At 38.6% G+C, this 72,089-nt stretch overlaps 1 protein-coding gene and 1 long non-coding RNA gene across 3 annotated transcripts; one reads left to right on the top strand and one right to left on the bottom strand.

Annotated features, from left to right (window-relative positions):
- The first annotated feature begins 22,070 nt into the window (after positions 1–22,070).
- On the top strand, positions 22,071–47,205 carry LOC129726656 (uncharacterized). Of its 2 annotated transcripts, none has more exons than XR_008728381.1 (3): positions 22,071–22,239; positions 22,302–22,485; positions 47,138–47,205. It is a non-coding gene; the product is annotated as an uncharacterized LOC129726656 (long non-coding RNA). The 2 variants fall into 2 exon arrangements; XR_008728380.1 differs by lacking the exon at positions 47,138–47,205 and adding an exon at positions 45,526–45,911.
- A 12,174-nt stretch (positions 47,206–59,379) lies between these two features.
- Positions 59,380–63,354, bottom strand: LOC129727188 (symplekin). The gene is made up of 5 exons (XM_055684746.1): positions 63,080–63,354; positions 61,642–63,016; positions 60,447–61,580; positions 59,649–60,391; positions 59,380–59,585 (listed from the first exon to the last, which is right to left on the bottom strand). Exons 1-5 carry the CDS (start codon positions 63,164–63,166, stop codon positions 59,481–59,483), a joined length of 3,444 nt encoding a protein of 1,147 aa, XP_055540721.1. The 5' UTR covers positions 63,167–63,354; the 3' UTR covers positions 59,380–59,480.
- Between the last annotated feature and the right edge of the window lie 8,735 nt (positions 63,355–72,089).

Raw genomic sequence — 72,089 nt, 5'->3', positions numbered from 1 at the left:
GTTTGACCATCTCATTCAGGCGCTGCCGCTGCGTCATTGCTTGCAGCTCCGAGACTAGTGAACGGGACTGCTTCCTAACATGTATGTCCATGTTCGCCAAGCGCTGTCTGGTCGGTTGCATCGCCCTCCAGGCCAAGCGCTCGCAGCGATGTAGCCACTTTTCCCTCGGTCTTCCTCTTCAGCATTCTTTGGAGCTTCTTGTCGCTCAGGGTCGTCGGCCGTCCGGAACTGGGCTTTCTTTCAATGCTCTGATTGTTGTCCAATAGTGCCAAAATGTTGTAGATGTCGGAACGGGCGTATCCGGTGTCCACGAACTGCCGCACGATGTCTGTTTTCGACGCGACGTGGGTACAGTTATTTAAACGGACAAATTAAATTTTTTCTGATGACTCATCGGTTAATATGATTGATGCCGCATGCGTAGTTTCGTCAGTGTGTGTAAAGGTAAACCCATGAAAAATTGGCGGTTTTTGGCCATTTTTTTTAGCGCAAACGTTATTAGAGTTATTAAAAAAAAAATTATGCACCAAAGCCAGTGATTAGGGGGGGGGGGCAACGGCACCCCCCTGTCCCCCCCTGGCTACGCCTATGGGCTTTAACATCTCCTTCTCGCTGATTGTCAGTCACAGCAGCATCTTTTTGGGGAACACGATGCGTGAAATGAACTTCACCTCGGTGCTCACTTCCTTCGTGGGGGAAGTGAAATACGAAGTGCCCTGCCAGTCGTTGCCATCCAGAGTGAGATAGGTTTCATCGTCTTATTCAGACGCAGCTGTTGCGTCATTGTCTGCAGCTCCGAGACCAGTGGACGGGACTGCCGCTTTCTGACTGGTATGTCCATGTTTGCCAGGTACTTTTTCACAGTTTGGCCGGTTGCACCAACCTCCCGGCCAAGCGCACGCAGCGATGTAGCCCTTTTCCTTCGGACTTCTTTCGATGCTCTGATTGTTGCCCAATAGTGCCAAGATGGTATACATTCCGGAACGGGAATATCCGATGTTCACAGAGTGGCGCACGATGTCCGTTTTTCGACCGGGAGATACCAGCGTCATACTATTTTCCCGAGTGGGTTAATGGGTGGCCTTCCGGCAGTTAACCGGAACAATCGCCATGGCGGACAAAAACATTCGTGTAAACAGAGGAGTCTTTTTGACGTAGGACAACGTCTTTGTTTTCTATGCTAGATTACATTTTGTAAAATTGAAAATGAAACTGGCAAATGTTGCGTCAGATTTTAAACGATTATAGCAAGCGAACGACTTGCGAAATGCATCTTAGTCATTTATATGTCGGTGGATAGATAAAATGTGTCGCTATTGCCTTGTTTCCCGAGCACGGATAACAATAACATGGACGGAATAAATTCCACTGCCTACATATTCTGACTCAACAATGTGTTTTTTCCGTCTGTCTTTCTCTAAGCTGCGTGGCCACGCCCTTATGGCAAAAATCTACTCTGAACTCGATACAGAAGAACGAGAGCTGCGTACGAGTCAACATTCAGGCACTGCGGAACACCTTACCTTTATTTTGCATAGGACAGCATCAGATACCATCGTATGCTACAGGATATTTTGCTGGCACAGCTACCGGAGGGCAGAGCGGAAGGCAAATTTATTATGTGCGGCCAAGCAAAATATTTGATGCTACCGATGGTGCGGTCATCAGCGTCCTGTAGCACACATTTCTATTTGAAATTTATGGAATCAGTTCTTTTTAGAGCTATGAAAGCTTGAAGACAAGAGTTATGAGAATTTTCGCAACTACTACTGCTGTGAAATGTTAATGTATTTCTTAATAATCATTTTTACAATAACGACCAGGACACCAAAGATAAACGTTTATCGCAGCAAGATATAACCCTTATTTTAGGAAATTTCACTGCTAAATTGGGTGATTTTTCGGTTCAATTGTTCCTTTGTACCCAGTCGAACACCGTTATCGATCCAATATTGATAACGCAAAATAGTTAATCTAGAACCAGGGTGATTTGCGCATCAGAAAAGCACAAATTTTCTCATGGTGCTCATGACATTAATTCAGTAGTATTGAAGGTGTTTTGTTTCGTTTCTCTTTCTCGAATTTGCGTCGCTCTGCCTTTCTTGCAAAAATCTACGCTCAACTCGATACAAAAGACTGCGTGTGGAAAATTCAACCTCATTCTTCTTCTTAACACGATAGCAAGTGGAGCCCTTATACCCAGCGTTGCCAGGTCATTTTTTCAAAAATCTGGAAAAGGCAAAATAAAAATCTGGAAAAAATCTGGCAGTCATTTCGTGGGGTGAAAGGTTAATTTTTCGGATAAAAGTCTTGGGGTACGCAAAATTTGAGGTGACAAAATTGCAAAATTTCGCGCCATAATTGAAGTGATGACCTTTTTGCGGAACGGAGAAAATAAAATCTGGATAAAATCTGGATCATCCATGAAAAATCAGGATAATTGGACATCAAAGCTGTCCACCTGGATACATGTTCAAAAATCTGGATAATCCAGCTAAATCTGGATACCTGGCAACGCTGCTTATACCTGCGTTAGATACACGGTGTATAACAGGCGTAGTGAAATATGCTAAACAAGAGTTAAAATCAATATTTATATTTCCTACGTCACCATTTCATACAACTCCTAGGGCTGTATACCTTGCAGTATTTCGTTTAATTCATCAATTTTCGCGACAAAATTGTCGGAGTAGATCTTACGCTTCAGTTTTACCCAGAAACTTATAGTATTTCTTGATTAACGACGCAACTTCTGGCAGGCGCTTCTCACTATAAATTTCCCCGTTCACGGCTAGTCCGGAGCGAAAGGAGAGCGGCTTTGACATCCCCTTGACTGATTGTCAGTCACAGCAGCACCTTCTTGGGGAATTTGGTGTGTCAAATAAACTTCACCTCGGAGTTCACTTCCTTCAAGGAGAAAGTGAAATACAAAGTGCCCAACCAGTCGTTGCCATCCATGTTCGCCAGGTAATTTTCACAGTTTGGCCAGTGGCACCAACCTCCCGTCGTATTGTAAATGCTGAAACGAGCATATCCGGTGTCCACAAAGTGTCACGCGATATTCGTTTTCGACGCGGCGGGGCACCGTTCTGAACGCGCATACTTCTGAATGAAGTAGTTGCACTGTTCTCGCCGGCACGGTAGGAATTCGACTGATAGAGCTGTCAAATTTTTTTCTGCTGACAAATTGGCTACTATGATTGATGCTACAGTTCTGCACCCTCTACTTTGTAGCTGGTAGATTGAAAGAATGCGTCCGAGTCCTTTATTATCAAATAAAGTATCAAAATCCCATTATCAAATATTTAGGTAATCTATTTTGGTCCTAGACTTGATAAAGTTTTTTTTTTGCAAAGAACAAATATATAGATTCATAACTTGAGCTTTTGCTTGGAAACAGCTCTAAACACGCTATATCGTTATGTGATCGTAATATTATAAATCTTATAATATTTTTACTAATATTTAGTCTAGATGCTGCGCAAATCCTGTCACCAGCGGTGAAGGAACGACTTTTTTGTGAAATGCAAACCAACACTCAATGCAACCGTGAGTGATGTCCTCCGTCTTATCGCAGTGGGGCAAGTTGTATACATATGGTGATAACGTTGCCGGTCTCGGGGTAAAGCTTATCTTATCACCCTTCTTTTTTTGAGTCTCGCTCCATCTGGGGAATTGTTCTCTCCGTTGCGCACACATACCCATACACGTATTGTGTTACGCAAACAAGATTCTAGATAACACCCGGTCGGGCGGTCATCGCGGCGAAATTCCGACACTGATATTCCGAAGCTTCTGGCGTTGGAGCCCGCTATCAACGTTGTCCGAAATTCAGTTGTTGAAGTAGCGGGTACGGTTCATACAACGGATAACTCGCTGGGTTTTCTCACAGTACCTACCTACGCGGTATTAAGTCGTTCGAGTTGATAAAACACTCATATTAGTTGAACATTATTAAACTTTCTACGCGGTTTTTCAACAGATAAAATTAGTTCATGGAAGAAAATAGGAACATGTTATCATATTCGACAGTAATAGGTCATATCATACGCACTCTTATCTTACTAGAAATATTTTTTTTTTGTTACATTGCAAGATAAAGAAACGAAACAGGAAGCTGATATTCTATCTGTACACAGGTTGTAGACTTCCTTTTTTTCTGGAATCGTAATTCAATTCGATTAGAAAAAAAACTGTTTTTAATGAACAATTCTTCTACCGTATGCAACTGCAATACATTGTCTTCATCTTTCGTGATTTTATTCATCTTTTTTGCACATAGGTCCTACTTATTTATTTCCACAACGTAACGTAATTTCCACAACGTAAGTCATGAGGACTTATATTTTAAAACGGAGTATGTAAAAATTGTAGGTATTACTAACTGTCTTTCAAACATTCGGATCCATGCGATTGTTTGACGCAAACACAAAATTAAAAAGCAGCGATTTTTCATTACGTAAACATTTTTGAAATTTGTAATCTCTCTGCAAATGTCTTCCAATAAGCTGATATCAGACCGTAGAAGAACGCGATCTTGACTTTTTGGCCGAACTCACTAATAACCTATCAAAAATCACTAAAAAGCATCAGAGGACTTGAATCTGACAGAATTACTCTCGTATTCTTGAATATTTTTTCCAAAGAATTCACACTCCCCGTAGAAAACTTGGTCGATATGTCTATTAGGAAAAAAATCGAAACATGAAAATAATCCTGTTTGGCGCCCATTTTCATATCAGGTGCTAAATTTGACATCCGAGGTCAATGGCACCCCAGGGTTCTCCTTTGGGTCCAATTATTTTCATTACGTTGGTATATGACATTTACTTCATACTTAAAAATGCTAATATTTGCAAACAACTCGAAATTCTTTATGGAAAGTAACTATAACCGACATTGTAAAACATAACATAACAATGTTAGACAAAAAAAAAACATTGCCTTATACTGTTTACGTAATCTCTCATATCATTTTTTTATAAATGACAATTAAAATGTTCAGTCTCGTGCTGCTTTCTATTTTCATCCAAAGTTTTCACCTTGGTTCTTATCAGCATGTGGAAACAAACCAATTTATCAGAAAACATGTGGATTCGGATTCATTTTCTCTACCGTCATGAAGGTGTTAGCTCCCACAAATAGTATGCGGAACGATAGATAACAGCTGAGTTTGTTCAATTAGAGTGTCTTTTTTGTTGCTTTCTATCTTATCTGTGGACAATTGTGACGGACCGATTGTAACTTTGTGACGTGCATATCTTACCATTCGTGATTGTTTCCGTTTGATAAATAGTTCGTTATGTTGTTACAAAACCCTATATGTATAAAAGGCCGTTTACTTTTTGTCATATTTGTTTTCTTGAAGAAGGATCCGAATTACATTGCAGAATACAGGGAAAATTTCTAAACAGTTTCATTAAGCTAAATAATAAAAACAATCGATTTAAATTTTGCTGATTGTAGGCATTATATAACAGAAAACGGAATGTAACCTAAACGTAACCCAACAACAACTTACATGCTAATCGGAATAATGTATGAACCCGAATTAGCATCCCATATGAAAACAAACATTGACACCCACGGTACGGCCAGTGATGATGAAAAATGGAAAGCGTTTTCTGGCGAAAAACATACGTTTAACGCTTTCGGGCACGGATCGATAGTGGCCGCTCCTATTTCCCGAGTTTATACCTTCCCGCTGAGCGCGTGCTGGAGGGGCACAGCTTCCATGTACAAAAGTGGGCGGTAAAATGGTGATATCCAACTTAACTCGAAAAGGAGCGAGAAAAGAAGAAAAAAGTTTAACCTCTCGGATGCTGGAAGAAAGAGGGAAGACTCTAGAAAGGAAGAATAAACTTCCCAGTGAGTGAGCTCCCGGAGGCGCTCACCGTACGCATGTGCCGTGACATGATAATGGACCTATGTGTATGTATGCTGCTGGAGCATAACCTTAAATTTGGTTGCATGCTATATACGTAAATCAAGTCGAAATATCAAGTTGTGAGGCTTTTACTTTTGAGGATGAGGAATAACAGGACGGAATCTGGATAGTTCTTTAAAGGTGTCAAAGAGTTAAAATATGTTCACACGAATAGTACGTTCTCCGTAGCTAATCGGAGTTAGTGGATCACACTGTAAATGTATTTGTACGAGGCGAGGGTGTGACTGCGAATGAATTTTCCCGTAGTTATTATTTAAATCCCAAAACTATTTCTGTCTCAACGACAAACGTTCGTATAATCTCATTATACATTTCAGGAAGTAACGAAAAAAAGGCAAAACAGCGTGGAAGTATTAGTTGAAGTACTTTAAGAAGTTGAAATGGAAAATGTACTTAATGAAAATTGAAAGACAGCAGAGATTAGAATTTGTCCGTTTTAGTAATATTGTTATTCCCAAGTAGAAATTTATGTTCCATGATACAGAGATTTCCAACAAAGCAGAATAGCGATATTAATATTTTTGGAGTTGATTAAATAAAATTTAATTTGGCTTGAATCTATTCTTATCGCGGCACGCCATACCTCTTTAAAACCATTCGATAAATCAATTCTACTAAACCAAAAACTCTTTCTGGCCGTACCAAATTATTATCCAAAAGTACTATGTTTGTGTTAGGCGACGTTTGTGTGAATTTTGGAAACAAAAAAAAAGAATTGTAAAAACCTATGGTTGGTATTACGATGACGCGCCATCTCATACTGCATTTACACTTTTATTCAGCCGACGGCACGTCGAAAGAATTCATCGTCTTTGGGTTTTGAAATGTTTGAAGTTGTCGTAGTGTTGCTCTTACAAATCATGCTCCATGTAACGGAACAAATAAAAAACAGATTTAGCGATTTCTGGTGAATCTGGTGGATGGGACGTAACTTTCCATTTCAGCGTTTCTAAAATTATTCTCACGACTTTTGCAATATAAGACCTGGCATTGTCGTGAAGTAAAATCATTTTATCTGTCGAGATAACCAGTAATGCTTTCGTCTCTTTGGAATGTATTATTATAGATTACACATAGCTGATTCCACCAGTGTCCAAGTTTTCTAAGAATATCCTATTTCCTATGTATATTTTGTTTGGATGTTGATATCGATATATGACTGGGTGAACCCAAAAATTCTTAGCGCTAAGAACTGTCTTCCCATCCCTTTTTTTCGTTATCAGTTACCATGCGATGCAAAAATTTCTTCCACGACTGTCATCGAATCAGCTGTTCGTAGACAAAAAACACCTTTCGACTTCTTTTGGTTTCAACCCACTATGTTTTTATACCAGTCCGAAGTTGAGTTTTTCTGTAGTGTCTCCATATTCATGAACAAGATTTGCTCTCTTTGCCTTTCGTTTGAGAACTCACCAGCATCACAAAATCCTTTGCTGTGTGTGTGTGCTGAACAGTGCGTACCGCCAGTATAATAAAGTGTAGTTCAGAGCATATTGTTCAGCAACTTCTATCTCTTTCTCCATGAAGTGCAGCTTGGACTACGAGCAACCATGGGTAGATCGGTGAACCGGTGTGAACCTGGTCGTATGCTGACAGAGATGGGGGAGCTGTTCTCCATGGAGGGCAGCTTGTCTGGACGTATGTTTTCCATGCCAGAGACGGCTTAAACAGTGGCTGATCCGGAGTGGAGAGCTGAACTATGAAATGCGGTATCTCGCCAGCTACATCCAAGACGGCAACCTCGTGACGAGACTAGACATCGTAGCCCTAATAAGGCTGCATGCCGAAAAATCATTAAGGTGCTGGGCACAGTACTACCCGAGCGACGGCAACACCAACAAAAAAAAACGGGCTTAGGCGATATATTTGGGCAAGTCGACCACGGAACGACATGGCCATAAGTCTAAGACGAGAGAAGCGCCAAAAGAGGATCGTGAACATGGGAAGCTGAATGGTGATACAGCCAGTAGAAGCAGAACAAAAAGGGACCTCCCTTACTAACACGCAGAGAATCCATCCCCAGGATACCTATAACTCGGTGACGGAATCGTGAAAGGAATCGCAAACACGATCCGGAGGATTCCCACTCACGATTCTCATTTCAAAAATCCTAGAGCCATATACTGGGCATTCCTGAGGATTCTTTTTCAGAAATCCTTTTCAATGACGCTCAAGAATCCAATGTGAGGAATCCTAGAGAATCTATGCGAATCGTATGTGTTCGTCCGGGCTTAGAGCACCGGTAGCCGATGGTTAAGTACCAGCCCCGGATGTTCATGAAGTGCGTTAGGGAGGTGGAAAATCTACCTGACTAGTGGATGGAGTGAATCGTCTACTCCAACTACAAAAAGGGCGACAAGTTAGAGCGCCGCAGCTACCGCTGCATCTCGCCTTTCAATGTCGCTTAAAAACTACTTTCGCAGATCATTAATTTGCTTCATTTCGGTGATACGAGCCGTGTTTCGGTGATACTGGTCGCTTTGAACCGCGCAGAGGGTTAGAACAAGGTGATAGGTTTTCTTGTTTGCTGTTCAACATCACTGGGTTCAGCTTCTGGGTTATGCGGATAAGTTTGACATCATAGCACCATACATTTCAACGGGAAATTTACTCTCGACAAAGAGCCGAAGACAGACGAATTGGGATACAGAAAATGCGTCGATTACTAAATACTTGCGAACGAGAGGCTCCAAGGAGGCCATGAGCTTAAGGTGGTCGATAATTTCGTGTATCTGGGTATCACCGGTGACCGCCGATAATAACATCAGCAAAGAGATCTGGCGACGCAACCAGGCTTGCAATTGTACCTACTTTTCAGTACGTAGACATTATTATCGATTCGGGTGCGACTATGCACAAAGTTGATGCTATATAATAGAGATGCACCGAATGGCACTATTCGGCCTTCGGGCGAATACCGAATAACCTTTTTTCCATTATTCGGTGAGACGAATATTCGGCTGAACACAACGTTGATCGTATGATAACAAAATAACCAAATGGTCATTGTTTGAAGTTTAAATTATTTCTTTCGCTTCCCAATTGTTCATGTACGAAAACGTTTGAAAATTGGCCGAACTATTCCACAAGAAATAATGAATTTTGCGCCTATGCAATAAAGCACGCTAATCCGTGGCGCACCTACTTTCGTTCTTATTGTCGTTGTCGTTTAAAAATAATGTTTTTGAGGATTATGGTTGACACAATTTGAAAGTTTGTGTTACAACTACATTTTGAGTGTTTTTGAAACAAAACAAAAGGTGAGAAATGAACGAGAACTGAGGATGTGACTTTGGCTCAGAAAAAATATACCTCATCCAGACAAGACATGACATATTGTGTGGAGATTGCGGTTCGTGTTCCTTTTTAATGAGATATATTCCTTTCTAAGCCCAAGTTACATCTTCAGTTTTCGTTTACCCCCGTTCATAAAACTTTGCACTATACTTTTATATTATTTTTTCGAGATTTTTTCCCCTGAGTTTGAACACATTTCATCTTATCTTCGAGTATCTACACTCTTTATATTACATTAAACAGATTTCAAATAAGCTAATCTAAAGTCGAGCTAAACCTATTTTAGTATCGTAAAGGAATTGGGGCAAAACGGATATGTTGGTGACGTAGATCAGACACCAACCAATCGATTCTTGAGTCAGTACATAATGTAAGACTTAATTTGACTACTACTTTTAGATATTAGCGCAAAACCATTAATGCTCATACATACTCGATATTATATCGCTTTGTGAAATATACTAGAACCATGCCAAAACCATTTTCGTAGAATCACCTTTTTGAGCTCAGTTTTTGTCCGATTAAGGATCTGTTTCTTTAAAAAAATGGGTAAGAGAATGGTAATATATGGACAAGCTTTTAGAATTTTTATATTTGTCTTTAAAACAAATAGCGTCGAAAAATCATCGAAAATTTCCGATTTCTCAAAAAATTCAAAATGGCGCCAATGTTGCCCCATAAAGTGAAATGTGTTCAGGCGTGGGGAACGTGTGTCAAAATACATGAAAAAATCATACATAGAAGCCAAGGTAAAAAATTTGTTGCACTGTGTTATTTGTTGATAAACGAAAACATTTTAAAAACCTGTCATTCTTATTAGTATTGTATTTAACATATAATTTCATTTTTTAATGATACAAGCTTGATTTAAAAATAGAAAGCAGATTGAAGTAATTCCTTGCAGATTTGTTTCGAACTACTTTCATTTCGCTGTTTGTATAAAATCGTAATGTAATAATCCATCATCTTTTCAATTACGAAATATGATGTAAATAATTTTGAAATTCTTCTTCTTCAACTGTCTCTGTTGAGGCATATTCTTTACAAGCACGAAAATTCATTTATTCAGTTATTTGTTCTGCACCCCTTCCACACACACAATAAAAAGAATTTATTTTTAATAATATTGCTTACTACAAATAAGCTTGAACTCGTCTACCGCACATTTCGTAGTTACTCCTCCGTGATAGATCTGGGCTAGGGAAGTTACACAAAGAACCACATATATGGCAATTTTGGATTAGCTTGCCATTTTTAGTATACAACAATTTAATTGTACCACTTTGGATCGATAACAGCGCCGGCTACATCGGTAAGGATCGTTAGGATAAGAAAAGAGGTTGTAAAGAAGGAAGTGTAACAGTCGTTGTTGTCGGAGACCGAGTTTACCTTTGCATCTTTTCAACTGGGACGGAAAGTAACGGTTTTGTCACTGTGGTAAGTGAGTGAATTGGACAGTATTGCGCGCGAAGGTAATTTATTGCAGCGACGAACGATGAATGTCTTTTTGTCAAACCCTATGGGTTTTTGCAAGTGGCGCACGCGAAACTTTTTACCATTGGAAGCATCCAAATGATTGAATGTTTGACTATTACTATTCCCGAGTACCGTAAAACGGGGTGAATAGAAACAAAACTTCTGGGCTTGAAGAATGTTATCACAAGTCTTTGATAACATTAAAAACTCATGTAGAAGAATTTTCTCGGATAGTTCAGTTGTAAAAAAGTCTTTTAAACCCATTTCTGGGTTAGAAGCACTACTTTCAGTTTGTTAAAAAAAATTATAAAATGGAGGCTCATGTTCGAAGCATTTACGAGTGCCAAAAAACTTTACCTATGAAAGCCATTTTGAGCTATTTTCGGCTGCACCGTCAGCCGGAGATCAAGTTCATCTCTGCATCTCCGCGATTGTGGAGGAAAGGCAGGTTTTTTGTCATGTCACTGTGATAAATGACGAAATAAAACAATGTTGCGCGCGTAGCTCGCTTTTAACGAGAACGAACAATTTTGATGTAAATTAAACTTTGCACACGTATTTGGCTCAGCAAACTGAACATTTTTCACAGATCGAGAGATTTTTTATACCTATGAGTTGATTTCTAAAAGAGCGTATGCATTTTGGCATAGGTTATATTTAAAGCATGGCAGCTCAGAAACCATTGGTTGTAAAGGAAACTGTCTGAGAATGAGTATATAATTTGAAACATTTTAACCCTTTTTTGAGAACTGTTCGCCCAATCATTTTGTTGTCAAAAAATACATTGTGTAATATTGATCATACATTTCAATAAACTTATGGTTTTTGTTGGAGAATCACGGAAAAATTAGGAAAAACGTATATTTTCCTTGATATTCAAAATTTTCCGAGTTTAAATTCAAAATGACTCGAAAACCGATACATTTAAAATATTAACTACTTGGCTTTTTGATTAAAAATGACTGTCTGAATCTTGTAAAATCAACAATTGTTGTTACAACAATTTTCAATAAGGCCGTTACAAATTTTATTTTCATTTTATGTCACCCCCCCCCCCCCCCTTCAAAAATCTTGAATATTGGAAGGGGAAGAAAAAAAAAGCTCAAACCGTTTTGTTTATTTTATTGGTTTTCCGACAGCATAAATGCTTCATTTAGCAACAAACAAGTCCAGTGACAGCGAGAGTGTCGTCAAAAGGCAAGCGAAATAAATAATAATAATAATAATTAAGTGTTATTTCAACAACATTTATTTGAGTGCATGTTACAAACGTCATAACTTGCACACAAACTTTGATCAAAGATATTTCTTTTTTTTCGTCTCGGTGTTATTTATTTTTTGCCACCCCCTTTGCTAACTTTGATAACCTTGTACATAAGAGACGTTTTTTCGGTTGCTTGTGGACTGGTCTTTGACTGCCTATAGCTTCAAAGTTTGTGTTTTGTCAGTGTGTCTTTTAAAGACTACCTGAAAGTTATTTCCCATCAGTCTTTCTCAAGACTACCTACTTTTGAATTTAACATTTGTTTTAACTTTTTTCGTACCACCTGAAATGGCTGGACGGAAAAAGAAACCTCGCATCGCTGCGGGGAGGAAAAGAGAGGCATCTCTTTCTGACACTTCGAGTGTCTGTAGTGACAATCCTTTTGATATTTTGCCTGAGCAAGAAGCTGGTGAAATGGAAGTTGTTAATAATGAAACTATACAAAATATAAAATCTTTAAAAAAGGAGAAAGTTCCACCTATTGTGGTAACTATTTCTTCTGAATTTAATATATTCAAAAAGGAACTTTCAACGTTTGTTTCTGACGTTAAAGTTACCTATCAAATTGGCCTTAGAGGTGAATGCCGCTTATTAGCCGACTCAGTAAAGGGTCGTGATCGTCTTGTCCAGTATTTAACTGACAAGATGTACAAATTTTTTACATATGACACCAAGAACGCCAAGCCGTTCAAGGTTGTCTTGAAAGGTCTCACCAACGATCAAACCGTTGATGAGATCAAACTTACTTTAACAGAATTACTTGGCATAGCCCCTACCCAAGTAATTCTAATGAAACAAAAATCACGAGGCGAAAACAGTCAGAGAACTGGAATTTCCCTTGTTAATTATTTAATTCATTTTAACCGCAATGAGGTTAACAACTTAAAATTTTTTGAAAAAGCACATGCTTTGTATAATGTGCGTGTAAAGTGGGAAATTTATAGGAAGTATGGCGGAGGTGAAAAGCATATCACCCAATGCCGTACTTGCCAACGTTATGGCCATGGTTCCAAATTCTGTAACATGGACCAAAAATGTCTTAATTGTGGAGACTCTTCTCACAAAAAGGACACATGTCCTGTGAAAGAGAGTAAAAATTTTCGCTGTGCGAATTGTAACGGCAACCATATGTCAAATTTTTATCAATGCCCAGTCCGGTTAGCAATTGTTAAGGCAAGGCAAGGTAAACAAAATTCAATTTCTCAATTTAAACCAACTTCAAAACAAAATTCTCCAAGCGTACCAGTGACGCATAGTTTACCTACTCCTTTGCATACCCGTTTAACTTATGCACAGGTTACAGGTAGTTCGAACATTATACCGCCTAGTGTTGGTAGTTCGAAAATGACCGTTAATATGGGTAAGCAAAACACGCTAGAAAATAATTGTACACCTATCACTCCAGCTAATATTGCTACCGAAAATATTTTTTCTAATGTCAACTGCCTGGGGCCTATTACGGCAGGTAAACTTTCTTTTTTGCAACAGGCAATGTTCGATCTTATGAACGCCATGTTGCAGGCAAAATCAATGTTTGAAGCCATTCAAATAGGCACAAATTTTACTATTAAAATTGTTTCTAATTTAAAATTTAGCAATGATTTTAAATAAAACAATTAAAATATTAAATTGGAATGCTCGCTCATTGAAGGCCAATGAGAATGAGCTTTTTAATTTTTTAACAGTAAATAATGTGCATATTGCAATTATTACTGAAACATTTTTGAAACCTAACATAAAATTAAAATATGATCCCAATTACGTGGTTCATAGATATGATAGGATTCAGGGTTCCGGCGGTGGAGTTGCAATTGTTATTCATCGCCGAATCAAACATCGTGCTCTTCCCCATCTTGAGACGAAAGTTATTGAAACTTTGGGAATTGAAGTTCAAACTGAACTTGGGATTTTATTTATTGCCGCAGCATATTTACCATTTCAATGCACACGCGAGCTCAAAAATTATTTTAAAGGTGATTTACAAAAACTCACCAGAAATCGTTCGAAATTTTTCATAATCGGCGATTTTAACGCTAAACATCGTTCATGGAATAATTCTCAAAGTAATTCCAATGGAAAAATTTTATTCAATGATTGTTCTTCAGGATACTATTCTATTTTGTCTCCGAATAGTCCTACATGCTTTTCTTCTGTAAGAAACCCTTCAACAATTGATTTGGTGCTAACAGATCAAAGTCATGTGTGTAGTGATTTGATCACACATGCTGACTTTGATTCTGACCATCTTCCAATAACTTTTTCTTTATCACATGAATCAGTTTTAAACCCTATGAGCTCTGTTTTTAATTATAACAAGGCTAATTGGGAAAGATACAAAACTCATATTGAGAGAAATTTCAATAATGAGCTTGATTTGCAAAACGAAGTGAATATTGATTCCGCTTTGGAAGCATTAAAATGTGCAATTGTTGATGCCAGGAATTATTCTGTTCCAAAGGCTCAAGTGAAATTTGATTCATCAATAATTGACGAAAATCTTCAACTTCTAATTCGTTTGAAAAATGTCCGCAGACGTCAATATCAACGTTCTCGTGACCCTGTTTTTAAAACTATTTATAAAGATTTACAGAAAGAGATTAAACATAGATTTACTCTTCTGAGAAATCAAAATTTTGAGACTAAAGTTGAAAAATTGAAACCATATTCAAAACCATTTTGGAAGCTGTCGAAGATTCTTAAGAAACCTTCAAAGCCTATTCCAGTTTTAAAAGATGGTGAACGTTTTCTTGTATCCAATGAACAAAAGGCTCAAAGACTTGCTCAGCAGTTTGAGAGTGTTCATAACTCAAATTTGAATTTTGTGAGTCCAATTGAAAATGAAGTCACACGTCAATTTGATTTAATTTCTTCCCAGAATTTTTTACCTGCAGAAATAATTGAAACTAACTTGAATGAGATTAAATCAATTATTAAAAATTTCAAAAATATGAAAGCACCTGGTGACGATGGGATCTTTAATATACTAATCAAACATCTCCCTGAGAGCACAATGGAATTTTTAGTGAAAATTTTCAATTGCTGCTTCAAAATTGCATATTTTCCCAAATTATGGAAAAATGCAAAAATTACTCCAATTTTAAAGCCGGATAAGAATCCAGCTGAAGTTTCAAGTTACCGACCAATCAGTTTGCTTTCTTCAATAAGTAAACTGTTTGAGAGAATTATTCTTAACAGAATGATGTCACACATCAACGAAAATTCAATTTTTGCAAATGAACAGTTTGGATTTCGCCATGGGCATTCCACTACTCATCAATTGCTCAGAGTTACTAATATGATACGAGCTAACAAATCTGAAGGTTATTCCACTGGAGCTGCTCTTTTAGACATAGAAAAAGCATTCGACAGTGTTTGGCATAAAGGTTTGATTGCGAAATTGCAAACTTTTAATTTTCCGATTTTCCTTATCAAAATTTTAAAAAATTATCTTACTGATCGAACTTTGCAGGTTGTCTATCAGAATTCAAAATCTGATAGATTTCCTGTCAGAGCAGGTGTACCTCAAGGTTCAGTCTTGGGGCCAGCCCTGTACAACATATTCACTTCAGATCTTCCTGATTTGCCTCCAGGATGCACAAAGTCATTGTTCTGCGATGACACAAGCATTTCCGTAAAAGGAAAAAGCCTTCGTGTCATATGCAGTCGATTGCAGAAAAGTTTAGATATTTTTTCTTCCTACTTGCAAAAGTGGAAAATCTCTCCCAATGCTTCTAAAACTCAAATGATAATTTTTCCGCATAAGCCTAGGGCGTCTTTCCTCAAGCCAAACAATAATCACGTTGTCAAGATGAATGGGGTTATTTTAAGTTGGTCCGACAAGGTTAAGTACTTGGGACTAATTTATGATAAAAAACTTATTTTCAAAGAGCACATTGAGAGTATACAAGCCAAGTGCATCAAATATACGAGATGTTTATATCCTCTCATTAACAGGAATTCTAAACTTTGTTTAAAGAACAAACTTTTGATTTACAAACAAATTTTTAGACCAGCAATGCTTTATGCTGTACCGATCTGGTCAAGTTGCTGTTCAACAAGGAAGAAAACGCTCCAAAGGATTCAGAATAAAATTCTGAAAATGATTTTGAAGCGTCCTCCTTGGTTTGGTACACTCGAATTACATAGACTTACTGGTGTTGAACCATTAGAAGCTATGTCAAATAAAACTATTAACAATTTTCGACAAAAATCGTTGCAATCCTCAATTGCTACGATAAGCTCTCTTTATAGCCAATAAGTTAGCAATTAAGTTAGTTGTAAGTTTACTTCCCCTTTTCTGACAAGTAGGTTTAAATCCCTACGAATGATAAGTCCTTATTGCGAAAGCAAACAAATCCTAACAATTAAAATTTCAAATTTCTAACAGTGTTGAGAAGTCACCATTTGTGATTGGACACACATACTCATTATTTACTAATATTTATCATAAATACTTAAGCTACTAACAAATCCCCCCTTAAAAAAAAAAAAAAAAAAAACCTTGTACATAAAAAGAATTCGAAATTTGTATCAGCCTAATGTTGCAATTAGAAATTTTCAAAAAGTTTAATATTTCATACAAAATTTGATTTTCATTTCTTCATTCTGAACTATTTTTTAAAAGTTGCGTAGTAACTTCAAGTGTCTTTAAAAAAATATTAAAAAAATTAACTCTTATTTTCTAAATTGACATTTAGTGTTTTTTTTTCACAGTGTATATTTCTTATGGGTCTTAAAAATCTTTCCATCTGTGAAAAATGCTCAATTTGGTAAGCCGAATACGTATGCAAATTTTCATTCAAATCTCATACAGATTGGGTCGAAATTAAGCAAACAATTTAGTCTTGTTTCGAAATCTGGTAATTTGCCTTTATTCCGTTTATTATAACAGTTGTCATCAGTCAGTTGTTATGTTCGAAATTGCCATTCATAAATTAGTCGGAAAGTTAAACTGATGTCGAATTCGTTCTTACGGCAGGACTATACCGTCCCTGACTACACTTTGCAGCTGAAAAAAAAAACACTTTCCGAGCAGTTGCAATGGTGTGCGTAATACCAGAGGTAGCTGTCACTTTGTTTTGTTTTGGTCATTATCGCCTTTGTCTTTTTGTCGCGTTTGTGCTACTATACGGATTCGGACGATGATGATTCCAAACGCTTAAAAAGTTCGCAAATGTTTTAGCAAAATAAAATCCTACCTGATGTTTGACACGCGAAGAACGATAATCAAAGCAAACCGATTTTGACACATTTATTTGACGTAGAATACGTCTTACGGCAACAATTACAGGGACCCAATTTCAATACAGGGATCCAATTTCAAAACCGAAAACATCGAGAGCGTCCCAAAAGTATCCAATTTCAAACGTTTTAAACCCAGTCAGTTTCCAACCGATTTCTGTCATTTTTGCAGCAATCGATTGGAAAATCATTTAAGCACCCGTCCAAATGCAGAAAATTGTAATCTGATTGTTCAAACTATTGTAATATTAAAACTTGTTGAACATTGTCGAAACGCAAATGTCGACTTTTGATTGGTCGCTTGCTGCCTTTCCCTAAAAAGGACGACAGAATGGAGTACCTAGTTAGCCGGGAATGCACTTTTCGGGCTATATAAGAGACTGTTTCTCCTCAAGCAAATCAGTTCACTAGCAGCAGGCAACAGCAGCGAACGTCAACATCGATGGCAGTAGGCGAAGTAGATCAGCATAGGGCAACAGCGGCGGTGGTAGTGGTTTGCTGCAGTTCTTAACTCTTCCAGTTCGGCTTCCCTTCGATCTGAGTTGGACCCCACCAGCGGTAATCCGATTCAGATATCGTTGGACCATCATCCAGCGTATGTAGGGTGTGTGCACATAACGTATGTGAATATTCAAAGCGTGTATCCCCAATATATAAGGTGTGTGGCTAGCGTGTGTGGCTTGCTATATAGCGTGTGTGTATGTTTATGGCATGTATGCATGTCTGTAGCGCGTGTGTGCATATTTATAGCGCGTGTGGCACCACCACCGCCACCACCACCACCACCGCCGCCACCGCGTGTGGTTTGCTATATAGCGTGCGTGGTTTGCTATATATCGTGTGCATGTCTAGCGTGTTTGTGCATGTCTATAGCGTGTGTGGCTTGCTATTTAGCGTGCGTGGCTTGCTATATAGCGTGTGTGGCTTACTATAGAGCGTGTGGCTAAAGTGCGTGGCTTGCTTTATAGCGTTCGTGGCTAGCTGTATAGCGTGTGTGTATGTTTATAGCGTGTATGTGCATGTCTATAGCTTGTGTGGCTTGCTATATAGCGTACGTGGCTTGCTATATAACGTGTGTGGTTTGCTATATAACGTGCGGCTAGCGTGCGTGGCTTGCTATATATGCTATATTGTTTAAAGCATGAGTGGCTTGCTATATAGCGTGTGTGGCTAGCAGTATAGCGATTGAAATTTTCATATATACATAATTTCTAATAAATCACCTCATGTAGAATTTAATTATCACTGTAAAACATCCAAAACTAAATAAAAAATTTGCCATTTTGAAAAAATATTCACTTATCAATACATGGCATTGACAAACACAATTAACCTCAGAGTTTATCTGAGGAATTTCTGAGCTAGAGAGCCTGAATCACATAATTTTTCGTGCTTGTCTTACTAATTGCAGCAATCAGTTATAAAATTATCTACGCTATCGTAAAATGCAGAGATTTGTTATTTGAATATCATAGATGGAGAATGCGCTATTTGCCCTTGTCTAAAGCCCCTTCGTAGCCACTGCCTAATTTAAGATATCTTAGTACAACTTGATACAAAAGACAGCTACAAAACAATTCAATTTCATTCTTGTTTTGGATACGGCAGCAAGTGAAACCGCGGTGCCGGCTACAGAGGTAAACGTCATCTGGAGCAAAGAGACTATTAAATTAATTAACCCCAATTGAGTGTATTCCCAAACCTATTCCAAGAAAGACATTGACATAAGACAGGCTGTCGTATTCTACGTTACCTCTGCGGTCGTTTCTTATAAACAACCTCTTCAACTTTTTTGATTTTGACACATACGTGTGAATATGTTGGTGTCTTCAAAACTGCACTCTGTTTCTTTCGCGGACTGTCCGGGACAGAAAAAGGGTAGTCTAGGATAGTCCGAAAAATAAAAAAACAGTGATAGAACAAAGTGTAGCTACACCGCAAAAACTAAAACGACATGAGAGACCGGAAAATAATGTTCAACGTCATTTTTGAATTCAATATGGCGGACTTCCAGTGGTAAGAAGTTGTGGAAAACGTTCATCGGTATTCCCGGGTACCGGTGCCCCGCGGCATTTCGAAATTCAAGATGCCGACTTCTGGTACCTGGAAAAATGCAAAAATTGATCAAATCGAGCAATATGTTTTTTTTTGGAATCGAGATAACATCTAAAAACCAAATTTCAACGTTCGACGCTTTGAACCTTCCAGCTGGTCTTAAGTTACGATACTGGCCTAACAAGGCAGTCGTAGTAGGTTCGAGTACCAGCTCGGGAGAGACTGTTAGTGTCAGTAGGATCGTAGCGTTAGCCTCGGAATTGGGTTGTTTAGCAATACCAGTTTTTTATATCATCTAAAAGAGCTACATATTATTAGCAAAACGTAATTTCAAAAATTTTATGTCGTCCTTCGGCTTTCAATCACGAGTCAAAACTGCTCGAAATCTTCTTGGAATCGGTTTAATGACAGTTCGTCCATATACCAACTGTCGTTCAAGCGATTTTTTTTTGCGTTTTTTTAGTCTTCATTTGAAAACCGAAGAACAACGAATAAAATTTAAAGAAAAAAATACGTTTCGCTCAGAAAATTACACTCTTTTAGATGATATATAACAATCAGAAATCCGTAGTTAGCTGAACAAAACCCAATTGTCCTGTATACTAAAACAGTTCACTGCGAAGTCTGTATACATTCAGAAGGTCGAGTTTTGAATCGGAACGTAGCATCAAAGCTGTACATTGCTTTGCAAACAGCGCCTCTTGATTATTACTATTAGAACAATCACGGAGAAATAGTTACACTTCATTTTATGGAGTACCAAAGCTCACAAAATCATAAATCTTATCGCTTTCATCCTTCTATAAGTAAGGTGATCTCAGCAAAATGAAGCTTTTACTACATATGGAATGTTACACAATAAAGGTAGGTCGGTTATTTGTCCAGAGATAAACAACGTTTTTCTATGCTTCTGGTGTGCTGTTATTCATCAGTATTCTGAGCGTGTTGTCCTTTTTCTTACCTTATGCGAAGAATATAAAGTTTAGCGTTGTTGGCGGAACGGGCTATGCTTTGTTTCATTATTCAGAAAGCCTGTAATTTTCGGATTAGAGAAAAACAGAAAAAAACTGTAGGAAGCGATAAACAAGCTACAAAAAGCTACAAACTGCACCACCCTAGCACCAGTCAATTTTAGACCGCAGGATCCAAGTCCATTGTGAATACTAAAAGTTACCGGTTTGCTCGCAGAATACCAATTGGTACACTCCGGGAGAACTCAACCAACAGCATATCAGTATTCGTAGAGGTAATTCGTGAGCAATAAGAAATCTGAAAGCTTAGAGGCAGAAGCGTCGCCGTCGTGAAGTTCCCATTTCCCACACCACCGCCGTGAGCGGTAAAAAGCATTAAAACAGTTCACGGCATTAGTAGCACGACCACGTTGCATGACGTTCAGCACTTTAGTCACGATTTTTAGTTTCATCCGCAGGGGGATACTAAGTTGCGGCGTTACTTTTGTAGTTTTCGAGGCGTTGCTGGCCTAGCCTAGCTTCCTCACATATGTGCAATCGCTAAGGCTTTCCGTCGTGGCATAATTGTTGGTCTCTGGCATTCGATTTGATGATCTACGGCGGTTTCGAGGCGCTGGCTGGCGCTTCGCGTTGAAAAAGAAAACATACCATTTGAATCATAATGATAATTAATATATGATGATGAATTCAGTCTGCACGACTTCATCGAAGTGAGAGTAAATAAATTATTTTGTGCAAATCGATTTGGGGAATTTCCGTCGGTAAATCCGGGATTTCTACTAGTTGACATTTTTTAATAATTGATGTGAACTGAAATTAGTTGGTATCTGGTTCAAAGCCTAATAAGTTTTAGTTCAGCAGCGCCATTTATTTCCTGTTGCATTATTAACATTCCTAGGTACTAGGTTTTCTCTTCAATTTTTTTATAGATTCACTCTGAACTTTGCCATGACTGTGATCGCAGTTAATAAGGGCATCAAAGAATAATAATAAAAAACGTACACAATCAATATTCATCTTGGTGAAAATTCTCCCCAAATTTTTATATACGTTTATCTTATATTTGAGAGTTATGTAGCCTGTCGTATGATAATCGCTATATGAAATCTGCTGCCAACCAACCGAGCGCCACCAGAGCCAAAGAAATAGATTTACGCTATCCTGCAATGGCAGACGAAAGCAAAACTGAAAATTATCGATTTCTATGTTAGCCGAGAAAAATACGTTCGTCCCAGACCCTGGCCAACTTCGCGTCGTCGTTTATCGATTTTCCCCCCCAAGTAGCCACTGCTGGTTCCTAGCCGAATCGTTCTGCGCGATTATCGTGCTTGCACTGCATTCCCAGTTCGCACGGAAGCCCCATCGCTAAGTGTTAGTAGACCCGCTTTGACGCTTCGGGCCACCCAGCCAGGAAAAGCTTCCCACAAACCCGACTTCTATCTCTATCCGCCGGTTGTAGTCTTTCGCGTGTGAGTCGGAATTCCGGGAAACGGACAAACGAGGGCTCAGTTTACACTCTGAGTTGGCCAGAGAGTATATTATGTATTTCAGATTACGGCGTCCAACGGTGCTGTTGGTGTATTGGTGAAATACACCAGATTGTACGCCCGACGCCGCACTATATCGGTGAAAAATCAATTTTCGGTACATATATAAATTTGATTTCAACAGGATAGTCACGTTTTTCATGTACTACGTTTGCTTTTCACCAAAAAAAAAGCAAAATGCTTTCCTCAATTGAATGCATTCAATGAATTACTCCATCAAGTGACTCCCACTGTAGGAGTGAGAGTCCCGCCCCCATAACCACTTTCCCATCTTGATAGCCATTCTCCGCACCCTATTAGTATTAATGTGGTTTTTAATGCAAATATGCTTCACGCCTGCCGCGTGGACTACATGGTTAGTGTCCGTCCGAGGATAATGAGCAGATCTAACGGCAAATTTCCCTTGTCCCCGCTGCAATATGTGACCAGGTCGACTGAGAGGTAACCGGCGACGGGAGGAAAAATTAATCATGCGTTATCTTTCAAAGTTCGTTTTTCCGCAGCAAATTGTCTCGCCCAGCCCACAAAGTTTTCCAGTTGAATTTCGAAGAAATCTCTCCTCCGTATTTCAAACGGTAACATGTACCACAGTATATTTCCTCCATCGCAGCACAACTGAGACTTACTGAGCGATTCTCTGGGAAAATAACCATGCGTCTCCACAGTAACTAGTTTTGTTCGCTGATTGTAAGTATTGACGTTGATTTACTGATAATATTTGTTTATGAATTGTTTACAGTAAAATGACAAATAGCATCGCAATTCTCATTAGATACCAAGTTGAAAAGTTATGTGTGAAATGTTTAACTGTGCTCCTTATTGAAGAGCCAAGCTGTTTGCTTGTATATCTTGAGAGAGGCTCAAGCGATTGAACAGATTTAAGTTGGAATTAAAAGGTTTCATTCATAAGAATATTTAATGTTAAACACACTTGATTGCTCACAAATGTGTTTCATGCACATAAGAGCTAGTCAGTTTGCTTGATTTTTTCGACTTGGTAAATCAAAAGCAAACTTTATGTATTCACATTTTAGAGTGGGAAATTGACCTTTTTGTTTATTGGACACAGACTCTGCAGCCGATTATTAGTACACAGGACAGTTGCGGGGCTAAAGCTACGGTCCTGTTGATACTAACAGTTTTCCCGAGCCTATATTCAAACAAATGACGACTGGTTTTTTTCGCACTTCAAGATCAACCAGGAGCCGTGGCTGGCTAAATCGTTTGATCATTTGATTGCATTTGCGAGATCTTGTTGATCTTGTTTTTCGTGATGTATCATTTCTTATCCACCATAGCTCTATTCCTAAGCCGATTTTTACTAAACTTGGTAGAAGTGTCCTTCGGCCTTGATTGATAAGATTTTAGATTTTTCGTGTATTATAGAAACTTTCTGAAGGTAATGAGTATGGATATTCTTAAACCTACGAGCCAGAAATCAGAACATGATGCCAATATGGTGAATTCCAGGCTGTATTATACATTGAAAATGGTTATAAATCCTCCAATAATAAACCCCCAATGTTAGCATTTACGAAACCAGGCTGTCGGTATCCGACCTCAATTTTTAGAAAGCTGGAAAAATCGTCCAAATACCCTACAATATCGGTATTTACAGAATCGGGAAATTGTCTAGAGACCAAACACCAATGTTCAATGCTATTTTAATTCAAGATGGTAATAGTTTTGACCCAAAATTGCAGCTACCGATGTTTGAAAAATTCAATTAATTCCAATTTCGGTATTTTCGGAACTATTATCACGTTTTGAAACCGGAAATCGGTAAAGACTAAAGAGCCAGTTCGCGAGAGCCGCAACCACCTTTCTGAGGGACGTTGTTTTGATGCTCTCCGATTGAGCTGAAATTTTCAGCGTTTGTTTGTCTATTCAAGGTGGAAAGTTTTGCAAAGTTTAAATTTTTTGACGTAGGACTACGTCTTTGTTTTCTATACTAGATTACACTTTGTGAAAATGAAAATGAAACTGGCAAATGTTGCGTCAGATTTCAAACGGTTATAGCAAGCGAACGACTTAATGCATCTTAGTCATTTATATGTCGGTGGATAGATAAAATGGGTAACAATTTTTTGATATTATGTTCAACATTGTTGCTTTACTGCTTAATGGTGAAAAAAGGTGAAAAGTTCCAAGGTCAAGCTTTCCCATACATTTCCCTCGTTATTGGCTTGCTTCCCAAGCACAGATAACAATAACATGGACGAAATAAATTCCACTGCCTACATATTTTGACTCAACAAAGTGTTTTGGTTTGTTTGTCTTTGTCTAAGCTGCGTGGCCACGCCTTAATGGTAAAAATCTAATGGTAAAATCTCTGCTGGCACAGCTGCTGGAGGGCACAGCGGAGAGCAAATTTTGTACGCGGCCAACAAAATAATCGATGCTACCGGTGGTCATGTGATCATCAGCATTCTATAGCATACATTTCGAGCTAAAGATTATGAAATCGGTTCTTTTCAGAACTATAAGATGATGAAGATAAGAGTTATGAGTATTTTCACAACTACTACTAGTGTGAAATGTTCATCTATTTCTAAATAATCATTTTTACAATAACGACCAGGACGCACCAAAGATAAACGGTAGTGTTACCTATGAATAGTTTATCACAACAAGATATGACCCTCATTTCAAAAATTTTCACTGCTAAATTGAGTGATTTTCCGGTTTAATTGTATGTTTGTTCCCACTCGAACACCGTTATCAGTCAAATATTAGAAACGAAAATTAGTTAATCTAAGAACCAGAGTGATTTGCGCATCGGGAAAGCAAAAACTTTCTTTTGATGCTTATGAAAATCACTCAGTAGTATCGAAGGTGTTTTGGTTTGTTCCTCTTTCTCGAAGCTACGTAACCACGTCTAAATTGCAAAAATCTGCTCTGAACTCGATACAAAAGACTGCGTGTAGAAAATTCAGCTTCAGTTTAGTTTGTTACACATAAGCGAGAGCAGTGCAACTGTTAAAGGTACGCGACATTGAGAAACGAGAGCTGCATACGAGTCAACTTCCAGGCACTGCAGAACATGTTACACCTTTATTTTGCATACGGCAGCAACAGTTACCATCGTTCGCTGCAGGATATTTTGCTGGCACAGCTACTGGAGGGCACAGCGGAGAGCAAATTTTATGCGCGGCCAACAAAATATTCATGGTGCGATTATTAGCGTTCTGTAGCACGAATTTCTAACTGAATATTATGGAATCTGTTCTTTTCAGAACTATAGATGCTTGAAGATAAGAGTTATGAGAATTTTCGCAACAACTACTAGTGTAAAATTTTCATGTATTCATGCATCGTTAGTTTTAAAATAACGAGTATCAAAAATAAACGGTAGTGTTACCTATGAACAGTTTAGCGCAGCATATAATAATATTTAGTTTAGCATATATTATATATTTATTCCTACGTCACCATTTCATACAACCCCTAGGGCTGTATACCTTGTAGTATTTCATTGAGGTTAAGTGGGGTAAAACGGTTCTTGGAACTGATATGTCCAAAAACGTTGAAATTTTAATAAGTGCAATAACTCCTGCTAGACTTGATGGATTTTTCTAAAAATTTGTGGTATTATTCTACACTAAGAGTTGAAGTACTCTCTACGCATGGTCACAATATATGGCAGAGTAGTATCATGACGAAGAAAATGCATTTTTCTTTTAAAATTTGTCAATTTTTAGGGTTATCCTACTCTTCTCAACATCGCTAGAAAAAATATCTGAATATAGCGTTTTGTAGAGCAACTCAAGAGCTTTAATGTCATGTATAATAATGGGGTAAAACGGCCGGTTTTTTTTTAAACTCTCAAAACCACTTAAATCACAATATTTCCTGCTAGAGTTAATACATTTTGTTGAAAATTTAGATTATCACTCTACCTTACCAGAACTATCCACTTAACTAGAAGATACGCCATTTGAGGTAAAACGTTCCTCGAAGAACTGTTTTTTCTTTAAATGTCGTCAAAATCACCAAAACTGCAAGAACTCGGTTTTAGACTTGATAGATTTACTGAAAATTTAGATTATTGCTCTAGTCAAATACGAACTTAAGGGCAAGATGACAAAAGTGACAAATAAATTTACTTGACGAAAAAAAAAATTTATCTTCAAAAATACTTGGCGATTTCCTAGGTGCTATTTTCTCTACAGAAAAGGTCCAGAACTCGAAGTGAGCATTTTATAAAACAACTAAAAAACTTTTATTTGATATACAATCCAGATGCTCATTTGGAAACTAACTAAAAAAAATTTTTTTAAATTTTTAATAAGTCTAGCAGGAAATATTGTAAATTTAGTGATTTTGTCGGTTTTTTGAAAAAAAAATCTAAAGCCGTTTTACCCCATTTGGCACACTTGGCTTATACATGACATTAAAGCTCTTGAATTGCTTTACAGAACGCTGTATTCAGATATTTTTTCTAGCGATGTTGAGAAGAGTAGGATGACCCTGGAAATTGACAAATTTAAAAAGAAAAATGTTTTTTTTTTCTAAAAAAAATCTTTTTATTTCACGGTGTATATTTTTTCTTGAAGGACAAATTTCTGTTTACAACTTTGCTGAAGACGTTATACCAATCAAAGCAAAAGTTCTGGTTTTATTTTTTTTTTGTTTTCCTGGAAAATTTCAACTGCTCTGTTTCTTATTTTCCATGATCGGACAGCTCTCAATGTTTAGTAAATTTTTGTATATGATAATATAATTTTTTTTCAATTATATAATTTTTAGAAAGGTGAAATAATTATCTACAACGCGGCCGAAGATGTCACACAAATCGAACAAATTGTTTGGGCTCTAAAAATATACGTAATCATCAATTACTTTTTTACATAGCTTCTCAAAAAGAAATTGCTCTCTATTGTTATATGTAGAATTAAAATATTCAAAACATATTGTTCTGATACACATGCTTGAAATACACAAGAAACTTTTACCCGTATTTTGCTGAATAACAGTGATTCATTTATTACTTATTTCCTAAGAATGCTTTATTGCAGACGTATGTTCTATAAAAACAACATATAATTATTTATATATTAAAATAAACTTAATATGACATACATATATCACGTTAAATAACGTTATTTTTGATGGATATTCTTTTTGGCTCATGAGATAAATTTACTATTCTTACTGCCAAAGACAATCGTTCGACCGACTTTATTAGGGTTTAAATAAAATAAATTGTGTTGAATATGCTCAGGGCTTGTTGTCATCATTTTTCTTATATTAGTGAACACATCCTTCCATCGCATTCATTGATTTTTTATCAATATTCATCCCCTTTGTCATGTTTTGTCACACTCAGAAAATTTTCACGGCACAACACGCCGTCCCTCGTCGTATTTGAATATAAAATAAAAGGTTTTTTTATTATTAATTTAATTCAGTCAACTCCTTATGAAAAATTAAAAAAAAAGTAGAACTTCAAACTTTGCTAGCTCGGATTCTCCAGATTGTCTCCGATCGCTACTATCAGATATGCGCCTCAGGTGCGTCAAATGATCCAATAATCTATTTCATGTGCGTCGATTAGGTTTAGTACGAATATCGATGGAAAATATTGAAATTTGTCGCTGGTAGCGCACCGTAGCTCCTCAGAGGTTTGATAAACTGGTATTGGCAGCGGCAAAAATGTCTTCGGTACGACCGTACTATAAAAAAAAGGATGTGAATAAAAAAAGTATACCGAACAATTTTCCAGAACATTTTTTGATTTTTTAACAGTCTCCATGTGACGTCACACAACTTCATACTCCTCTTCACCCTACGATATAAATCGTCACGATTTTCACAACTCCCCTTTTCCTGTATTTTTTAATTTGTTTATTTTTTTAATTTGTTTATTTGTTTAATTATGTCTCTGAATTCTTTTTATTCTCGCTCTTTGATCAACTTTCCTCTAGTTATCCTAACTTCTTAATGTTTTCTCTTCGTTCTTCATTTAGTTAAGTTTCTTACCTACGTTACCTATATTTTTCTTGTTTTTTCTCAGTTGTTCTCTCTTAATTTTCTCATACATTGTTTGCTGGCTGATAAAAGAAAGGTTCTGGAGCAGCGCAAGGTTACTGAGTCCTCTTTGATTAGTGGTCAGGGGTCGGAATCATAGTAGAATTATTATTTATTTTTACTTATTTTGCATTCCGTCATATTGACATGGCCTGATTAAGAAAATTTCTCCAATTCTCTCGATAATTGGCTACCGCTCTCCAATCCCTGAGTTACCGTGTACTCCCAGCCAGATTTCGCTTCACTTGGCCTACCCATCTTGCCCGCTGCCTCCTTGGTCGTCTTCTTCCTTCTTGCAACATGCCATGCCCAGCGTATCCATCCAGCTTTAGCCACCTTTTGAATACTGAGGTTATCGTAGAGTTGCGCGAGCTCATGGTTCATCCTCCGCCTCCATATTACGTTCTACTGCACGCCGCCAAAGATCGTCCTTAGTACCCGTCGTTCGAAAACTCCGAGCACTCGCGGGCCTCCTCGAGCATTGGACACGTGAACAACGGGTCTTATGAGTGTTTTGTACAGTTTACACTCGTTTCGATCGTAATACCCCAATACTCGCTGCTTCTGGTGTACTGTTCTGTCACCGCCGCAGTTGTTCTGCCGACAACGTCTATGTCATCAGCACAGCAAACGAATTGACTGGTTTTGTTGAAAACCGTACCCCGCGTGTTGATGTCCGCTTGATTTATTACACCCTGTAGCAGGCAGGAGAGACCATCACCCTGTTGAAGCTCCCTGCGGGATTCAAATGAATCCGGCAATCCACCTGAAACCCGCACACAACACTGCGTCAGTTTATCAGTCTAATCAGCTTCCCCGAAAAGCCGTTTTCGTCCGGCCTGATAGCTTTCTTCGAATCTGTTGGCTAGCGGTGGGAGCCGGAAAATGATTTGGGAAAGCACATTGTAGGCGGCATTCAATACGGTGATCGTTCGATAATTCCCACAGTTCAATTTGGCGCCTTTCTTGTAGTAGGGCAGATAACCCCATCTTTCCACTCCTCCGGTAGCTGTTGTGTATCCCAAATTCTTGCAATTAGCCAGTACAAATAGGTGGCTTGCTTTTTCGGCTCCGCTCCGGAGCCATCTTTCCCAGGCGATTTATTGTTTTTCGGCAACTTGGTTGTCTGTCTTGGCGCCATCGTCCGCCAGAAAACTACCATCTTCATCCCAGCACATTTCAGCTCGCGGCACAAAGCCTCTGCGGGATGCGTTGAGTTTTAGAATATCCGAATTTCCTTAGAATTATACTGCTGTTTCAGCTCTGCACACTTCTCTTCCACCAGGTGGCGCTTTTTCTTCTGGAAGATTTGGGATCGCTGCATCCTCTTCTGTCTGTGGCTTTCTACAATTTGACAAGTGGCACTGGGCATCTTAGCCACTCGCGCAGAGTTCTTCTACCCCATCACCCTCTTACATTCGTCGTCAAACGTTTGTCGTCCATCCGTTTCGTTAGGTTCGTCCCACTGACGTTCTTCGCTACGCTGTTGTTGGCTGTTTTGATGGTGTTCCAACAGCCCTCGAGAGGAGCTTCCTTTAGCTGGTTCTCTTCCGGCAGCGCAGGTTCGTGGAAGTGCGCGTAGTTTTCGGCGACGTTACGTCCAACCGGGGCGGGCGTCGGTACCGAATGTTGTTAACAACGGAGAGTTTTGGGCGCATCTTAACCATCACCAGGTAGTGGTCCGACGTTGACGCTCTTATAGGATTCGATGTCGATGATGTCTGAGAAAATGCCGACAATCAATCAGAACGTGGTCGGTCTGTGTTTCTGTCTTATTTGGTGACCTCTAGATGTACTTGAGTAGGATGTTGTACTGGAAGCAGGTACTACACACGGCCATGTTCTTGGAGGCAGCAAAGTCAATAAGTCTTAGACCCATTTCGTTGGTCAGCTGGTGCGCGCTGAACCTTCCAATCACCGGTTTGTAATTCTCCTCCCGGCCGACCTGAGCGTTGAAATCTTCGATGGCGATCTTGATATCATGTTTTGGACAGTGGTCGTTTTCACGCTCCAACTGCGCGTAGAAGGGGGGGGGGCATGGTGTACAACACTGTTCAGAGTTCCACGTTGACTCGGGGACGGTAATCGGCGGCTCATAATCTGGAGTAGAGACGCCATTTTGCGGTACTCCTAACATGGAGAACGGATGCTCGGAAACTCAAAAGAACCCTCCTTTCTTGACAGCATACGACCAACTTACAACCAGGGTTGGTTCTAGATCTTTCCTCGGTTGCCCGTGTCCCAGGAGTGGCTGGATAATAGGCTACGGACCCCGTGTGGGGTCTATTTTATTCCTATAGGTGAACCTAGCATCGACGGTACGCATTATCCAGCCGTTTACCAGCCAAATTATAGGAGAAATCAGGCCATTCAATGTGCAAGGGTTTAAGCATGGGTTCATTCTTAGTTACTCTCGTACCTTTTCTTCATGTTGAATTTTACAGTACCTAAAACCAGTATCACATAAAATAAGTCGCTCTTATAACAAAACTAGCCAAAGAGACACATGGTTTGAATCCTTTTCAGGGAATTATAGCTAGCGATATCTGGCAGGAGGCACGAGACCTGGTATAGAAGAATAATAAGAGTAAAAAAGAGGGTATAGCATGCTCACAAGCACGTATAAAAAATAAGTATGTCCCTTATTCTCAATAGTGACAGTTTACTCGTAATTTTCTCTCTAAGTTATGCATTTTCCAGTAAATTCTACTATCGTCTATTTTGCAGAGAGGGCTCGCTTCTATTCAGGGCTGTCATTCGCACACACATTGCGCTCAGTGTGTTAATTTTATTTCAAGGCACAACGAGAACGGCACCTACACATTTTGACAACCAACAGGTACATAGGAAAAGAGCGAAAACGAAATGACTCTGAAAGATATAACCAAGTGAGAAATATTTCAGGAGAGGGAGAACGTAAACAATACTTTGTGCTGCTTTTTGTGACACATTGTGTGAGAACAAAGTGCTTCACTTCGAGCAGTTTGCATTGCGTTGCGGGTAGAATAGCTGAGAAAAGGAACCCAGGAATTGATTTGTCAAAATTTTTCAGCCGGAAAAAATGGATTTCGGAAAATAGTGTTGAAAAAGAAAGGTAAGTAGACTAATGTACAAGGGCCATATACATTTTTGCGAATGCATTTGAACACGATTCTGAATGGCGTGGACGTGTTTGTTAGGACATATTACGCACGTCCAGACAAGTTTCTGTCCCGTTATTCATATACAAGCACTACATGCATTCACTACTCTGCCGTAATCTCGCAGACTGACGTATGCGACAGCGAGTAAAATTTTCAGTACGAAGCTTTTTCCAAAAACGGTTGTATAATGAGTGTTAGGACGAATTTCAACAATCTGATCTGTACATAATGCATTAATATAATCACAAAACATTGCCGAACATATGTTTTGTGGAAAACGGTTCATTAACTGAAGTTATGTTACCAACGTCATTTTGTTGTAGAAACAGCAATTTTTATTTCACTGTTTCCACAACCGATTGACGTATATCCATCGTAGTATGCGACAAGTCGCTCAACATTTTATTTCATAACTAGTTGGCCCGTAGTGGCTAGCCACTTTCAAATGCGTTTTGAACTATTAAAAGTTGGTATTTAATCTAAAATGAATTTTTTTTTTTGAAATATCGAGTTGAAGTTGAAGATGTAACTATGACACTGTTGACAATTCGAGCAGATGGCCAGCGCTGGTTTAAAACCTAATTAATTATCTAAACTGCGATAAATCCTTCGTTCAGTAAATCGTGGATTGATGTTACATATGTTATATTCAAACTAAACTTACAAAATAACTAAAAATGAATGTGATTGAAAAAAACAATTTGCAAAAACCATTGCTCATGAAAATGGAAATGGATTGCTCAAAAAAATATTCACACATGCAAAAGTTTAAATCCCTCTCTAATACTCCGATATAATTTCACACATGATAAATGACGCGCATGAAACATCTGTCATCTGCGTTTCATCACAGAAACCTTTCATGGTGTTGCATAACAACATAACAGTCCTCATCCCATTACCACCACCTTTGTCTACTTCTTTGTTTTCGTCTTCTTCTACATAAGCAAAAAAATATTATTTGATAAAAAATAAAAAAAAAGTTGGCTTACTGTAGCGTATTTGCAGGATAGTAGATACCCTATGTTTAATTTTTAAAACTTTGAAAATTTTATATCGATATATCAAAATTTCTTGAATCAAAACTCCTGATCAGATTTTACATAATGTTCAAAAATAATGGCCAATAGCTTAACCGGATCCCGGCGCAGAAAAATTAGTTTTTACCTCAAAAAATGAACTTCAAACTCTTATTATTTATCAACTATAAACATAATTAACACAAACTGTATTGCAAATTCAAAGATCAATCTATACCTTACTGAATGATTTCATCGTGAAAATTTTCAAGTATAATTGTTGAACTTGAATCAAAGTTTGAATGTCACTCGTGGAAATGGGTTTATCTTATACTCTAAGTTTTTTTGAAACAGCTGAAATTTTCACGTATCAGCAAAATAAATATCCCTTTCTCCGAACGTCGTAGTATACTTAAAGAATTAATTTGTGGTACAATATGTGCAGCATGTCTTGTGTAGGTTAAATGTCTTTTCTATTTTCAAAATATCGAAAAAAAATTATATTGCTTTATCTTTGAGAACAACTTCTTGAGAACATTTTGGTAAATTTAGTTAGAGCTTTGAGTAATAGCGAGAAAGTTGGATAGATTTCAAGTGCGGCTTGCCACGCGCCATAAGCTAAACTTGAAACTCGATATGATGTGTTGCATAAAATGGCTTTGGCGAGTTACAGCCGGTTTTCTTAAATTTTTTATAAATGTTCGTTATTAACGACTTCGGTCGAATTGATATTTTCAATAAACAAACAACTTTTTGCTATCGAATAACTGTACTATTGAAAAATTACATATTTCAATGCATATAAAAATTGCTACACACTTAAAAAAAACCAAACTGCTTATTTTCTCGAGCAAAAAGGCTTATAATCCCCATTATTTTCTTGACTTTTTCATAGTCTGTCCTCAATGAACTACAACAGGTACTGCCTTATTCCACTTGACAACCTAATTTTGATGGTAATGCCATGACATTACAGAACTTATTGGACATGTAACTATGAAATAACGTTCATAATCAACCGACAATGGTTTGGCTAACTTTAAATTTCATTTACATGCTTGATATCTTTGATACTAGGTCTTTCTTACATCTTAAAATTGCCTACCGCCCTTTATTACGATTTTGGCGGTTTTTGTCGATGCACCTGCATCAGAACCTATAGCCATGTGCTAATTTAACACGTGTGCCGAATTTTAGTTAAGACGCAGTTAGCCTTGCTTTTCTTACGACTGGCTTCATACCAGGCGAGAGGAGATGAGCGGAGGACTAAAAGCAAAGGTAACTTGTAGTCAGAACAGGAGTGTTTGCGTTGATACCCGCAAAAAAAATAACAAACATCAGTGTACCTCAGCTTCAGAGTTTGCTTGGGAAAAAGGCAATTTGAGTAACTTTCGTTTGTCGTGCGCGTGACTGAAAGACAAGCAAACTATATATATTCCGATCAGGCAAAACATCGCAATTCAAGAATACTTTTTAGGAAATGAATTTGGTTTGGAATATAATAGCATTCGTGGCCTCTACCATCTTACATCTGCACTTCTTCCGTACAGAAATCAAGTGCGCTTTAGTTGTCCACGAGCATGGACCAAGCTTCGTGGCTTTAGAGGGCTACAGTATGATCAAAGTTTTGTAGATAGTCAACTGCGTTCCGCGGCGAATTTTATTCGAGCAGTGCGTCCTTCGGAGCTCAGTGGGGCAAATTGGTCCTTTGGCGCGACAAAACCTCATAAGTCCTTAACAGTTGTTTCCACAGTGTTCATATCTTCGGCAATGTTGTTCACCATAAAAACATCTCTCCTGAAAAATGTATCCAGGTAGCTTTTTTTCTACAGATGGCGCTGACATCTATCTTTTGAATAAATGGTGCTAGCCATTTTGTTTCTTCGGAAAAGTTGTTTATAACATCAATTGACATAAAGTTGTCGAACATATTACAACTGTGGGACTGACCGTTAACGAGATAAAATTATTTTCATTATTCATAAACCCAAAATTTCAGTAATGAATTATAACTGGGACTTAAGTACATATGTTTCAATTTCAGATATATTCGAACTTTCGAGTCATCATGAAATGAATTATTGAAGATTTGTAGTTGCCTTTGTGTAGTTTTTTGTCAACCTATGATGTGTCATCATATTTGAGAAAGAGTATGAAATATAGTTTTAATGTTATTGTTTGTGATAAAATGTTTCAAATAGGAAAATCGTTCAATTGAAGATTAGTTGGTCATGTTCCCTTTCTAAGAGCTCCTCTTGTTTAATTTTATACCATTTAACATGAATACTAAACGCTTACTTTTGTTTAAAACACTGTTCACCCAATAACAAACTGTTTCCTAGTACTAATAATTATTTCCGGGGGGTCTTAATACTACTGGACGTCAGTTTCGAAAGACCCCCGAACACAATCATGGTCGTGTTGCATACACCGGTATTCTGCAAAGCCTATTGTAGGAAAAACATCGATACGGACACTGCTGATTGACATGAAAACAGTCGTTGCGAAAACTCGAGTTACTCGGTAAGTCGCAACTAGTAGCAGCTGATTTTTGGTTTGATACTAGCCAATACCTTGTATTTTAGTACAATAATAGTGTCATAGCAGAACAATGTAGAACTTTATGTTTTTCATATTGCCGAAAATGAGGAAAAATTACAAAAAAAACTTGTTTTACACACTATGCCTCCTACGAACCTATTTTCAACAAAACTGTCTTAATATCACATTACCTATCAGTTTATACTCTGTTTTAAGAGGATCATATCAGTTAGCTAAATAATTTCTAGGTATTTGCATGCCCTATTGGAAAATATCTGTGAAAATTTTTTCTTCCATTTTACAAGCCTTGTAAATTGACATAGATGAAGAAAAAAAAGCCTTGTAAATTCTCACTTTCACAATATTATAGCACATTTTCTAAATTATTTTTTAAAGTGAATTATCATGATTTCCAGTCGATAACATGTCTACTGCAAGTAGAAAATAAAATGAGGCATGAAAACCGAATTTCATTTTTTTTTAGTTTTGTCGCAACTTTTCTGGGTTCTGCCCCATAGTGCGGAGTCCAAAAAAGGGATTTTGCACTTTTTTTTGCACTTTTCATAAAATTTCGGTGCCTACAGGTCCGGTTTGATGTGTTTAATCGTTTATTCTCAAAAACACAAATCGACCACTTTGGTGCTTACGTCAGTCTGCGAGACTACGCCAGTTACTGATATTGTTCATTAGGGTGGTAATGACTTGTACGGGAAAAAATTGTCCTTCGTTGCATTTAGAAGTTCGCACAGTTGAAAACTTGAAACTTTGACCACTTTCCAATGGTTGTCTCAGAATTAAGATCGGTGGTTGCCAACCTGTTCAAAAACGCGTTTTCATGATAAAATTCAAAAAGGCGGCGAATCCAAGATGGCGGTCAAACTTTTGAAAGCCCTAGATGTTTTCTGTATAATGAAATGCTGTTTGTAGAGGGTTTTGGGACGAATATTTGAAATATAGCTCGATAAAAATATTCGATTTTCACTTTTCTAAATATTTGCTCACCCCTTGGCGAACAAGGGGTCCACCAAATGGAACAAATTTATGTGCAGTTATTAATTTTTCACTGCGTTTAATCGAACTAAAATAAAAAAAATCAATTTTCAAAGACCTCGTGTCACTAGTGGCCTGGTTTCAGCGAGAATTGCCCATATATAGGCGTGTAGAGGGAATGGTGGGAGTATAGAAATCCATCACTGACCATGGTGACAAAAGTAACCTTCCTTTCCGTTATAGTCGTTAGAGATGCAGGAGTAAACTCGGTCTCTGGAAGCAACGATTGTAACACTTCCTACTTACCTTTCCTAACCGACGGTAAGCCAACGAAGAAGTGACGAACCCAGCGAGCAATTCCTCTGAGGCCTTTCAATGCTCTCTTGCATTCACTAGTGGCTTCAAAATTCACAGGAATGGTTGAAAAGTTATAATTTTTTATGGCAACTTATTTTTCGCTTTTATCGACCAGTGTTATAAATGCACAAAAGAATGTTTTCAACATTTTTTTTGGATTTTTATTTTGATTTTGTTTGCTTCGATTTTTTGAAACAAACAAACTTTCCAAACAAAATTCCTTTGATTATTTTTTCGTCAAATTTAATTTTGCCTCGAACACTGTTTTTACATTATTCTCCTTAAATCGGCGAACACAAAATAAAATTTCAACAAAGACGCGGTACATGTGGTTTTTTTCCGGGCATTATTCGAGAACAAGAGTCCACACCGAAAATTTCCCAGCTAAACTGTAGGTTTTCACGGTCATATTGTTGTTGATTTTTTGTTGGAAGTTTTTTTTTCTCTAATTATATTTTTTCCGATCTGCTGAGAATATTTGACATGAGTTCATAACCTAACTTTTCATCTACGATGCACGGTTTATGAGTTATGACTTTTCAGAGAATGTGCGTCAGTTTCTCCAGTCTAATGAAATTCTGTGCGAAAAAATTAAATTTGACAGTAAAACATGTTTAGTTATAATAGTTTTCTATTTTTGACTGAATTGAAACTCGACTTAACTTTACGTTCCAATGTTATTGACTAGTCTAGATAGGAACTAAATACCCGCTGGCAGTATTGCATAACTGAAATTAATAACCCTGCTTTCAACATGGGATTGCGATATTTATCCAATTCGAACCTCAACTCTCAACGACAAGATATCTTAGTTTGCGTGGGCAATTATTGAAAAAGTACCAATTGACTTAGAATCCGCCGCCCCTTAAAAAATTAAAGTTTATTTACAATTCTCGTATTTCGAGGATTTCCGCAAATTTTATTTCGCATTTGCCACCAAAAAAAAAATATTTAGACATCGTTAAAATCACGTGAAACAATTTCGCAAACAATCCTCTTCGGCGCGCAAAAACTCCCAGCAGAATATTTAACCAGCATAATGGGGATGGAGTATGATCGGAATTTGCTTTTTCATTGGGGCAATAAATGGGGACCCGATTTCACTAACTGACGAAGCAAATATGGTTAGGATTTTTCTTGCTGGTTCGACGAGAAGAAAGAGCTCCTATATTGGTGGCATATGACAGGAAAAAAAACCGGAATAACCGACCAACATCACCAATCCACTAGCTTCTGCTGGTTGGAAAGGCTTACCTAGGGAAGGGTGAGCGAGGAAGGAGACGTACCGGTTGTTGGGGGGAACGGGCAGCATGCCGCAACAACCGAGCGGGTATTATCCCCTTGGACCTTGCGTCAGTCTACCACTTTTATGTCTAACTTGACTCTCACCAGGCCATGGGCGATCATCGCCTGTTTGGCATGTGGAAAATTTTGCAACGTAGCACAATTTTGCTTTTTTTGTCGTGACGTCACATTTAAACGACTCGTGTTTGGTTTATGTGCAGTAGATATAGCACATAAGCTGCATTACTCATATATGTAACGTCGATAGCCGAACAACGTCCTCGTTGTCGTCGTCGTCGTCGCTCGGCTCAAGAATGTATGCAATGACTCAGGCACAGTACAGAATATACCCATTTTTACATAGCAGTACATACTGAGGCAAGGACGGAAAACGAGTTTTCTGTGGTTTTGTTTTGCTTTTCAAGCATGCTTGTGTTGAACATACATCTGATAAACACACGAACAAGTTAAGAATGGTGTCGAATTATTTACTACTTGGTGAAACACTTTCGCACGTTCAAGCCAAAACACTACTGAACACTTTGGGAGATGTATGCTTTATAAGAGTGAGGGAGAAGGCACTACCAGATCAGAAACACACTCATTTGGATCAGATAGCTTAGCATACAAGTAGGTACATACAGACATACACTCGATGAAACATAACACACCGCATGAACCTGAACAAGCGCCAACCGATCGATCGATGATGATGATGCAAGAGTGGGTGGCGCTGGGTGTCGGGCGAGTGGGTGTGTTAGTCGCACATACTATAGAAGAGGCCAAATGGTTCAAGAGACCGCACCAGCAGCACGGAGGATGGCGAATGTAGTGGCAAATCGTAGGTGTCACGAAGGTCTGAGGGGTTCCTTTCTCCAGGACCATTCGCTAGGGCAGAGAGAAACGTGGTCTACAAAAGTTACTGCCGTCTTTGGTAGTGACACTTGAGATGGTGGCATACATTGCAACAACAAAACCCATTGAGCGAGTTTTGTGCAGCACTTGAATGTGTAATATGTATGCTTTTTGTGTGGGAATGAACATTGGCGATACCTAGAAGAAGTACTGTTGTACTACAACCGGATCGATTTCGTGATTTTGTTCCTGGACACTCCGAAGGCTGTTCGACCTTTTCTGAGTTAACGGTTTAGGGATTTTAGCTTGCCTAGGAACGGTACAACATTTGAATGCGAGCGGTAAATGGAACTTTAGTTACGAATAAGTCATTAATTACTGAAGTTGAAGTTTCCAATCAGATTTATTGATATAGATTATATTCAAACGCTCATAGGAGAATAAATTTGCTTTTATTTTAAGCTCATGATATATACACAATTCATGAGGCGATATTTAAATCATTTTGATTTTAATTTGGGTTTTATTTGGGATGCACATAACTAGACTTGAGCAAAACTCAATTTAAAAATTACGAGAAAGATGTTTCACACAGTGCGTGTCAATTTGCAGGGAGAATATCTAAATCGTGAAAACAAGAACTTCAACAATATACAGGAATACCGGCGGGAAAAAGACATTCTCGAAACTTGAACTTGAAATATCTGGGAAACGGATGCGTTTAGAAATCGTTAATTATGAGCTTTTTGATATGGATTGACCACTACAATCATACAACATCATTGGAATATAATTAGTATTCATAACAAAGTTGCATTTAAGCAAATGCTCTAGAACTAAATCATAAATAACATAAGAAATTTTTGAAGTGTATTCATTTTTTACTATGTATTGATCACTTACCATTCTTTCTCAAATAGTTTTTCTATACAACCAAAAGTTTTTGAGCTTTCGAGCTTGGAATAAAGTAAAATGTACACGCCCATGTGGAAAGTTCTTCTTTAGTTTAAAAAATTCCTCTATCCGTAGAGTATTGAGTTTGCTAAACTGAATACGTGTGCGAAACCGCATTAATTAAATGATCAATTAGAACTGTGTATTTTCAGATCATATCTGCCAGCACGTGTCCTTATATTTTGGAATCGACCAGCAATGAAAATATGGTAATTTAATCATTTTTTTTTCTGATATTTCGTCGAATAAAATTAAATAAATCATTTTTTTTACCAGACAATTTCCGTGCTATCAATGCTTCAATATTCATCCTACTATTTTTTATCCAAAAAGGTGCACACTCAAGCAACTGTCTTAGGCAAAACCAATGAGAATTTCTATTCTCAAGCATTAACACAGTGCACAGTGGTCCAATAAGGCAAAAAGTGTAACTTAATTCCATGGCGCTTTTCACCTTCATCCTAGCTTAATTCTGTCTTCGGGATAGTTGTTTGTACGAACGACCCGCATAATCACAAATTGTCAAAACTTATGAAAAGTTTCCTATACTAAAAATAAAAAAAACTTTTTTGTGTTAAGAGATAGAAGGATAATTTATTCAAGAAAGTTGTAGTAGATTAAAAAATATGAAACTTTGTTAAACAAATGAAAATCTTGTTTTCATTCGGTACAAAGTTATAAAGTATATTATATGGAACTGACTTAAAATTCAGTTTTTTATACTTAACTTTTGTTAGTGGTATTTTACACGAAACTATTGTTCGGAGAAATTGTTAGAGCACACAAAACACACATTTCCTCCAAATACCATACATCTCTAGGACTTTTTCTTACAAAGTTATATCATTTTTCAACTTATTTTTTCGATAACTTTAAGAACGTATAGGTTAAAAAGGGGCTAGTGGATTCATGATGTCAATACTTTTTCTTGAAGTTATGCTGAAGTACCATTCACCTTTGTAGGTTCCATTTGTCCCAATCCACCTATATTGAAGTACGGCGTAAATATGTTACAGTAGGTTTCCATATATTTAATATACAAACTTTTTTGTGTTAAGAGATAAAGGAATGGTTTATTCGGCATAGTTTTAGAACAAGCAAAAATATGAAACTTTGCTGAACAAACTAAATTCCTATCATTATTGGTTACAGAGTTACAGAGTTTTGCCCCCTCTTTGGGTCTCACCCGAAGTCTTTGGGTCTGGAAGGTTATCTCCGGGTTAGCTCGAATTTTCTCCGGGGCAGTGAGACTATTTTCAACCCGCTCTCGAAAGACATAAGTCCAAATCGTAAACGGAAAAACATTCAATTCGGACGGGTTTTCTTCGCATAACGGTTCGCAACGGAGTATTTTAAAAGTTTCGCTTCTTTTGAAATTTGGCTACGTAGTCTTTAACGAATCAAAATCAAAATGGGTGTTTACTACTGTCCAACGTTTCGGCCTTAGATTTTAGGTCTATCGTCAAACTTTGTTTCGTGGTACTGTAGGAGCTGTTTATGACAACGACATCAAGTCCCAGACACCAACATTTATTACTTTCATTAAATCTACAAGTAATCAAATTAAAATTTGCCTGTGCTGTCGAGCAAAATTATGCTTACAATTCAAGATGGGGCCCGATGTCCAACCGATCACTGTTTTTTCCTTACGGCAAACCAAATGTCTATTGATTTAGTAAGAGTATTGGTGTCAACGAAAAACTACTATACTATTTTCCTTGAGAAAGGCCAAACTTCCTGGCCGAAACGTTGGAGTGAACACCTGTTTTAATTTGATATGAACTACGTAGCAGAAATCCAAATGAAACACATCTAAATTTTAAGTCGAACTTTGAGTATTTTATCCCTTTCCGACCGGGCCTATATAATTGCGTAGTTAGAAGGTGACTTAAACAAAACCTTCTCTCTCGCTATTTGAACGTCCTATTCGTTGTTTTATTTTTCACACCGCTAGTGTCAACATCGTAGCTGCTACGAAATATAAAAAAAGGAGCAAGGACTTGCTTCGATTTAGGTTTTGTTATCAGTCATTTTTTACCTACACAATTGTGTGGGCTTGGTCGGAAAGGATTATAGGTTCTCGGAAATACTGCTTGTTCACTGGATAGTGGATAGTCTGCGTCAATTTGACTCCTCGCTTTTAGTGACATTACCCTCTTCTTTTTCAAATAGTGCGAATTCGTTCTCGTTTTTCAAAAAACTGACTTCTGGTATTTGTTGTTTGTCGATGTGTACCATATTGATCACTCATTATTAAATTTTAAACAACAACTTGCATTTCAAATGATTTAAAATCCATGCATCAATTTAACGCCAGAATAAGATTATCTTCCCAGGGTTAAACATTTTGCTGATGTTGGGGAAAAAATGGTTAATGTAATCAGCTTTGTTCAGTAATTATTTTTTATATTGGCTTTTTTCTTTCGCAACATCCCCCCCCCCCTCTCTTCTCTTTCTCACTTCGGAAATCTTCGGGTTAGATGTCCATGTCAGGTAGCAACTCTACTGGAAAAGTTTCGTTGGGCATCTTTCTGGCTAGTTTTATTATACGCGGGACTTATTCTTGTCTCGTTGAATAAATCATATGATGATTGTTTGGTAAAATCTCAATCTTTCATGTGTACCGACCATATTGCCAAAAATAATACTCTATCATGCAATGAATAATTGTTTGTAATTTTAGATGAGTAAGTAAAAGTTGAAAACAAATCGATCTTCTTATGTGTTCCGTTTTCCGAACCCATTTGTGACGTTTTCCCCCCCTAAAAATCAGGTCAGTATCACCTGCGAGAAATTTGTACGAAATGATGAGTCCCAGTAGGTCATTTTTTTCCATCTGAAAACTTTAAAGTCCATGCTCTATAAACCACACTGGGCGACAAAAGCGAAAAAATGTCGCTCTGAAAAGTTTATAGCTTTTAAACCATTTCTGTGAATCCTAATGTCACCAGTTTGGTTAGAAGTGCGTCAAAAGGTTGCAGAGCAGGAGCTCACCGGGTTTGTCACTCCTACGTTGGCTTACGTGAAAACTCATTTAAGTCTCTGGAAAAGTTATCTTTGCAAGGGGCACCAAAATTCACAGGAATGGTTAAAAAGTAATAATCTTTAACCAGAGCAAAACCTGTGTTTACCAGTGTAGTTGAAGTAGGCATCTATTCGAAACTTGTTGTCTGAAGTTTTAGATTGCTAAATTTTTGAGTGTTGATGCCCAAATATTTTACCAAATTTAGAGCCTTAACCACCATAATATGTGTATCATTCTCAGTGTAAACCCCAAAATCGCTCAAGGGAACAAATTTCTGGATACTTGATGTATTTTGGCATAAAAATGCATTCTTGAATTTATAATAACAAAACACAAGATTGAGGAGTAAATTCGTTATAAATTATCACCTGCTTATCAAACGTTGAACAAAAATTGATATATCCGTCTTGTCGGTATTTCCCCCGCCACGATCAGTGAAAAACTGTGATACTGAGAAGTTTTCATAATTATGTTTTACGTTTGTCTCATTGACTATTCTTGGTGAAAATTGTACCTTACATTACCCTACCTAGAAGACTAGAGCCGGGGTGGCCCGTGCTGTATCAAAAAGTCATCTCTATTCCTCTCGGTCCTGGGCTGTAAGGAGCCATGCTCTCAGGCGTCTTATCACTCGCAGGTCGCTTTCAATCTAATCAAGCCATCGTGCACGCTGTGCTTCTCTGTTTCTAGCACCGGCCGGGCTGCTGAAAAAAATCGTGTTTACCGGGTTGTCGTCCGGCATCCTTGCGACGTGTCCGGCCCATCGCAATCTGTTAACTTCAACCAGATGTGCAATGGAGGTCTCTCCTAACAGCGCGTTCAGCTCATGGTCATGGCATTCTTCGTCATTCTACGTCATCAATTTGTACTCCGCTGCCGATTCGCAGCACTTTCCGTTCGAAAACTCCAAGAGTGCTGAGGTCCTCTGAGAGCAGTGTTGTCGTCTCTAGTCCATAGCGGACCACCGCACAGTGGGGAATCGCTGGCCATCAAAATTTTTTTTCGTTAGCTGTTTCATAATATTTTTCCTTTATTGCTATAACATTCAAGTGTCCAATTTTTTTATAACTTTTCAAAGCTTGGCATACTGACGTTTTTTGACATTTTTTTTGAAAAAAAGTACATTACTTTGAAACGCTCTGTAGCTTCAATGATAGCTTGGATTTTGTTGGCGTCAAACGAAAAGTTGTTGTAAATATTATGCAAAACAAACCTCTTTCATTGAATATTGTAAAATTTGGTCATAGTAGGCCTGACACTGAAAAAAATAGAAAAACGTGATTTTTTTTTTAGAAAAGCAGCCACGGTGCTCCCACAGACCGTTATTATAAAAAAAATGCACCAAAGAATCTGAGTACACCATTCGATTCGTTATGACGTCCAGAATGTCTGGTCAAAATGTCAAAATCATCGTACGGTACATTTTTGAGTAATGCCCTTTTGAAGGTCGTAAAGTACAAAAAAGTGATTGAAAAACGATGAAATACTTATTGTAAAGCACGTTTTTCATCCACCATTTTATGAAATAACTTCCAAAATAGTTTCTATACATTCCAAGGGTTATATTTCAAGACATCAACAATTGGTGGAAAGATTTAATTGAAAATCCCACAGTGCACAGTGGTCTAAGCTCGAAAAACCATGATCGTCCTAGATTTGACTGTGAAAAATTGATTTTATGTACTCAATGTCTTCAGCAAAATTGTTCCATAGAACAAGGCCTTAATTTTGGCGTTTTTAGTTTTTCGATCAATCCACCTAACAGTTAGATGAAATAATATATTTTTTCTAATTTTCAATATACCAGATTGCTTTCTTCAGCACAGTTGTGAAAAAATTTTAAAAGAAAAACAATTGCTGAATACTGCGATGTCCTATCTGTACGTTGGACACGACAAAATAGAGTTTTTTGTTGAACACCCCTCTTTAAAGTCAGTTTTTTGTCAGGCGCTGAAAGCACTTGATGCTTATCAATGTACATCCAAGATTGTCTGGGAATGTATTCTCACATTGCGACAGCTTTGTCAAACAAACTCAGTAAATTTGTATTGGGTTCCAGGGCATTGTGGCATTGGTGGGAATGAAAAGGCAGACGAACTTGCGAAACAGGGATCTAACTCACAGTTTGTCGGCCCAGAACCTTTCTGCGGTATATCAAACTGTGCAGTGAAAATGGAGCTTAAACGCTGGGAGAAACAAAAAGTGATAACCAATTGGTTGGAATGCCAAAAAGTGTTCCCAATCTAAAAGATTTATAACACCAAACGAGGATCATTCGAAAAAGCTCCTAGAGCTCAACAAAAGAGCTCTATGTACATACGTCGACCTAGTAACGGGGCACTGTCCGAGTAGATCATTTGAAGAACATTGGCCGGGTTCAGGATGATATTTGTCGCTTTTGTAATATGGAAAGCGAGACATCAGAACATCTGCTGTGCAGTTATGGTGCATTATTTAAACGCAGATCAAGGTTTCTTGGCAGTGGCAGCCAAAAGAGGTTTGGTCTTTGAATCCTGGAATGGTGATTGGCTTCATAAACCATATTTTACCTGACTGGGAGCGTGTCAGTGCAGGTACCTGATCACTCAACAATAGTGGTTATTGTATTTTGCAAGGGGACACGTATTGACTGGGATATATTACAAATATTCACATCAATGGACAACGTAATTCTTACTCCCTAACAAAAAAAAAACTAGTCTATTGCACAGTTTCAACTTCGTACTGCGACGCACTCGATTGGATCTCAGTGTCTTACGAAATGCAAAAAAGCACGATTTTCCGCTTGAAAGCATCTCCGGATTTCTTTGCTGGTGTTGTTGTCAGCGGTCACCAGCGATCCTAAGTACACGAACTCGTCTAGCTCATCGTTCATCGCCGTCTTCGCTGATCCGGGGTGGAGGCTGGCATTGTTCTTCTTGGAGCCTCTTCCCTTCATATACTTTGTTTTTAACGCATTGATCAGTAGTCCAATACGCTTACCTTCCGCTTCTAGTCAAACAAACAGGAAAGTCCATCACTTTGTTTCAATCTTCGGCGTGACTCGAAGGGACTCAAGCGTATCCCCGAAACACGCACGTAACACATTACACGATTCATGGTGGTCTTAATTAGCCGCGTCAGTTTATCCGGGAAAATATTCTTGTTCTCGTGCATAATCTGCCATAGCTGTTCTCGATCAACTGTATCATAGGCTGCATGTAAGTTGATAAAAATTTGATGCGTAGACACGGTGTACTTACGAAATTTTTGCAGAATTTGTCGGATTGAAAATATCTGGTCCGTAGTTAGATTGGTAGATCATACCTAGTTAAAGGTGTTAGACATTGGAATAGAACTTGGGAGAGTATTTTATAAGCAGCGTTGATGAGCGTTATGCCACGATAGCTACAGCACTCCAGCTTGTCGCCCATCTTATAGATGGGGAGACGACTCCATTCATCTACTCTTCCGGCAGTTTCTCCTCTTTCCAGATGTTGAAATGACCCAGTGCAGTGCTCTAGCAAGTGTTTCTTTACCATATTTGTAGACCTCACCCGGCAGGCCATCTTCGCCGGTGGCTTTGTTGTTCTTCAGCCCCCCAATCTCCCGCTGGATTTTTTGGTGGTCGGGGGCTGATACTCGGTCATCTACTGCTGGCACTACCAGGTCCGTTCCAGTTCCGTTTCTGTTTGTTGCATCGCCATGCAGATGTTCATCGAAGTGCTGCTTCCACCTGTCGACCACCTCGCTATCGTTTATAATGAGATTACTTTCCACATCTTTGCAATCGGCATGGACCTAGGCGGTTGGAAAAGGACAACGATTATTGGAAATTCGGTACATCGAATCTGAGAACTCTACTCAAAACCGGCACGCGCAGGTATCCTGGCTAGAGAGCTGCGGCAGGTGAATGTTGATCATACTGACGCGAGGTTCTGGTCGGAGGCTGCCGAGGCTGCCGAAGAAAGGCAAATGAAACTCAAGGTTTTTTTACAGAGTGGCCTTCAAGCAGAGCAGTTGTGTTAGGAGTACAACTCCCAGATTGTGGGGATGCATAGGCGCATCAGTGAACCATAGAGAATTTCAATAAAAACTGCTCAACAGAAGGCTGTGTAAAAGAAGAATTCGTGTAAGAAAATATTAATAGTACAGGCAAACGATACCTTCAGGCGAAGGTTCTTATATCCGGCAGGTTCTTGATCGGTCGTGTGGTGTTACAGGAAAATTAAAACAGGCACTGTAACAACAAACTTGTAGAATAGGACCATTTCCACGTGGCGTTAGGCCACTGATTCAAAGAGTCCGTAGGAGAAACAAGTCAACCTCCCTGAGATAGTGAACGCAAGTGCTTCGTAGTCGAAGACGCTGACTAGAACGGCGTAAGCGGTCGCACTCACCGACCCCACATCCGTAGGAACCCCACATCCGTAGGAACCCCCGCAACGGTCCTGAGCTAGTGAAATCCGACGCTTAGCAGTTGAAAAGTGCCATCAGTCCGTAGGGATGCAAGCTCAACACCCTGAGCCAGTGGACGTAGTTGCTCGGTTTTGCTGACATTCGTCGGTAGAGTATCGTGCTCACCGGAACGGCACGACTGTAGGAGCTACCGTCAAAGCTCCGAGTCATTGGAAGTGCACCGGCAGCTGTTTAGAAAACCCGCAGCGATCATCACGTGGCCGTTTACCACGAGCAGCGTATTCTGCTCGGTCGACATCGCTGGGGACAATCGAATATCCCGCGTGCAGCGCCAGATTCGGATCGTCCCTGCATCGGTCAACGCTGTATAAGCTTTCATCCACACCATAATTCTTACCGAACATTGTATAAAATTACACCATACGTTATCCATGTTGACGCTGTAGTCAACGAATGAGAAGAACCACTTCCGAAGTTTTAACAATTTATTATGACTTTGTTAAAATATTCCTGCAAACAAATAAATGACTAAACCTATCCTTTTTTCCATTCACCCTTATTCTTTACTTATGTTTAATTTATATCCTCGTTCCTTAGATTTTTATATGATCCGGTTAACCTTACTTCCGAATTTCGCAGTTAACCCTATTTTGTCTTGAATTGGCTCTATCTTTTTTCAATAATTCACCTGTATTTAATACTTTTCAACCTGTTTTACTTTATCGCTTACGGTATTTTTCCAGGTAACCGTGGTACACGTGTCTCGGGTGTACGCTGGCACTAATTCACGTATGCTATTGATCAGATCGGTTAACCTAGTTTGAGGTTACTTTGGAGTGTAACTGCAGAAATGATTATTTATATGTACATTAAACTCAGTACATTTAATGTATCTCTATTGCCTAACTCACCGTTGTAACAAATATATATATTTTAGAATTAATCGCAGATATTTTAATATAATATTATTTAAGTAAAAAGAACAATTTTCTATCAATCACGACGTCGACTCTGCTCAAAACTTTTATCAGTCATAAGCTGTCACCAACTGCATCCGCTACTGCTGTTATTGTTAGCATTAAGTCGTCGCTGTGAGATGCGCCGATCGAGGGGTCGTAACAATGCACATTATATAAATCTAACCCAAGTCAGTGAGCGTTATGACTAATTAGTGAGTGATGTCCCCTTTCGTAAAGGTCCCTTGAGTATCGGTACCTGCGTTCTTTTAAATTTGAGTACTTCGGTAGTATCGTTTTCTTTCGCTAATTGAACGAGAGGATTATTTCCAGTAAACCCGCCCTGTAAATGCTAGCCGGGATAAAACATGCAGCTCTTCAAAAATCGATCAGATGTCCTGCAATATGGAACTTAGATAATGTTCGATGCCATTTTTAAATTCATTATGATAACATTCGGCTTTCGTAGAGCTAGTTAAAAACAGGAATAAGTTCAATACTCGGCAATATTAGTATTTCCGAAATCAAAATCACGTCTAGAAACCTGAGCTGTCTTTAAATTTGATATGACAATTCCTGTTTCAAGAAATCTTCGACATCATTCATATATTCCTCAACATAGGTATTTTCTGAATCTGGACAACGTCCAGAGACCAAGACCAAAACCAAGATAATCCAAGATGACAACATCTATTCTCTAGAAAACTGGATAGAATGGAGAAAAATGCCTAAATACTCCCCAATATCAATATTTTTGCTAAAAATCTACACGTACAAGCAATATACAGTTTCATTATTTTGCTTCAATCAAACTCAAAAGAAAATATCATATCGTAAAAAAACAACTTCAAGCAGCTCATACATTGAATCTAGATGAACATTTCGAAAGGTTCGATATGTTTTGATCGATTTATTAATCGATCGTTTTCTTCCGCCACGACTAATATAAAAATGCGCAAAGAAGTTTATCTTCATGAACTCGAAATGTCAAAAATGGAATACAAAAATAAGTATATCAATTTGCTAGCAATCTTCTATTCTGTCAACACTTATCTTCAGATTATTTTACAATAATCAATTGAGGATCCCGACCGAGGCGATTATTCCAATTTTTCCGAACGTATTTTAAACAGTTTGTATCTGTTTTGCAAGAGGTTTTCTTCAGCACCTAGAAAATGGTTACAATTTTCGATTGATGATTTTTCTGTGATGAATAATATTCCATAAACTCGTACTACAACAAGTTAATGGGAGTTTTCGTTCCTGTCATTGAAACTATCGATATTGATTTAAGTTCAGGAGTATGAGGCCTGTTTTCTACGACTGATGAAAATAGAAGACTCCTGACTAAACCGAATCAGCCCAGAACTCCCCGTGAATTTTTTCTTCAACTTTGGATAGTTACTGCGTCCACATACAAAATTAAACTAATATGATGTATTTTCTTCGCTGAGCATGGCATGATTGGGTTGATTCGGGTTAACCCTATCTGATAATTTTTTTTTTGCAATCCGGTTCAAAACAAACGATTCACACAAGATAAGTAAAGCCTTGGTGCTACATTCCGATTCGGAACTTGACCTTCTGTTTACTATACACAGACTTCGCAGCCAACCGTTAAGTGTACAGGACAATTGCGGGGCTAGCGCTACGATCCTACTGACACTAACAGTCTCTCCCGAGTCAAGACTCGAACCTACGATGACTGGCTTGTTAGGCCAGCATCGTACCTCGAGACCAGCTGGGGAGGCCAATTCACAAAAGATATGAAAATTAAATTTCGAGTTCAAAATATCAGACTTCAGTAATTTCTAAGATACCGTCGGAACAAGCGCTGATATCGAATACCAAGAAAGATCGGATGCTCAGTTAGTATAATAATTAGTGTTTATCTTCAGCAAAGACCGCATTAGGCCTTTAAGAAATTTGACAGCTGCGAGAATGGAAGATAATTCATTATATGTGTTCTAACAATATATCATTTTGTTGAAAGAAAGAAGAGGGTCGCTTCGTTTTTAGTATGGATTTAGTTGTGGTAGAAAGACACAATGTGTGGAACGGAGAAGTCCTGTTTATTTAATAATCTCCATTAAGTAGTAATATCATATCATCAAACTTTCCATGCAACTTTGCTTCCCAATTGAACCAGTAAAATTAGTTTTTTAAGTTTAATTTTACTTAACTTAAATGCTAAGCTAGCATCATCAATACAGCGCGCAAGAAATAGTATATGTATCATGTGTTCACCAAATGGGGAACGGCGGGTGGCTGAATTTTTTACGGAGAGACTAAACGTTGGGGAAACCACGCTATACAGGTCTGAAATATAAACATTCAGAATAGAAACTTATCAAACGGAAGAAGGAGAAAAGGAGAAAATACAACTGAATGTAAATAAACAACTCACGTCCCGAGAAACTTGGAAGCGAATGATTCGTGGAGTTGGGTTGGCAAGCTGTGGGTGTGTGTGGAATCTGGGGGGGGGGGACCATGGAACCAAGCAAGCACATGAGCAGATTGCGACGTTGCCAAATTTGATGGCAGTGTACCCACACGCTAAACATTCGTTCTCTTCTTATTGAGTGACTCTTTTTTTCCGATTCCAAAGAAGCAAACACGCTAACAAACGGCTCCCCCCGTTTCGCTGTTGGCATCATGACCGAACCCGACTAGCCGCAATAACGGAGCTATGGCGATTGGCATTACGCTGGGAGTCCGGTTTTCACTGATGGCGTGCGTGGCCTGGCCGGGGCAGACAAGGGCGGGAAAGCAAAAAAAAGGAATAATAACAAGGAAAGCAACGAAAGAAAAATAAAATACTCCTCGCGAATGGCAATAATGTTTCCGGTTCGGCACTTTTCCCCCGTTCAACCAGGGAACGTTTGCAAATGGGATTGGAATGGGTAGAAACTGACATTGAACTTCAGGATCGGTGCGACAGGAGCGCGGTAATCTGTGGCATTGTTTGGCACCCGTCGGAAGTCGTCATCAGAGTGCATTCGGTGCATTCGGCTGGGAGAATAGGTCCTACCCGAGTGTCTACAATGCTTCGTTTTGAATGTATGGTTTTTATTCTTTCCTTCTTTCCGATACTTTTTAGATTAGGTTTTGTGAAATGGTAGTCAATTGGTATTTAAACTGGAAATACCATTTTAATTTGCGTCAATCGCTAGGTCAACCGATCTCTTTACAGAAAAATGTTCTTTCTTTGGAGACTCAAGCCAAATAATTAATCACGTACCGCCTCTGTTTGCATAGTTGACGTAAGACTCAAACTGACCAAAATTCCTTACTTCAAAATGCACACAAAAAAACTTTTTATTCTAAAATATTTGAGATATAGGATTTTAAAATCCGGTAAACACATAATATTCGTAGACGTATCGTCTTAAATGTCTTTTACAATTTATTAAATCAAGAATACAATCTATTTCAGTCTGAGTAGTGATATATTTATTTTGAAAATCATTACATTCTAAAAATCTATTTCACATCATTCAGGTATTCTCCTTCAACCGATCAAGTATTCACATATCTCCTCCGGCATTAGAGGCAGCACCTTCTTGATAATTATATTTTTTCTTGATTTGTGAATGCCTATGACTTCCAAATGCCGTTACAGTATTGTAGGAAGAAAACAAAGGTTTTGTACTACAGTCTTTGAATTACTTTTTGTGAACAATTCTAGTTAGTTAGTATTAGTTAGAAGTTTAGTTAGGCTTCAAGCCCTTGTTATATTTATAAGAATACAGTATGTTATGCAATCCTCCTTTAAATTTTACTTGCTCGGTTCCCGCTAGTTTTGGCCTATTGGTTAATCCGTTGAGCTTGAATTTCACCAAACATTAAAAACACCGGAAGGTTTCATTATTTATTTTTTCTATTATTTATTATTATTATTATCGTTTTATTATTATTTTTTTGAAATAAGTTTTCTAGATAGACAACTTTATTGCCTGAAACTCTTCTGAACATACAGAAAACTTTTTCTGTTGAAAATATTTTCGAACGGCTTCTAAATGATTATTCACGGAGCCGCTTGAAAAAGTTTTTAATAGAATTTTTTTTTCTAAGTTTGGTTTTTAAGAGGATTTGATTAATTTAAAAAAAAAATTCAGGCAGCTAAATTGTCCATCTTTTTTTATTTTATTTTGGATAAAATCTGAGATAACCGTCCTTTTAAGCTAATTTTGTTTTTAAAATAGTTGTTTTTTTTTCAGTGTAGAGTCTCAAATTTATTGTTTTCAATATTTTTAAATAAAAGTTCAGATAATCCCCTAGAAGTCATTCCTTAACAACATTTCTTCATCGCTTTTTATCATTCAGATGTATGGATTTATCTAAAAAAAATATTAGTACAGATAAATTTGCGATGAAAAAATATGCAAAATTGCTTAGTGTAGTAAGGCATACAAACCCACAAAGTTTCATTGAATTCTGAGAGGGTGTTGCCAATATCTGGACGAGCGAATTCCTTCATTTAAACGTAGCAACACGTACTTCACAGTGTTCAATCATTATCTTGTCGCCTTTTTAAAAAAAAAAATTGTTTAACTTCAACATTTTGTGATACCGAATGTTATTGAAAATATCTCAAAAGAATGGATTTTTCTGCAGAAAATTTGCGGGGAAAATCGTGCTCTTATCAACAAACAGAAAACCTACAAACCTACATACACTACATAGGACTTGTCAGAATTTTTGGCATCATTGGCCGGATATATCCTTTTTATTTACCGTAATAGGAATTTCTCTGGATGATATTAAAAATACTCTCTTATTCAGACAGCACAAATCTAGCGCTGTATAGAATTCTCTCTCCAACTGGTCTCGGGGTACGATGCTGATCTAACAAGCCAGTCGCCGTGGGCTCGAGTTTCGTCTCGAGTTTATTTTTATAGGACGTTGATTCTTCCAGTGGCCTTTTACGGACATGAAGCATGAGCGTCGAATGAAGCTGATCAACGAGTGCTTGGAGTTTTTAAGCGTAAAGCTCAGCGATCGATACTTGGTGGAAAATTGGAAGATGGAGTGTGGCGCAGACGCATGAATTACTAGTTGTACCAGGTATACAAACATACTGTTATAGTTATGTTATAGACATGTAGCCAGAATGCCTGACGAGAGGGCCGACTATCTTCAGCAGAAAACCAGGAAGAGGCTCCGTGGTAGGCCTCGCACTCGGTCGATGTGCGCGGTGGAAGAAGATGCACGATTTGCTGGTGTACGAGGTGACTGGAGAATGCCTTTTCGAAATAGGAGAAACTGGACATCTTTAATTCGTTCGAGCCTAGACTGGTAAACGGCCAACAAAGTATGTAAAGTAAGCTTATTCAGGCAGATTTATATTGGTCGCATTATAGTTATAGAGCATTGGAGGGAAAATATTGTGCAATTCCACGAAAAAGAGGGAACCATTTTAATTGAACATTTTTGGTCTGGCTGAAAAATGTCTTTGTGTGCTATTAGAATTTTATAATTCTTTTATAAAGTTATAAAGTTTTTTTTTAATTTTTCATTGAAGCAAGAAAAGGTTTACTAAACATTCTTAGTTGTATAATCATGAAGAAATACGAGATAAAAAAATAAATTTTTCAAGAAAAAAAAACGAAAATACTACAAAGTGTACAGCCCTAGGGGTTGCATAAAATGGTGACGTAGGACTAAATGTATATATTATATGCTGCGATAAACAGTTCATAGGCAACACTACCATTTATATTTGATGGTCGTTATTGTAAAACTAACGATGCATGAATACATGAAAATTTTACACTAGTAGTAGCTGCAAAAAAACTCATAACTCTTATCTTCAAGCATCTAGAGTTCTGAAAAGAACCGATTCCATAATCTTCAGTTAAAAATTCGTGCTACAGAACGCTGATGGTCGCACCATCGGTAGCATTGAATATTTTGCTTGACCGCGCATAATAAATTTTGCTCTCCGCTGTGCCCTCCAGTAGCTGTGCCAGCTAAATATTTTGCAGCTTACGATGGTAACTGTTGCTGCCGTATGCAGCTCTCGTTTCTCAATGTCGCGTACCTCTAGCAGCTATACTCCACTCGCTAATGTGTGACAAACTAGACCGAAGCTAGGGATGGGCGAACGGCTCACGAGCCGTTCATATGAACCGGTTCTTAAAAAAGATCGAAAGAACGAACGGCTTACGAAAAAGAACCACGGTTCTTCGAGCGCACCAAAACTGTTTGGTTCGCGCGAACCCGAAGTTTACCGAGACAATACGAACTGCCAACGCTCGTGAATCATTGTGAACCATGAGCCGTTCATATGAGTCGGTTCAGAACCGTGAGTGAGCGGTTCAGAGCCGCTCTTGCAAAAGAGCCGTTTCGCCCACCCCTAACTGAAGCTGAGTTTTCTACGCGCAGTTTTTTGTATCGAGTTCAGCATAGATTTTTGCCATGAGGGCGTGGCTACGCAGTTTCGAGAAAGACAAACGGAACAAAACACTTTGTTGAGTCAAAATATGTAGGCAGTGGAATTTATTTCATCCATGTTATTTTTTTTTCACACAACATTTATTTGACACGGCACAATACAAATTAATGTTTTACGGAGCCAAATAAGTCTAATGCCTTATGGTCTAAAATGTCTTATAAGCTAAAGGCAAATTTTTTATCCTCGCTGCCGACTACGAGCTGAAACTAAATCTATTACTAAAACTAACATGGTTTTTTTATCCGAGATTCGTTTCGGTCCATGTTATTGTTATCTGTGCTCGAATAGTAAGCCAACAGCGAGGGAAATGTATGGAAAAGGTTGACCTTGGAACTTTTCACTTTTTTTCACCATTAAGCAGTAAAGCAACAATGTTAAACATTATATCAAACAATTGTTACACATTTTATCTATCCACCGATATGTAACGTTTTTGTGTTCAAGCTAACATAGGTTGTCTTTTAGTTTTTGTACTATTTTCTCTTTAAATTTTACCCGTATAATTTTCCATAAAAGCAATAAGGCTAGAAATTTCTATTCTAGACTTTGAATTGTTTTGGTTGTCCAGTCCAAATTCGCTTGATTTCATTGAGCAGAAGCTACTAGAACATCCAAATCTCGAAAAAATAACTGTTTACTAAATTTTATAGCTTCCTCGATTGTCCTGTGCCCTGTGATTGCCCTGTGCGTAAATTCTACGAAACAGGATTCTCCAGATTTTTATGACAGGATTGAAACCCGGAGATCGAGTAAGCCGGTCTAGTAGATTAAGTTCCTGATCCCTGCTCCAATGTTTGGTATCCTCGCTGATGTGAATAGCGGCATTGTTTTGTTGGAATGTGAACTATTACCGGTTTTTGCGCAGAGAGACTTCTAGAACCGGGATGCAGTTAATGCTATTTATTTTGAAGAATTTGAAAGTAATCTTGTGCATTCCGGTTGCGCAAAATTCTAATCGAACAATGTATGAACCTCTACCAAAGTTCCAAGAGAGGAAATAGAATGTAAGACAAAAATCAAAACTGCAGTTTCTGACCATTTTAACATATTGATATTTGAAAATGTTCGCTTTTGTGTTTATCCACTTATCCAGCAGATGATCTTGTGGTATTCCAGGCTGCCGCCAGATGTCACATCAAGACTTCTACATTTTCATGTTTTAGAATAGACACCGGGCTCCAACATACCCCAGGCAGTGAAGCCCATAGGGTTCAGGCCATTTCAAGCTCGACATGAACCCAGAAAAATGTACCGCAATCCAAGGTAGGTTTTTTTTTTCGTTTCGTAAGCCGCCGCCGAGTCCTGTTGAAAAACCCAATCCCTGGTACCAAAATGATGACGTGCCCACGATTCAACGACATTTTTGTAGAACCAGTTGCCGTATTTTGGTTGGACTTCACGCCTTCGGGAACGAGTGCCAGCAGAGTCACCGATGCTGGTTTCTGTCGCCTGGTGGCCGTCATCACATCGGCATAGGTTCGTGATCTTTCTGGCAATCAAACTCTGATGTTCTGCTTATTCACGAACTGTTGAACTGTCCGCGGTTCTCCCCACCAGCGCCTTCGCTTTTTTCACCCTGTTTTGTTTCTGCCTCACCTAAAGGTTTTGAACCTTCTGGATCCTGTTGAGCTTGGTCTGAAGTTTATCGGGATATGTTGCGACCCAGTACCGCAAGCTGCATAAATTCCTGATGTATGACAGTACGTCGGGGATTTCGCTTCAAGTCTCTTGACGATCTTCACCATGGCAGGTGTCACCATAGTAGTACGATGTCCCCCTTCATACAGTTTTTTGGTACTTTCGATCTCTGGGTATCTTCTACGGCAAACAAAACTTCTAACGGCAAACAAAACTTCTTCTTCACACTATTGTATCACAGACAGGCAGACGTGCCAACCGATGACGATTTCATCGACTAGAAAAGCAACGATTATTTTGAAATTTTGCTTAGTGAGCAATAATGCCGCTAGTGTCGCTATAAGCAAGCGTGCACAATTATTATCAAAGACAAAAACCGTCAATAATGCCGTTGGTGTTAATTTAAGCAAGCGCGCACACCCATTAGCAAAGACAAAAACCGTTTTACGAAAAGAAGTTAGTAGGAAATAAGCTCACATGGTGGCGCACGAGTGTGACGTTTCGAATAAGGACGAAAAGTTTTTAGGATTTTTCTTCGAAGAGGCACGTCTGTTTGTCTGTAATTGTACTATTGAAAATTGTCAAGCCTTGATTAAACGCAGATTTCGACCTCTGATTGGTCGCTTGATGCTCGTTTTTCCTAGCACGGTCGACAGAATTATGTATCTAGTAAACCAGGAATGCACTGTTTAGACTATATAAGAGCCTTCATCAGCTCAAATCAATCAGTTTACTAGTGGATGGCCACAAGGACGGTCTTAACTAAGCAGCAGCGAGTAGCGGCAGAGAATAGCAGCGGGTACCAGTAGTGGTAGTAGTGGTAGTGGTAGCAGCGTCAAAGATAGGTCAGGCGACAATACTTCTTTCCCTAGTAAAAAACTGCCTTTGTGCGGCAGCGGTAACATTAGCAATAAGTGCACTGACCAGCACTTTTCATTATGAAACTGACCAGCAAATTTTCATTATGAAAACAGCTTTCCACTGTGTCGGAGGTGGCACAGAGGTGCGGTCAGCATCATATCATATTAAGTTTAACAACAAATTGTCCTTTTGAGGACAAATCAAATATTTAATTTAGAGAGTAAACATATTCTTGTTCATTTATTACACTTTAGGCCGTTAGAAATTTTATTCACATTTCATGTCACTACTTCAAAAATCTTGAAAATTGGAAAGGAATTAAAAATTAATTCAAGCCGATGTTTTTTTTTATTCTCGCTTATTTTCCGTCGGTCTAGTTCCGCCACTTTTGTGGCCAATCACCGACGCCCAGGGAAGCGACTCCACACCCAGGACCCTAACTCACGACCCGTTTATTAACGGACCGGCGCCAACGGCTTTACTTCCTCATGCGATGGAAGGCGTGATCCCAGAGATTTTTAGCCTCAGAAAATCTTCCGGTGTCGGCTAGGATTGGATCTAGACCAGTTGGGTTGGTTGTGAGCAGTAATAGAAACGAAACGAATATGATGCAATCGTCGTTTATTCATCACTTGTGCACTTCACGAAGTGTACAGGCCGGGACTCAACTCGAATCCTCTCAACCCATAATGAAATGATGATAGGGTGCATAGGTTTCTGGGAGAAAACAAACACATGACTAGACTACATCAGCTCTGAGAAGCGATTCGATCGTTGCGTTTGTCTCTCCAAAGGCCGGTAGTTACGGGAAGAAAGGATAGCAACAGGAGAAAATCATGTCGCCTGAACAGCAGCAGAGGTTGGGTGCGGTGAGAGGGAATGAGTGGGGGAAGGAACTACTTCGGCAGCGGTTGAGTTTAAGCGAGAGTAGGAGAGCATACACTGTCATTTTCTTTCTTTCTCTGACAAAAAATCATATTCATGAGTCAAAAGAATAAGGATATAACAAGTTCTGATCGCTATCTGTAACAGAGACGAATAACTTCATATACCGAGTTGTGCACATTGAGAACCACGTATTGTGGTGTACACTCATGAATAGAAATATATCGTAAAGAGGAAAGCAAAAAGAGTGCACCAGCACCGATACTTTGTTTTTCGCATACTGACGACGATCTCAACGCATCCTAGGCTTGTTTTATATGTATTCATTAATCGCTAGAGGTGATTTTTTTCCTTCGCTGGTTGTGAGTGGATCACGCCCCCTCACAACCATCGACATAGGTCGGCCGTGGGATTCGAACCCAGGCGTCGAGCGTGGTTGGCGGAGACGTTACCAACCACACTAGGCCTTCGCTATGCCGATGTTAATATTATTGGTTTTTCAACAGCGTATATGTTTAATTTAGTAACAAACAAGTTGACAGCGAGAGTGACATTTAAAGGCAAGCGAAATGAATGATAATAATAATAAAATGTTGTTTCCAACAGTGCAATCAAAATTTATATCAAAGACGTTCCTTTTTTCATCTCGGAGTAAAGTGTACCATCAGTACTTCGTGTACTTGCAGACATAAAATATCGTTATGTGGATATGAGCGCCCTGGCTGATAGAGAAGTGATGTATAGACCGGTGATAGAACCTCACAGACTACTCACCAATAAGAACTTCAACAACCAACGATGCATTAACTTTGCAGCTTCTCGAGGTCTGATTAGAAATACCCTTTTTCATGCAATGATATCCACAAAGCCACCTAAAGATCACCTGACCACCAAATATCAAATCAAATTGACCACGTTCTCGTTGATGGCCGCGTCTTCTCGTACATCACAAACATACGCTCCTCATAGAGCACCTCAATAGCGAAGTAACGGAAGAAGGCGTAAGGAAAGTTTACCTTGGAGTGCCTACAAACTATAATAGTGCGCCAACTCCCAAAATCGTGGAGATCAAACGGGAAATAGGGTCACTAAAAACAATAGAGCCGCAGGAGACGACGGTAGTCTGTGCAATGCTCTATAAACATGGCAAAGAGGCTCTAGCGACGGAGCTTTACATTTCCAGGACTTGGGAGAAAAAGAGACTACCGGAATAGATGGAAGGAATAGTATGCCCCATCTAAAAAAGGGCGATCGGCTACAATGCAGCAACTATCGTGGCATAACGTTGGAGCGTAAAAAGCTGGATAATATTTCATCTTTTTTAGTTCAAGTTCTAGGGCAAAACTAGTCAGAGAGGCGACGAGACACTCACCGTTAAGGCAACTGTCAACATCATGTATAGGCTGACAAGGCAAAACCTGCGTTTATCAGTGTAATGCGCGATTACGTTTTTACAGAACTCTATTAAGACCAGTAGTTCTCTAGGGACTTGAAACCGTGACTGCTCATGGAGGACAAACGTGCACTGGCCATATTTGAACGACAATATATTTGGTGGAAAACAAGTCGAAAGCGAAGAGTGCTGCAGGCACTACTTGGAAAGATTCCCATTGTGCACTTGACGCAGGTCGGAAGGCTGCGATAGGCCGAACAGTTCGCGAGGATGCCGCACGACAGTGCGGTGAAATCGCTTGTCTACAAGGATCCCACCGATACTAGGAACAGAGGGGCCCAACGAGATAGGTGGCATGACCGGGTTGAAGGGGATCTGCGATTGTCGAGACGCCTAGGAAATTGGCGACGATTAGCCAAGGACCGAAGAAAGTGGAGGAAAATTCTTAATACGGCATGAGCCACCACGGCTCTAGGGTGCTGGGGTAAGTACGTTAATAGAACAATATTGAAAAAAGGATGTTAGATGCAACTGGCTAAAATAACTTTCAACAGCGTGATGGCATTCTGAACTATTACCGCGACGGTAGTAAAAGTATCCATTAGAAGAGTTTATATGAATCAATTTTATTTCTTTTCGACATTGTCCAGTTGTCATTGCTCAACATGTTAGTCACCCTTCCAATAGTGCTGTGAAACAATTTGGGCATTTGTAAGTACGAAAATACGATTCTAATACAAGGTTTCAACCAAAAAAATAGATAGTACTTTAGATGTAGAACAAAATATATCCCTTAAATGAACATGTCGATCTTTATTGTAACTAGTTGTTATCTTCAACGGTTGCAATGTGAATGTAACTTACTGCTGCTTTGAATACAAGTTCGCACAATTCGGCTACTCCATTCCAGGAGGCGCTGGTTCGGGACGTTCAACATCCTTTTCCTGTTTAACAAGTACTGGCAAATGTGGGGTAATCGGAGTGTCCTCATTATAATTTGCCTAATATGCATAGAAACGATTAGCCAAAATATATTGTAACCAACCGCATTGTAAGATACTTACAACAACCTGCAAATCGCTGCCTTCGTTAGGATTGTGCGGCGAAATACCCAAAAGAACGTCCATGCGGTCTTGCGAAACGTGACCAATTTGATGTTCCATTATCTCGCGTGCATGTTCCAGCATGGGCTCTCGAAACTCAGGACAAATGTTTAACGCATCTTGAAGCTGTGCGGAAGGCAGCTGTATCAAAACACCCATACTCTGGGGTGTTAAACGCTGCGCACACTTTAGGAAGCCATCCCAGACTACCTTTTGCTTCCAAACCTGCTTGAGAATAAGACGTTGGAGGAGATTCGTTACGAAGCCGGCCAGACGTGGATGAAGCGTTAAAGATTGAATAACAGTTCTCATCAGAAGCGTCGGCAGAGGGGTCAACTCTACTAGCTGCTGGATGACATTGCCGAGTACGTCATGGGTGTAAGTTTCTTTTTCGGCTAGACAAAGCGATGTAGCTTTCACGATCCATTTGAGCTCAACCTTGCTGGTGTCCATTGTGTGCAAGGAAACCAACAGTTCGGCCGGAGAGATTGGCAAGTTGGAACTGCTGTACTCGGCACCAACCCCAAGCAGTCGGTTGAATACTTCTTTCACAACCACCGGGTTTAGTTTGATAAGCTTGGGCAGCGCATTCAGGATTTCCTTCTTCGTGAGCCCGTTGATGACCGGAATCAAAAGACGAACATCGGACACTTTAGTTTGATGCAGATTGCGCACTCTCTCGACCAGTTCCGGAGTGGGAATTGCTGTAATATTTATTTACCGGTTAGAGTATTAAAGAAAAAAACTGAATAAACTTACTTTTTTCAGTCAAAATATAAATGATCCTGGTAATGATAGTTTCCGAACCTTTCGGACATTCTTCAATAAGTTTTAGCAGCTCCTCACTTTCCGCCCCGATCTTCCGAACCGGTGCCTCAATAGCCCTCAACATTGCACGTTTCATGTCCGAAGTTGCTTTGATGTAAACATCGGATAGCTTATGAATGAGCTCCTGATTGTACACCAAAATTTCCAAAAACAATCCTAGACAAGTTTTGGCCAGTTCCTCCGTCCATGTCCTCGGATGTTCGTAACGGCCTAACTCCATAGTGAAAATTTGCTCCGGTGGTGATTCCTGCTCAAGAAAACCAAGCCACAGCAAGGACCGTTTCTCCATTTCATCCGTTAGAATGCGATGTACTGAGTAGACATGCAGTAGATAGTGGATTGCTTTCTCCCGGACGACGGTGTTTTCATACTCTGAGTATTTCAACAAAATTTCCAGATAAATTTTCTCCTTCGGAGGGCGTCTGATAAGTAAGTCCTTGGTTATTTGCATTCCGCAATCTGCCAACTCTTCAAGTTGACACATACGTTCCAGTAAGGTAATCACATCGTCTGGTAACATCGGGGCCTCTAAATATAGTCTCTTAAGCAGGGATTCTTTCTCGCGTAAATCCTGCTTTTCTATTATGGTAGTCAACAGTTTTAGTAACAATTGCGTGTAAGGGAAATCAGCTTTCATTTCCGACTTAATGTACGTGTGACGGGTAAAACCCTGCAGCAGGCTGTACTCTTCAAAGATCCACGAAAAAGCCAAATCGAGTCGCTTCACAATGTCATCAAGGATGAAATCTAGAATAGCTTCCCGCACGGAGGGCATAAAGCACGAACCAAAAACGGTGACAATTCGTCTGCGCTTCATTGCTACGCCTCCAATCAGGGCGGCCTTCTCAGCTTTGAGAACTCTCTTTACAGCGTCATTCAAGAAAGTTAGGCGCAAATCCCGCGCCTGCGGTTTAGTAATTTCCTGCAAGCGGAGAACTTTTACTTTGGCTTTCAACTTCGGTTCACCAGCTGCCCCTTTAACACGTTCCAGCGATTCACGAAGTCGGCGGTCTTCCTCTTCGTCATCGTCCTCGGCTTCCGGATCCCGGCGCCGAATAGCTGAAGCTATAAAAAGAAAAAAATGAAATAAGTCTTAACTCGGTTGGAAGTAACACGCAAAACTTACCAAGAATTATATTTCTCTCTTCGTCGTCTGTAATTTTGGGACGCATCGGTGGCTCCTTGGATATGGCCACAGCTCCCGGACCCACGCGTTGATCAGTCATCTGTTGCGCTAGAGTCTGTGCAATTTTCTGTATTTGCTGGGTAATAGTCGTGTTTGCGGGCAGGGGAGAATAATTCTGCAAATACTGCGCGTTTGGTTCTAGTGGCACCTTTGGCATGTTATTCCGAACCAATTGGATGACGACTTCGAGCTTCTGCAGATTTTCCACCAAGAACTGTTCGTTCAGACGGTTGGACTTCAATTTTTGCTCATTCAGTTCATCAAAATCGATTTCCATCTGACGTGGTGCCGCACGTTCCTTCTCGCGTCGCATATGTTCTCCTAGTTTGGCCTTTTTGGCTGCGAACTCAGAGGAGGAATTTTCCAACGCTCGCTTCGCACGTCTTTGCTGTTCCCGGCGGTCTAATTTCGGTATTGCGCGTCCAATTTCACTATTCGAGGCTCCCAAATCTTGCAAAATTTGCGCGATACTTGTTTGATGCTCGAAGCACGCCGGATGTTTCAGTAAGTCCAGAAATCTCACTTTAAGATTTTTCCGAACCGAACTGACTTGGAAGTTCGAAAGAGTTGGCGGTAGATTGGCATGAAGATTTTTCAGGGCATCCACCACCTGATTCATCATAGAAGGACGCATCCTCGCTATTAAACAAAGTGTTCCCGTACATGCTTGCAAATTCATTGACGAAATATGCGACGCGGCATGAAACTGCAAAAGCAATTCAAATATATTGACAGCTTCGTCCTCAAGTTTACGTCTGCGAGCAATTTTCAACGTAAGAGGTACATTTTCTAGAGAGAAATCATTGTCTCTTTTCAAAGTGTCCTCATCCGGATAAGTTTGCAGAATTACAACACCTTCCAAAAATTTGATAGCGTTTGTTCGAATGCCATCGTTGTCGTTATCGATCATATCCAGAATCGACGCCTTAATTAAGCACAGTGTATTCCATGCTTGTTCTACTTCTTCAGTAATATCAGTCAAGGAGCAAATCCAAATCAAAGCTTGCTTATAAATGGCACCACATCCTTGTATGACCCTTTTCGACACGCTTGGAGCCATGTCACGAAGCAGCGCAAATAGCGTATTCACAACCTTAGGCAGAAAACTAATGTGGTTCTTACAAACATCCTCAATGAAACCAGCAACCGACTTTCGAACCTCTTGGTTCTGATCATGAGCGAACGCCAGAATGTTGTCCAGAAACTCCGAAAGTAGCTCCACATCTGAGTGGATAATTAACTCCTGTACTTTAGCAATGATTTCGCATTTTTCTGTTGCATTTGCAGTCAACGATTCGTTGAGTGCTTCTATAATCTAAAATCGGCAAAATTATTGCATTGCAAAAGTGTGATGCGGCTGGAAAAACAAGCAACTTACCTTCGTTCGAGCAGAAGCTATTTTTTCATTGGTAAACAGCATAGCGGTCTCATGGCTGAAACTTGAACTGCGCAAAAAATTGTCCATTCTTAGCAGCTTTTTTTAGTTAATGGAATAGATTTCAACTTTTCTCGACACTATTTCACTCAGAAAATTGGTTATTCTTGTTATTTTCAGTTTTAAATAGCGAACATCGTTTAACTTTATGAACTGCAGTAGGGAGCAATGCATGAAGGAAAAACAAATTCTTACCGCGCCGAAATGTCAAGCTTCGTGCATCAAGGTTTCCAATTATTTCATGTTTGGCAGGGATGTGCGATACTTCATCGATACTAGAAGCATCGATGCGTTTTATACGATATACCGACGATGTGGTATCGATATCACCAGTGGCGTGAGCAGAGATGCCAGACTTTTTTTTGGCAAGTCTGTATAATCCATAAAAATGTCTGTATAAGTCTGTATACCGCTGCGAAAAAAAGTTACCGATACATTGATACCTAATTATTTGTCGACCTGTCAGATTGTTTTGTTTTATTGCTTGTTTTGATTGTTCTTTTTCGAGTCTATCATAGTTGGTCGATTAATCGATAACTAATTTATCTTTTAAATCTAAGTAACACATAGAAGTAAGAGTCTTTCCCGTGATAAAAATCGTCGTTCGTCGTAATGTAGCTAAACTGATACATGATGGCAGAAGTCTCGCGGTTAAAAAAATAGTACCTTCAAGGTTTAAGACATTTTAAGCAATTCTTCAACGTTGGATATTGCTCCGAATAGAACAAACGGTCTTTTCACCAATATAACCTGCATGGCAATCGATCGAGACAATCAGCTGTTTGTTACTGGGGGCGAAACAGGCTGATTAGTGCCCACGGGGCCGATAAAAACCCCGATAGCCTGACTCGATTCCCGTTGTCATGATTTCACTCTCAAAAACGCAAGATTAATATGTTCAGCAAAGTGTTCAGTTCCTAGTTCACTTTTTCCAGCAACGGCTAGAGTGACTTTTGCTTTTTGTGTTCGTTTTTTTTTGTGTATACTGGTAAAACCATTATGTGGAGTATCAGATATCTGTGTAATATCTGTATTATACTAAATGTCCGTATAAAATCTGTAGGCTTATGCGTGTCTGTATCGCAACACAGAAAGTCTGTATAATACAGATTTGTCTGTATATCAGGCATCTCTGGGCGTGAGACTAGAGTTCTCCAGGTGCGTTTGTATTAGTGCGATTTTTTTGATTTATTTTTTGTTAGCTGTAAGAATTTTTTGTCACCTGTGAGAACTGAGCAGCAAAGAGAGCATAAAAAACTATCGAGTTTGATTCACACTCTCACAAATTTCAATATACAGTGTAAAGCGGGCCGTGTCGTAGTGTTTGTGTGTTTTCGCTTGGACAACTCTATAGAGATAAGTGACTTTTCACCTACGCACACTAGTGAACGTGTAAACCCGTGTAGAGTTGCTTTTGTTTCCTCCAAACTGTAAATCATCGCAGCTCGTTGCTTCGACTTTTTATCACTTTTTACCATTTTTGGTCGAATATGTTTAGCAGCTTCTTCCGATTCATGATCACGAATGAAAAATTTATTCAAAAACGAGTTTAGAACTTATAAAAAGTGTTCAATTGATTATTTGTCCAGCTGCTAGAAACATAGCATTGCAAACAAAACACCGATTTGTAAATATTTTCCTCAATGAGTGGCACTAACACATTCGTACGTGAAAAGGTCTATAAGTACTGCGTTGTTTAACTAACTATTGTTTGTTTTTTTTTCCGCAATGAATCCGTGATTAGTTACGTTTGTTGAAGGGCTTCAGCGACATATAATTGCTTATATATTGAACAAACACTTATCTCGAGACAGTGTATTTTATGATTGTACATCATTTCCCAAGTGAGACTGCGATATAATTTGTTCCGGTCACTTGAGCGCAATTCTAATGCAGATAGTGAACTTTTTTTGCCCTTATATTACGCAAATGCTGATAGGGAACCGAACGTAAAAAAAACGATGAAAAACCTTCCCAATATTGTTTCGGTTCCTTGTTTACCCCGGGTTAAAGTAATTCACTTCGTTTGTCATTTACCGTCTGTCGAAAATGTATCTTTACAATAAGGGGCCATCCACATACCATGTGGACAGATTTTTAACGATTATTACCCCCATGGACAAATGACCATATAAATTCTTTTTTTTTTGTAAGGACCGTGGACATTTCACAACCCCCCCCCCCTCTCCCCCAAGCTGTCCACGTGGTATGTGGATGGTCCCTAAGTGAAAATAGCGAGGAAAAGCGTTTCCTATCCCTCGCTGTGCATTTGACAGAGTATAACATCGAAGACACGAAAACGTCAATGTCGGTCGGGTTGTATTAACCCTCTAGTGCCCAAGTTAATTTCTAAACGGGCTTCGGAAAAATCACTATGAACCATTATAAACACTTTTTAAGTACATATTGAAGCTTTTCAAAACTTCGACTGAAGCCCGCCAAATGGCCGTATTGGGCACTAGAGGGTTAATTATTTTGGATCTGGTCATTATCCAAAAAAATGATGTCTTTCAAGTAAAAAAAAAAAAACTCTTTATAGATTATATATGAGCTTTCCGTTCGAAAATAAAAGGAACGACGAAAGTTTTGTATCAATATCAAACACAAGCAAGAAAACAGAAAAAATCACAGGAAGTTTGTGTGCAAAGCCACGACCGCAAGGTTGAAGTAGAATACTTTTACAAGAAAGATAACCCAGCTGCTTGCGTGTCAGTCATTTTTCCTAGTAAATAAATGTTGACCGCTCATTGGCAGTATTGAAAATTCTGTGCAAACGAGATTGAAGTACTACTCAATTTCAGTTTGCACATATAAATACGACCTCACTGAACAGCGTATATGTACATGTGAATTCAAATTAAGATAATTAACTTTTGGTTAAAGCTCAGAACAAGAAAATATTAAATCTTCAATTCATTTGTTTGGTTGTCCTAAAAATGGTTCGATTTCTCCTACCTCTAGTAGAAGGCCCTTCTCCAGCGTCCCAACCAGAGGTTGGACACGTGTTACCTCTGGCTGCTTTTAAATTGACCTCCGTACTGGTACTTGGTTTCTTCGATGCACTTCCCCCATGCTGGTCCTTCGCGCGTTTCCGAGCATCACGCTTGTATTTGGCGTTCATATATTTAGACATAGCACTGAATACACTTCCGATGGATTTCTCAATAAATGCAATAAATGCACTCGTAGTCTCTTACCCGAGAATAATAAAACACTTCCAAGAAATGTTGCACTACTGCCCATAATTCAAAAATTGGCTAATATGCCGTAGGCATCAAATCGAGAAAAGCGCTTTTGAACGTTTTTTATCGGTACAACATATTTTGACTGCTCATGACAACTTTTTTATTGAGTATGTCACCCTTCATATATGCTGGACCCTTGCCGTTGAGTTGAAACAGGGAAATCTGTAGAAAAATTCCATTCGCCACTTATTTTTAACACAGTAGCCGTTTTTTTCAATTATAAACGAAAGGTCAGTTGACAAAACGGTGTGCAATTCGGCTAATATCCATACGATGTGAATTATATCGTACTCGTTGGTGATGCAAATGGTTTTAAATTCAATAAAACAACACGGAAGCACAAGTGAGGATGAAAAGGACGACGAGACAATTGTTACGTGCGGCAATATAATAATATAACGAAAATATTATTATTCATGGTAATCTCACAATCCACTTTCCTATTTTTTCTCATCAAATCCAAAATGAAATCTGAATCTTATCTTTATTAATAATACTCCCAATCAAAGAGCTAAATATCATTTTTTTAAATGTAAAGGTTTATGACAGAAGGAAACAGTCACACGTTTTGATCATTGGGTTTCGCAGTACAACAAATAAATTCTTGTAGCATCAAAAATTCTTCGTGAAAAAGTCAAATTTGATGCAAAAGCCTTACGATCGCTCACCTGTCGCCAGTAACCACCAAGCTACAACACACTTTCGAAAGTTAGAAGAAACACAGTTCAGTAATAATACACTGGTTCGTGAACATGCCACAGGTTCAAATTGGATATTGGATATTAGCCAAATTCTCAACTATTCTGGATATTAGCCAAAATTGTTTCACGTTTGCTGCTTCCCAAATGCATTTTTTGACAATCGGATTCCGTAGGGACCTTGTTTAGGGTGTGTACCATCACGAGAAACTGTTTTCTCGATTTTGGTAAAAATGGCATATTAGCCAGTTTTTGAATTATGGGCAGTACTAGTAAAAAGACAATTTCCACGTGTTGTAACGTGCTGGAGCACGAAATCTATGTCTGTGATAGGGAACCTTCACGTTCACGAGGCATGACTGGAGAAACGCGTGTAATAATGCGGTAAAATTTTTAATGTCTTTTTGTGGAAATTATTGTACTCAGACAAAAATCTTTTTTGAATTGGACGAATTTTTAGTGAATAAACGTTAACCGTTTGTTATTCAAAGTTGGTCATGCTGACCGCAGCCTTTGAGCTGCCCTAACATTGGTGGAATTAAGATACACGGACAACATGCACTATGGAAGCTATTTCACATTCAGTAAATTAGACGGGTGCGACAAATTTGAATTGCTAGGATGCAACACAGAATGCTTGCTTGCGTTGACAAAAATTATTAACTTTCAATGACTTGTTTATTTGCCTTAAAAAAGGCATTTTGATTTCCGAAATTGGATTTCCTGATGGCAATCTTCATGCTGCCCCAACACGGGGGGAATAATGGCTGTCTGGCGACACACGCTGAGAAAAACCGCGCTGCTCCTGAGACGTGGTGACCAACCAGAGGGCTAGTGCTGCTGCTAAGGAAGGACGACTGCTGTTGTCGCTGTCTAGAACTATTATGAGCGGCTCCGGCTGAAACAGGCTCTTATATAGGCCAAATAACATGTTTTCAATTGCAAGGTATATAATCCTGTTGACCGTGCTTGGGAAGCAAGCATATAACGACCAATCAGAGGTCGAATTTTTCGTTTTGACAAGGCTTGACTATTTTCAATAGTACAATAGTGTGAATAATAAAATTACAATTATCTTATTTTGGGAAGAATCTTAGAAGATTTTCCCATCTATTGCTGCAAGAACGAAGGAAATCCATCATATACTAACCGATTTATTAGCATTTGAAATTGGACATATTTTTCACTTTTTTCGGTTTTAGATTTTCATTTCACATCCCTATGTAGCCGAACTTCCTGAGAGAAGTATTCTACTTCAAAAGCAAAAACATTAGACTTGACGTTTCTATGTTGTACTCGATGTTATAACACATAGCACATTCTCTCGGAAAATAGCATAAATGATCAGTCAGCTTTCAGTGTAGTTTTCAGTATCAAGCTATCCAGTTCTTGATATTAGACCATTTTACGAACTGACAGGTGTCACTGATCCTGCTGATATTGATGTTGCTTTTACCTGCGTTGTGTCAGCGGTTCCGAGCTTTCTGTCAAAATTTCATTCATGAATAGAGTTCAAAAACGTCCTTCGTACACCAGACTTATATTCTTCCGTCTCCACTCTCTAGAAATAAACTCAGTTTTTCGTCAATATTGCAATACCAATCGCAAAAAGATCCAAACCCGTGATGATATCATGTTGATGGACTTTCAAAAATAAAGAAGTTAAAATCAACCAAATTTTTATGTACATACCAATCATCCAAAGTCTGGAAAAAATATTTCGAAATCCCGAAAACCAGAATATTCTAAAATGATCATACACTAGAAATTTAGTTGATTAAAGAATATTCTACACTTCGTACAGGATAATTATATCAAAATAGCTCGGATTTCAAAGAACACCCAAACGCAGTCAAAGTTTATACCAGGACGATATTGAACTAGGAAATGCCCTGAGTTCCAGGACTGGCATTAAGTTAAATGAAAAATATATCTCGAGACGAAAATATCATCAAGATTATTGAGGCTATGTAATATAAAATACGCTAATGCGAACTTCAGAAATAAATTTGCCTGGTTTTTTGTTTCCAACTATTTTTCAGATAAACAAGAGATAACTGATATGGAAACTTTCATGGAACTAGACAACAACGATTTCATCCGATTAAATCTAACGACAAAAATGGTGAAAATAATTCAAAGGATTCATAGGCAATACTCAGATGACCTCACCATTGAAGAAAGACTGGAGGAGAACGAATCGATAGACGAAGACGATATTGTAATTGAAGATACCACAAACACGCAATCAATAAACAGTTATCATTCCATCAAACTTAATAAGGTAATGCGTCTTTCGTATATAAGCACACATGGTGGCTTACAATTTTCTCTCAGCTATCAGCATTTCTCTCCGTTGATAATGTTGATTCGAAATTAAAGCCGCACCAATCATTAGACTACACACCTAAATATTATCACCGAGTGTGGTAAAATAAATTACCAAAACACGTTCGGTTTCCGATTTCTCAGTATTTTTTGACGTGGGACTACGTCTTTGTTTTCTATACTGGGATGCATTCTGTAAAAAAGGAAATGAAACTGGCAAATGTTGTGTCAGATTTCAAACGATAATAACTGCAAAACCACATGAAGGATAATAATAACCAATATGTTATTGGATGGATAAAATGTTGGACAATTTTGTGAAACGCTATAGTTATTACTATTATTTCATTGCTCAACGCTAAAAGTTGATAAAAAGGTTCAAAGATAAATTCACGCGAACAAGAACCATTCACATGCGAGCATTCCTGGCACAGACAACATAAATAGACATCAACCATTCCTTTTGATATCCTCTTTATCAAGATCAAAAGAAAAATTGACAGTCTCTCCGTCCCAATAGGTCAATTTATGTTTGCTGCTTCCATGAACTTACACTAGTTTGATGTCTTGAAGGTAAAGGTTTTTCGAAAAGATCGAAACAACCTTTTTTCTTGAACAATTTCTTAATTTGCTGTTAGAACGTAATAAAAAGTGATGTCTTGAAAAAAAAAACATGCTGGTGACAACAGTATCGTACAGTATATGTGTAGCAGAGCGCTGTAGGTTTCTCGTCATCTATGATTGCAACGGTACACTTCTATTTTTCCTACTTCTAAAAAGAGATTTCAAGGGAAGGCTGAGAATGAAAATACGTGAGTCACTGAGCAAACGAATTGACTCTGTCTGCGGACTCTGTGGTTTTTGTAACATAAAATCCCTCTAATTACAGTGTTTAGTCCCACGTCACCATTTCATACAACCCTAGGGCTGTATACTTTGTAGTATTTACCGAACAACGGTATACTAAAATATTTTCAAGTAGTTCGGTATCTTAATTAACCGAAAGAAAATTATGTAGTTAAGTGTGTATAGACCATCAAACGGTGACTTTTCAGTAATCAACACTAGTAACTGACTTTGTTTATCGAAATAAGTAAACCGCAAACTATCAAAATAAAGCGAGTATTTCAGTAGAGAGTGAAAACTTTCTCGGGTAATGTATCTGATGTGTTCAGCAAAAAAATCGATTTTACTGAGTTTTTCAGTGATAAACTTTGTGTCACAAGCTTCACTATACGAGACAGTCAGTGAAATTGGCTAGAATAAAAATGGAAGTTTTCGTTTTAATTACTCTAATTAAAACTACGGAATGTTCACGTTGGAAGTTATATTCAAAGGAAATCATCGTTTGGCATAAAATTTCTAAGCAGTAGCAAAAATCAAAAAGCAATTTTGACTGGTAGTTATTCCTCTCCTTGAGATAACCGCATCGAAAATGGTATCTGGGAAGTGCCCTCTTAAATAGAGGACCGAATTATCGTTGATTGGAATCGGCTCAGCAAGCTAAAATGTAGAGAAAACAGAGCTAATAGTTTTTTATTATTATTTAAAAAACATTCGATTCATAAATATTTAGGTAAGCATGCAAACATTTCGTTTATTTAAAACAAACTATTAGAACTACGCTAGATTTGCAAAATACTTTGTTGGATTAACGCAATTTGTAAACATAGAGAATTTTTACCTGCATCCATTCTGCTATTCCTCCTAAAGGATTGTACATTAGGGTGTCCCAAAATTGCACAAGTCTGGGGCTCACCCTCCAGATGATAGAAAATTCAAGCGGATGGTCGTGGGTTCGAATCTTAGTAGAATCAGGCCATTCGATATCAAAAAGGACTTTAAGTATGAGTTTATTCTCAGGCTCCCCACCACTTACCCTTCCTTTACGCTGAATTCTATAATACCTTTGCGTGACTTCCTCTTAACAAAAATAAGTCCCTCTTATCAATGAAACTAGCCAGAAGGACGCACGACAAAACTTCTCCAGGGAATTATAATTGGCGATATTTGGCAGAAGGAAGGTGGCTCGGTATAGAAGAACAGTAAGCGTGTAAAACGAGTGGAAGTACATTACACACAAGCACTGATCAAAAATAATAAAACGCATAACACTTCTCAATAGCGATATTGCTAAAAAAATAGAAGTGCGGGATACAGCAGACACCCGGGCATATCTCACAATAGATCAACGATTCTGGTCGCAGTGAGGAAGTCCATACAGGAAAAAAAAAATTGCCAAAGACTACATGGCTCTCAAATAACTTGATTTTAAGTTATTCGTGATTTACTGTGAAATAAAAAGTTGAATTTTAATGTTTTCCTACAATAATCAAGGTCGAGTAAAAAAAATTGAATAAATATTATCAAGTTTACTAAAGGGGAGGAAATGTATGTAATTTAGCGAGGATGCGAAAAAAGAACAAGGACAGAAAGTGCGACTTATAATTAGAAAAAAAATCTTAATCAGATGGGACTCGAACCCGCAATCTCCGGTGACTTCGATACGGTGCCGGGTATGCAGACTGCACTTGTGGTATCTTCCGGAGGTCAATGTAAGCCTAGTATTTTTCGATAAAAATGTTAATGATGACTCGAAGAGGAGGGTGGTACAAAACTTGAAAAAGGTGAGCAGTGAAAACGAAAATTCATGAGTGGAAAAATTTTCGTCTGTAAAAAACT

This window comes from Wyeomyia smithii, chromosome 3 (assembly GCF_029784165.1).
Source record: "Wyeomyia smithii strain HCP4-BCI-WySm-NY-G18 chromosome 3, ASM2978416v1, whole genome shotgun sequence".
Lineage (NCBI taxonomy): Eukaryota > Metazoa > Arthropoda > Insecta > Diptera > Culicidae > Wyeomyia > Wyeomyia smithii.
The sequence above is the reverse complement of the archived record's forward strand: the minus strand, read 5'-3'. Positions and strand labels throughout refer to the sequence as shown.

Excerpts from the sequence above, each read along its gene's own strand:
- LOC129727188 (XM_055684746.1), bottom strand. The coding sequence starts at position 63,166 with ATGGACAATTTTTTGCGCAGTTCAAGTTTCAGCCATGAGACCGCTATG. Across the intron at positions 60,392-60,446 it reads TTATATTTTGACTGAAAAAA|CAATTCCCACTCCGGAACTG; the intron begins GTAAGTTTATTC and ends TAAATATTACAG. Across the intron at positions 59,586-59,648 it reads GCAGCGATTTGCAGGTTGTT|GCAAATTATAATGAGGACAC; the intron begins GTAAGTATCTTA and ends TATGCATATTAG.